This window comes from Tamandua tetradactyla, chromosome 5, assembly GCF_023851605.1.
Source record: "Tamandua tetradactyla isolate mTamTet1 chromosome 5, mTamTet1.pri, whole genome shotgun sequence".
Classification (NCBI taxonomy): domain Eukaryota; kingdom Metazoa; phylum Chordata; class Mammalia; order Pilosa; family Myrmecophagidae; genus Tamandua; species Tamandua tetradactyla.
Genome location: NC_135331.1, coordinates 44,418,021 through 44,490,109, shown reverse-complemented (window position 1 = coordinate 44,490,109; position 72,089 = coordinate 44,418,021). Strand labels below are relative to the sequence as shown.

Sequence of the window (72,089 nt, the reverse complement as noted above, 5' to 3'; positions counted from 1 at the left end):
GTATGGACCCATTGAAATAGGACTCGATGATATTACTTCAGTTAAGGTGCGGCCCAGCTGAATGAGGATGGGCTTTATTATGGATTATTAGAGTCCTTTAGAAGCAGAATGAAATTCTAGACAGAGAGAGAGAAGCTATAAGGAGTAGCCAAGAGCTGGAAGTCAAGGGAACCCAAAAGAGAAAAGAGAAGATGCCACCTTGTGCACTGCCATGTGATGGAAAAACCAAGGGACCCCAAGGATTGTTGGCCAGCAAGAAATACCAACCCTAAGAGCAAGCAAACTGTCTAGTCTCTGACACTATGAGCCAATAAATTCCTGGTAATAAAGCCAACCAATGTATGGTATTTGTTCTAGCAACTGAGAAATGAAAACACCTACTGCCAATCAATTTGCAATATTTGGTGGCCCAGGTAGAACCTGCATCTGAATCTGGCTCTGAATTAACATGCTTGATGAACCTCTGACTCCACTCTGCTCTGTGTGAAAAGATCAGGTCCTGTTCCTTATTATAATCGACTAGGGGGAAACAATTAAGTCGACAAATTAGATTCAGGATTAGGGATTAGGGCAGGCATTCTCAATCCGAACTGTACCATAAAGCCACCTGGGGAACCTTGAAATAATATTGAAGCCCTAGCCCCATTCCACCTGATTTGATTGCTCTGACCTGGGGCTCTGGATGGGTACTTTTAGAAAGTTTCCCAGTTGATTCTAATTTGTGGCCAGACTTGAGAACCACTGGGTTAGGGATTCACTTCGCTCATCCCAGGAAAGCTGGACCCAGAGAGAACCTAGGAAGGTCTGTGGGCCCCAAGTGGAGGCTGTGAAGGCTGGCTGCAATGGGGTGCTTTTACTAGAATTGCTAATTTTCCCAATCCACCAGGACAAGGGCAGAAGAGGGAGGTGCTGATGGTAGAAACCGAGTACTCACTGATTTTGGATAGGAGCGGGCAGGATGGGCCTGAGCTTCAGGATCAGCTAAATAGGTAGCTGGGAAGATGTTGGGAAAGTCAGAAATGTGATATTAGAAGATACAGTAGATAAATAAAAGTGCTTCCCAGCTTTTATTCCCTCTTCTTCTAATAACAAGCTCTAATTTCTGTTTAGAAAGCTAATCTGCCCAGGGACCTCCAATAGCGCTACTTCCAGTTCCAGCACTTTTATTTACTGTAGTGGGATGGCCCGTTGGAGCCTGCACAATCCTAGTCGCAGGAATTTCTTCAGGGATGGGTACATGGCCTCTTCAGAGCCAGTAAGACACAATGAGTCTTTTCTTAAGATTTTTGAAAGAAAGGCAGGCTCTCTTCCCCTGTGAACTTGAACCTGATGAGATGTAGAGACTGAAGCTGTTGCCACCATCAGACTACCATGTGGATACAGTGAGAAGCTGAAACAAGAGCTGCAGCAATACTGAACTTAAAGATGACTTCCTTTGAGCCCTAAAGCTAGCACTACCCCCTGATCTTTTGTGCTATATGAGCTGAAACAATTACCTTTATGCCTAAGACAGTTTGGGTTGGCATTTCTGCCACTTGCATCAAGGAGCCCTCGCTGATTCAGGAACAAGGGAGCTCTTCAAAGAATGGGTAACCAGTGAGCAACTGAGAACCTAGGCTAGCAGTCCTTGGCATGGGCTTCTGGGAATCAGAACGTGGCCCCCTGATAACTGAGGCAATGCCCTACTTGAGTAGAATCCAACCCATCTAGAGGCCAGTATGCAATTCAAACAGCTGACACAACTTGCAGAGCATGCAAAGAATTATTGCAGGGCGGGCCATGGTGGCTCAGCAGGCAGAGTTCTTACTTGCCATGCCAGAGACTTGGGTTCGATTCCCATTGCCTGCTTGTGCAAAAAAAAAAAAAAGAATTATTGCAGTCCCTAAACCCATTGTATCCAACAGATCCTTGCTGGTTATCACTGTTCCCCACCTTCCCTCTCGCTGCCCCCCTCCATCCCTCAGGATCCTGGCACCAATTCTCTTCCTCCCACCAGCACTGCTCTCAGCAAAAGATTTAGTTAATTCATTTACTCCAGGGTTTACATGACTCATATGTTCCTTCTTGTTAGAGTACCTACATTTCAAAAGGGGACAAAGTATTCCAATAATGAATAAAATTTCTAGTGATGGAATTTTTAGACACATGAGAGTACTTACTTACATAAAAGTTTAAATTGCCTTGGTACTGTCTTTGGAGTCTAATTCATTGCATACAAATTCAATTGTCTATGCCTATATAGCTATCTATTGATCATGTAACGTAACAGTACAGTGCCTTATTAATTGTTATAGAATATAGTTCTTCACAGTAGGTCTCGTAGTTTACCCTTTTCCTTTGCAGAAAAGTGCCCTCAAAACCTCAAGGAGACATCATCATCATAATCAATATTGACTGAACCCTTATTATGTGGTCAATATGCCAGGCACTGGCACACTACATGTCATACTTCACATACATCATCTCGTCCAATACTCATCGATACTCTACAAGGTAGTCACATTATAAATCTCATATTGTAGCTGAGGAAATTAAGGTGCAGAGAAGTTGAGCAACTTATCCAAAGTAACAAACTATGGAACAAAAAAACCATTAGAGGCATCAGGGTGGAGCTGGCCTCCGGTATTCCTCCTAGGTTTCCAAAAGTCACAATCATGTATCTGATGAAAGCATGAGTTTACAAATCATTATTTCAGAACCACAGAATTTGGGAGCTAGTTGGAGTGTCCAATAGGCCATTAAAATGAAAAAAAAAAAAAAAAGAAGATCCAGCCAGAGTAACAGAAATAAAACTAGACCACACATCTGATACTTCCCTGTGCACTTTGCATTCATCCAGTCATTCATTCATCCATCCATTCATTCTTTTATTCATTCAGCATGAATGGTCCATGAACATAGAAAATGTTCATTTATTGCAAATGATAAACATTGGGGATATTAAAATATAAATATATAAACAAAATAAATTAAAAAAAACTCTTTATTCTCAAAGAAACAATAATGTTTAAGGCAGAGTGTTAATCAGTACCCAAAACTATGATGATGTATGATCAGCCACTTAGAGAAGGTACCAAGAAGATAGTAGGAGCAGACTTCACAGGGAAAGAATAGTTGGAGTCTGTGCTGGTTTGAAAGGAAGTATGCCCCCTAAGAAAAGCCATGTTTTGATATAAATCCTATTTCTTAAAGGTAGAATACTCCCTATTCAATATTGTATATTTGAAACTGTAATGAGATCATCTCCCTAGGTGATGTGATTTAGTCAAGAATGGTTTTTAACTGGATTAGGGGATGACATGTCTTTACCCATTTGAGTGGGTCTTGATTGGTTTATTAGAGTCCTATAAAAGAGGAAACATTTTGGAGAGAGAGACTCAGAGAGGGCAGAGAATGCTGCAGCACCACGAAGCAGAGTCCACCAGCCAGTGACCTTTGGAGATGAAGAAGGAAAATGCCTCCTGGGGAGCTTCATGAAATAGGAAGCCAGGAGAGAAAGCTAGCAGATGACGCCGTATTTGCCATGTGCCCTTCCAGCTGAGAGAGAAGCCCTGACTGTATTTGCCATGTGCCATCTCACTTGAGAGAGAAACCCTGAACTTCATCGGCCTTCTTGAACCAAGGTATCTTTCCCTGGATGCCTTTGATTGGACATTACTATAGACTTGTTGTAATTGGGACATTTTCTTGGTCTTAGAACTGTAAACTAGCAACTCATTAAATCACCCCTTTTAAAAGCCATTCCGTTTTTGGTATATTGCATTCCGGCAGCTAGCAAACTAGAACAGAGTCTTAGAAGGAAGCCAAAGGGGGCGGGCCATCCAGGGGGGAAGGAAGGGTACAGGGGTATGAGTCGGCAGGGAAGCATCCAGGGAACTTCAGTGGCCTGGTGTTGCTGGAAGTGAGGCAAAGGGATGTGAGGTCTTAGGCTCATGATATGTCCTTGGTCAGACTCGTGATTTGAAAAAAAGAAATCAAATTTGATAAAGTCCATGGAGATGGGCTTAGAGCTGGGTATGTAGGGGACTTCAAGTGTGGAAGTGACCGAGTCAGGTTTGGGGCAAGTTGTGGGTTTGGGTGTCTCTGACGAGCTGTGTATATGATGGATGGGAGTTTCAGGGACACTGGCACAGAGACCTGTTGCATGAGTCAGACGAGAGCTCATGAGCAGTGGACCCGAGGCAGGGCTGGGAGATGGGGAGCATCATCTGCATTTGAGAGATATTTAGGAAGGAAACTCACAGGGCTTGGTTAATGATCAGATATAGGAAGTGAAGGAGAAAGAAAAGGCAAGCCTGCTTGCCCTGTTTTGGAGCCAGTTACAGATAGTAAAGGCCTCTTCTCTGCCATACTACCTGCTGGCTGTAAACAATCCAGTAATACACTCCCAATGTCACTCCCCAGTGACACTCCTCAAGGCATAGGCACTCTTTGAAGCTTGATGCATTCCTCCAGATATTTTTCTGGACCCATGCTGAACACAAAGGGCACAGATGTCTTGCTAAATCCTTGCCATTTCTAGAGAGAATGTTTGCAGCCAATCGCGGGTATCAGCGTTGGAGCAGAGTTTCAGGAAGGGGGACATCAGGAATGACACTTCTTCCGGGAGCCATGACTCAGGTCATTTCAGTTGTGCAGCAGATTTACCCCTTCCACATGTCGTCATTTGTAGGACTAAAAAATTGTTGTACAATACCCAATTGCAAAGCGCCAGTAATTAAATTGGCAAAACTTCTTTATGAAGGAATCTGTTTTAATATAGATATACTCATACCCCAATGCTCACATAAAATATATTATCTTTGATATTCAATGCCCTGGAAATGCCGACAGGATTGTGTTTGTATGTATATCAACTTTCAATTGGAGAATTAGCTATGGAAAACTTTCTCTCTCCTGTGACCTGAATAATATTACTCGTACAAATTAAAAATAAGGCAATGTCAGAAGGATGTGAGGAGCTGAGTGTGATAGCATATGAAACTGCAATCGAATGGGATCCTACACACACACACACCACGATACCTAAAAGTCACTCAAATTTTCAGAGGAAAAAAAGTCTGCCTTTTCTTAAGTCGTTAAAATAGATCATACTGTACACATTAAATTTTGCACATTCTTATACGGAACTCACTTGTTGTGAGCTACATTCAAGTACTAAAATGGAATAAAACAGACCCATTTAAGAACTCTAAATCTTTCTAAAGTTATGTTCCAGGGAGAACTTATATATGGAGACTTATTAGAGTGGTACCTGAGGATATTATGACGTAGGGTAAGAAAATGTAAAAAATTTGCCATGTTTAATATTTTTGAACTTGGCAGAAAATAGAAACTATTTAATATGTAGCAAGTGTTAATATTTGGTCCATTCGTTTTCTTAAAACATTTTTAATATTTTAGCTGTTTCCTGGGAGGCATTTCCACATCTTAGTAGGTTATTACAGTGGGAATGATAATTATTGTAGCAAGGAATGACTGACATTATTGAGCATTTATGATGCGTCAGGTATTAGTTGAAGATGTCTACGTCATTACCCCATTTCATCCTCACAGCCTTATGAGGTAGCCACCATCATTCTACCCATTTTCAACATGTGACCTTTCCTGACTTTTAGTACTGAGTATTGAGATTCCAGTGCTGCTGTGCCGGGGTGTTACTCTGGGTGACAAAACATCAGTGGTGTCATGGTCGGGTTCATGTGTTAACGTGGCCAGGAGGTGGTGCCCGGTCATCTGGTCAGGCAAGCACTGGCCTGTCTGTTGCTGTGGGGACATTTCATGGATTTAAATCATGATTCTGTTGACTGCATCCACAGCTGATTGTGCTTGTAACCGGCTAAGGGGAGTGTCTTCTGCAAGGAGTGACATTTAACTTAATTCCTGGAAGACTTTTAAGGCGGATTCAGAAGAGACAGTCTCTTCCTGCTTCACTCGGGGAGCCTCTCTGGCGGAGTTTGTCCATGTCCTTCGTTGGAGTCGCCAGCTTGCAGCCTGCCCTGCAGACCCTGGACTCTGCATTCCCATAGTTACATGAGACACTTTTATAAATTTTGCATCTATGGATATCTCCTGCTGATTCTATTTCCCTAGAGAACCCTAGCTAATACAAATGGCTTTAAAAAATGTCTGTGCAAGGAAGCTCTGTACAAGTCAGATATTTGGAGCTGTTTCATGGCTGAGAGCAAATTTCCCAGGTGGGTTATTGCAAAAAGTGAAGTTTAAGCCCTTTGCACCATCCCTGGTACAGAGCCTAAATTCAGAAACATCGACTTTATGCATCTTGGATTAGCAGTTGCCAGGATAGGAATGTAGAAGCCTAAGAAAACTGTTTCCGGGCCTTGGATTAAGGAGAGGGTTTGCACGTTTCTGGGAAGTTGCAGTGGATGGTTATGGATGTCTGCATGAACAGAGTATGCACATCCTCAGTGAGATTCCGCTCCAAACGGAGCTATTTAGAGCTGGATTTGTGGCTGTCAAAACAATCGGACAGATAAATCGATGTATCCATATAGAGCGCTCACAAAAACATTTTATTAATTCAAAGAAAGCTAGATGCAGATGCGTTTGCATAGTATATTACCATCTGTTTAGAAAGTAGGTGGTGGAGGGAGAATATATTTACATCTATGCTAAGAAGATAAGAAGATACAACAGGAAAATTCACTAGAAACAATTTCGGGGAAAGGAGCCTTGTGGACTGAAGGTCAGGGAGAGGAGAAGACTTAGTTTTCACTATGTGCTATCTTATAATTTTTGAATTTTAAAAATCAGATAGATAGAGATGAATATGGATATCAATAGCAGGATTTCTTTTTAACACCAGTGTTAGATAGATGCTGCCTTACACATAGTAGGCCCTTGGCAGAATGCAAGCATGAACTAAACGAACTAAAATGCCGACTAGAGAATACTTAGTCAAATAATTTTCAAACAAGTACGGAGTAAAACCTCCAAGAATTTTAGATGTGTGAAGGCCTCTAAAATGCTTCTTCATCCCCGCAGATACTAACATGATCCCTTGGAGATTATTTTCCCCCTTAACTACTTTCTCCAACCTGCTGAGTATCAGTCATCGTGATGAAAGCTGTTCCTGATGGGTGTTCTTTATCTGTTCATATAGAAGGCAGAGAGAAGGCTGAGAACCACGAATCATATCAAATCTACTCATCTTGTGTAAGAGAAAATGAAAGCCAAAGTAAAGAGACTTGGCCATGGCCACTGGGTTAGGGTCAGGACCTGTTGAACTCAGGAGGACTTCTTCCAAATACATTGAGGGTTTATTGCAGAACAAATTTTGAAAGAATTAGTTCTTGAATTATTATTCTTTTGGAAATAATAATCCCTGTATGCTAACTCTATTATAATGTCTACTTGCCTACAATAGATTAATTTTACAAATATTCTAGAAAAAGGTTAATTCAAGTCTAAATGCTTACATGAGATAATATCTGGAGCATTTTATACTGACTTGTGGCATTCCAAGATATTCGAATTATTTTCCTTCTGTGAGGCATAATTTACACATAATAAAATTCTCCCCTTTTAGGTGTACAGTTGTAGGAATTTTGTTTTAGTCATGCAACCCCATCACGATCAAGATACAGAACATTTTCCACACCGCTTGGAGTGCCCTTATCCTTCCTGGTAGTTAATCCTCTTCCCCTAGCCCCACTCCCATCTCCAGTCCCAGAAGATCTGGTTTCTGTCCCAATAGTTTTGTCTTTTACAGAAAGTCACATAAATGAAATCAAACAGTATGTGGACTTTCATTTGGCAATAAGCATTTGAGGTTCATCTGTTTTGGTGCATGTCTCAATAGTTCCTCTCTTTTTATTGTTGACTTGCATCCCATTGCACAGAAGTACCAGTTTGTCTATTCACCATGGAAGGACATTTCAACTGTTTCCAAGTTTTGATAATTATGACTAAAACCACCAAAAGCATTTGTGTACAGGTTTTTACGTGCATTCATTTTGGGTAAATACTTGGGATGGGATTACTGAGCCACACCGTAACTTTTTAAGAAACTGCCGAAACTTTTCCCAAAGTGGTTTTGCCATTAACCATTCCTACAACAGTGTGAATCCCAGTTGCTCTAAATCCTTGTGAGTGCTTGGTATTGTCAATTTTTTAAAAAAACTTTTAGCCTTTTTAATGAATAGGTTGTGGTAAACCATTGTGGCTTTATTAAGCATTTTCTGAATGAAATAATGTTTAGTGTCTTTTAATCAGCTTATTTGCCATCCATATCTCTTTGGTAAAGCATCTATTCAACTAATTTGCTCATTTTTAACTGGGTTGTTTTCTTATTGTTGAGTTTTGAGAGTTCTTTATATATTCTGTATATAAATTCTTTATCTGAGATGTAATTTTCAAATATATTCTTCTAGTCTGTGCCTTGTCTTCATTTTTTAGAGTTTTTTTCCAAAGACCAACTTTTTAACTTACCAATTTTTAAAAATTGTATGGTCCATACACCTTATGTCTATTTAAGAAATATTTTTACCTAACCCAAGGTCACCAAGATTTTCTCTTATATTTTCTTCTAGAAGGTTTATATTTTAGGTTTTCTTTTTAGGCCTTTAATAATCTCAAATTAATGTTTGAATATGGTGATATTTTCATTTTCTAATACGCATGTTAAAATAATCTATTTCATAATGATGAAATATTCCTCCTGTAATTAATATGAAAAAGGTCATTAACCAGCCTCATTTTCATTCCCATAGAAGTGAAGGCATAAAGTGAAGCTTACTTTTCTTCTCCATAAAGTTCTTAGGTTCATTGATTTTCCATCTGTTTTCAGTAGTATCCATGGCTCAGTGCCCTGGCACTTTACATCATTCAAAGACATTGTCATGTCTGATCTGGCTTACTGATGATTCCAGCACTTGACAAGTCAAAGAGATCTGATTCTCATAGGCAGTGCTCATTCCAGCTTGGATTTCCCAATGCTTACTATTCTCTGACTGTGGCTGTTCATCTTAGAAAGAGACTTTAATCATAAGTTATGGGTAACCCTAGGTTGCTTTGTTTACAATCTGCCTTTATTGATCTTTCAAATAAGGACACTGCCAGAGAACATAGAGAAATCAGAAAATAAATAAAAATCTCATAGTCATTTCTATTGGAATATCCTGCAGATGGATCCTTAGAAATTTGCCTTGCTTTATCAAGTGTTTAAACTGATTTGGTTGACAGATTTAAAGTGCTTATTCTTGACATCCCATTGCCCCACTGACACAGAATATATCTCATCCATAATTTTGGCTCTATATCGAATATTTTATTTGAGCACTGACTATGGACAGAGATAGCTAAAAATAATAAATGATCAAATGGAGATTCAAGATCATCAGTAGTCTATAAGGGTGGCCCCAAAGCAACAAGATGTGTTCAGGTTTAAAAATGCAATTGCCTTGTGACCTTCCAGTGAGTCCCCCACCCCACTACACAGACTAGTCTTCCATCCGAGGATATAGTATTGTTTTTCTAAGGTGCATAAATATGCACTTGGTTCAGTATTTTCATCTTCTCAGATTATTTTTGATAGTAGGATTCAGACACAGTTGATGGGTGGAAAATATTTATTCTTGCTAATTAGTCTGAAAGAGAGAGACCCTAAAATAGTTACGGAGGAAGGAAATATATCTGAAAGATTAATTCATGTATGTTGTGCCTTCTCTACATGTGCCAGATTCTTTTCCACTGACCCTGAGAGTAGGGCAGAAAGAGTCAGATGCATCCATGCAGGGCAAGTCTTGCTGCCTACAGATTTGCTAAAGGTCACTGTAGACTGGGAAAAGGAAAAGAAGAAAGGAATCCAGTAGTCAGGATAGAGTGTAAATGAGAGACTGAGCTGGAGCTAGGGCCTGGAGTAGAAGTAAAGTCCCAGATTACAATACCTAATTGTACTGTCATTCAGCCTTCTTGTGACCTTCCAGTGAGTCCCCCACCCCACTACACAGCAGCCAGCACATTGAGGGCAGTTGACCAGCAATAGGGCTGCCTTTCTGTGCTCCATAACTTAGCTGATCCTTCCCTACCCTCTTCTGTTCCTTTCCATGAAGTCAATCCTAGGAAGGTCAGTGGCCTGAGATGTTTATTGTTCCCCCAGGATTGGAGGGTGGAGGAAGGAATGAAAGGGAAGTGCGCATCCTGACAAGGGAGTGACCAGACAAGGCCAGCTTGATTGAAAGCTCCCAGTGAACTAGGGGAGTGGTGAACACACAGTTCCCGTGGCTGGGAGGGTCAGCTTTAACCCACGTATGCTCAGGTACCACACGTGGGGTCTGGTGAACTGTCATGACCAGTTTTCCGTGGTACACTGGACCAAGAACCGGACTGTGGGAAGAGCTGGAAATCAGTGCCTCCCACAAGCTTTCTTTAGAAAGCAAACAGTAAAAAGCTAACAACACTGAAAGCAGAGAACTCCATTGACTGTAGGGAAGAAGAATGGTGACAGCTGGTCGAAAAATGGAGCAATCCATTGGGCAGTGGAGAGCAATTCAAAGGCCTTATTTGAAAATAAGGGAGAAATAAGGGGGAAAGACTCTGCTTCCATTTCTCTGCAGACTGGCTCCCTATGCTTTGATTTACGTCCCTCAATACGATTTCTAAATTTTCAGAAGAATGAGTCTGATTGGTTCCAATGTCTATTCCTAATCAAAATGGGCTAGAGAGAGAGAGGATCATATAGTTCAAATATGGCCACTACAATGGGTGTTAAGGGAATTTCTCAAAGAAAGGGGCTGAGGGCTTTGCAGCCACCCCAAAGGTGTCTGTTCCACCATAGTAGCACTTATAATAGTCATTTCACACTGTTGGCTCTTGTCGAGTTTGTTGTCTAGTTAATTTCTTTTCACATGAACTGCTGCCAACTCAGATTTCCCTCGGGCAATTGCATTTTTAAACCTGAACACATCTTGTTGCTTTGGGGCCACCCTTATAGACTATTGAGATGATCTTGAATCTCCATTTGATCATTTATTATTTTTAACTATCTCTGTCCATAGTCAGTGCTCAAATAAAATATTCGATGTAGAGCCAAAATTATGGATGAGATATATTCTGAGTCTGTATCCAAGTCACTGATAAAAACATATGGGAGAATTAGTCCAAAGATCTCTCTAGCTGGCATTGCTCCATAAGTCAACACTCCTCATTTCTAGAAATCTGACAAGATATAAATTCACCTAATGGTATACTATCCAGTCCTTCTCAAGAGTATTTTAAGAGACTCTGTGATCTGACTGAACAACTTTACAGAGAAGGGGTAGGAAATCCAAAATTGCTCAGTGTGTCTGCAAAGAAATGAGTCATCGCATGTCATGCCCTTAGAATAGAGCCTGGTGCACAGTGAGCACTATATCTGTATTAAATTTTTGTTAATATTGTACTGTTGCTTTGATGCATTTTCATCAAGGAATTGTCAGTATTTTAAATGTCACATGCCCATGAAGAGAACAACATTTATGCGATAACAATAGTTGGTAATGACAAATTCCAGCCACTTCAATTTTACCATCTCAACATTTCTGTCCTAGTTTATGTCATTGAGGAGAATTATCTCTGGTAATAGGAATCTGGTCCATCTATTATAGTGAAAGCAATGTCTCAAACTGTCCCTTCCTTCTTCATCTCTTTATTTAGGCTGAGAAACTTTTCCTCCTCCCTGTAATAGCTCGACATCCTGCTGGATTAAATTTTAAGTATCAACGTGGCCTTGGCATGAGACACCAACAAGAAACCCAGACACATCCGAGGGTGTGACACAAGATTTCATTTGACAGATTGCATCCGCAGCAATTTTCCTCCACTCCTGCTCCTTCTCTTTTGGCTCCTCGGTCAGCAGAAACTCAACCCTTGCACTTACTCTAAATGTTCCCACAACTCTCATCTGCCCTGCACTGAATTTCCTCCCCAAGTCCAAACCCACTGTGTGTTCATCTGTATTCCAAGAGAACTTTGTTTTTCTTTTTCTTCCCTTCCCTCAACCCTTTTAATCCTCTGGTTCAAGCAATTAGTTCTACAAATATTAGCTGCAATCAAGGTCTAGCACATGTGGCAATTCCCCCCCCAATAAATCAATCAAAATTCTTTCTTTGGAGTGTTTTCTTCCCTCACAGTCATTAGAGAATTACAATGCTACTTGAGGATCACCAGCAACTTGAATTAGTCAAGGAATGTCAATCAAATTTGCCAGATTTTGCTTTAAAGATGAGGACAATGGCATAGATTCATAAAGGCCTCTTGTCTTAGAATAGGAAGCTCAATAGACCCTTTTGAATCTCCGTTACAGAGGACTTGGAATATAATGACCCATTTGGAGGAAAATCAAAATCAGCACTACCAGTGACAAATCAGACAAATCCAGAGCTTCTCATTAAATAATCTAAAAATTAATCATTGGAAGAATCAATCATACAGTGTCTCTAGCCAATGTTATATTCTATTATAGCTAGCCGGTAAGGACAGCGAAGGAAAAAAGAGACATAGTCTAACAAATGGACACATTTTAATCTCATAACTTTAAAAAAAAATTTTTTTAAAGTAAAGAGGGAAGTAAAGGATCCACAGGTTCATGCTTCTCAAACTGTGCTTTTCAAAATTGACTGTGGGGTTGGGGTGGGGGACTCTTAGGGAATAAGGAGTAAAGGGGCCCAATGGCACAGCTTTTACCCTCCACCCTTTCCAGTATAGCAGCTCTTTCCTGCCCTGTGCTCTTTCCTCAAACGACCTTTTCTGTTTCAAATGACCAGAAAGCAAAAACCACTGCTTCCAAATACGGGTGAGAAGAGGCATACATGCTATATTGGAAGCAAAAACATAGCCTGCGATTGTACTTCTTTCTCTACATTGCTTCCTAGTCAGACTGGATAATTATATCATTATCCAGCACCTGAAAGGGGTCATGGGGGAGGGGAGGGAGGCCTGGTTCCATTTTCTTATGTCACCAAATGTCTCCCTATTGAGAGAAGTAAAGCTTTCAGGAGGATACTTGGTGAAAACTTGCTGACATTAATGACTCAAATTCTCAGAGAGACTGCAAGGAAAACGGTGTCATCACTGTCATTCAAGACGTTTAAGATGGAATTTCAAAAGAAGGCTGTCAGGCATAATGACTGCCAGGTTCTATTGTACCATTCTCAGAGGGTGGATCACACATACTACTATGCAGGCCGTGGGTGGCTGATATTGAAGATTGAAAGGAAGCTGTACAGAGAGGAGGGGAGCGGGGGAGGTGGGTGTAGGACCCGAGGGGAGCTGCCTCATGAACTGGAGACATCACCATTACGTTGACATGGTGACTCTGGGGTAGATGCATCATCCAGGGCCTGAGTCTTGTATCTGCAGATACCTGACTCCATCAGGACATTTTGACAACATCAAGCTCTTGGTCCCGAACAAAATTCGAGAATGTTTGAGCTGCAAATGGGAGAGCTAATATATTAATTTCAATGCAAATATTCCTTCATAGTGACCAGAATGCTCATGTCTGCATGCAGGTATCTTCATTTTCAGCACCAAGAAACCCACAGAGCCTACTCAGCACTCAGGAGGTAGCTCCGTGAAGATGGAATACGAGCAAATGTTCTCAGCCCCGGCTGACATTGCAATCACCTGGGGTGACCCGACACCAAATAAATCTGAATCTCAAGAACCCAAATATCAGTATTTTAAAAATGTCCTCAGTATTTCCAAGGTGCAATCAAGGTTGAGAATCACTGGGTTAGAGCAAAGAGGTCATCTAGCCCAAGGTGAGGCTTTAAATCTCATCGTTTCCACACAGGAATCCATAAACTTGTAAGCCATAGGCCAGTGATTATTATTATTTTTAAATGGCAACTGGCAGAGTTTTGACAATATTTTTTATTTACCAAGTAAAGATATTAAAAATTCCACTACCATTATTACATTAAAGAAAGGGAATTTTAACAACAAAAATGAAGGATATAACTTCAGAATAAAAGAAAAACCTCACTATGTTGTATTTATTTTTCTCACGTCTCCGAAGACCGGTGAAAACTTCAACTGTAGACTGATGGAAATTTAGAGCTGGTGTGATCAAATTGCTCTTGACATCCATGATGAGGACATTTCTTTTTAGACACTTTAGATACACTTGGCTTGGTTTTGCTTAATTACACCAGCCCCTGTGTCCTATGCTAGCTGCACCTCTCTTACAGTATCCTTTCTGTAGAAGTATTAATAGCCTCTATTAGGTTATAGTTATTTTCTATGCCTGGGCTTGGAAATTGTTCTGTCTCCTCCAACTACAGAATATGTTGATTTAAATTGGCTTAACTCTTAGACACTTTAAGGTTTCTGGGATGGGTGTGTCATGTGTACTTCCTGATACCTGTTTACTGGGAACACTGGTGCCCCCTGGTTTTGTTGGTGGACGGTGCCGGCAACTACTCTAGTCATCATCCAGCACCTGAAAGGGGTCATGGGGGATGGTAGGGAGGCCTGGTTCCATTTTCTTATGTCACCAAATGTCATTGAGAGGCTAGACAACCTGTGGCGGGGTTGTTTATTCCATGTGTCTAGTTAAACAAAATAAAAAGACTTATGTATATTGTAAACCTAACTTGGACTGCCTCTTTGGAAACTCGTGTATCCCTACTTCTTTACGTTGCCTCCCTCCCTGCCCAAGGTACCTGGCATTCTGGAATCAGTTCTACACTGAGTTGTCCTTATTGAGATTAGGGCTGGACACTGCCAGGATTGGAGAGTTAGCTGTGTGCTGAGAAATTCACCGATATTCCAGGACTATCCTCCAAGGTTCTTTTCAAAGTGTACATAACCTAAGAGATGTGTTTATGCTGAAAATGGTGTGAAGTAAATCTTCATTTATCAATTTATTCTAAGCTTCCATGCTTAAAGGCAAAACAGGGGATTAGAAACTAGCAAAAAACAACACAAAAAACAAAAAACAAAACTGTTTTTGTCCCCCTGGGCAAGTGGTGTTTATAGATGTCTGTGTCCTTCAATCCCCAGGATGTATAACTGATACTAGGCTACCCTGCCCCTGTTTATTCTGCCTCAACTCAGCCCAAATTGAAGGACTTGCCCTCTCATCAAGGTCAGGGGTTTGGTTTAGCACAGCACTGAACTTCAGTGTCAGAAGACCTGGATTTGAATTCCGTCTCCACTACTCTCTCGGGCAAGTTGCTTGACCTCTCTGAGCCTCAGTTTCTTTATCTATAAAATGGAAATATAGGGCGGGCAATGGTGGTTCAGTGGCAGAGTTCTCACCTGCTGTGTCAGAGACCCGGATTCAATTTCTGGTGCCTGCCCATGCCAAAAAAAGGGAAAATATCATCATCAACATCATCATCATTGTCACTTTATTTGGTAATGGTGAGAATTAAATGAGATTATTTCAATAAAATACTCATCAAGACGCCTGGCATACTAAGCTCTTATTAAAAGTTAGCTTTTCAGGTCAAAGCCGAGTGCAATAATGTGGCATAACATAGACATTCAATGGGTGCACGGGTGGTTCAGTGGTAGAATGCTCACCTTCCATATGAGAGACCCGGGTTCAATTCCTGAGCCATGCACCCCTCCCCACCACAAAAAAATAGACATTTAGCTAACACCTGCCTAAAAAAAACTTCCAAAAGCAAAACCACTAAAACAATACAATATCTGCTTTCAGAAGGAGGACTCACATTGGAAATGAAGAGTTAAAAAGCTGTCACTAGATTATGAATGTTAGTCTTGACAATTTAACCAAACCCAATCCTACTCTCAACTTTGTCTCTTATCTCCCCTGATGGCTCACCTCTGCTGGGACCCTTGTTTCTCTGTGACCAATGCTTGAGCTATTTCTCTGACCACAATCTCATTTTTCCATGACAGACCCTCATCTTCTTTATTGATTCCAACACTCTTTGGACTCAGAACAATATCTCCTTGCCATTATCCTACGGTAGCCAAAGAAAGCATTTAGGAATTTAGATACTGCATCTGCATCTCCACATTTTTCCATGCCAGGAAGAATTTGAATCAAGTTCTCTATTGATACATTGGTTCTAAAACATGGAACTGGGAAAAGTGAAGTTAGGAGGCTGTGTGGGTTGAATAGTATTTCCCCAAATTCATGGCTACCTACACAACCTCAGAACGTGAATTTATTTGAAGTTAGGGTCTTTGCAGGTGTGATTAAAAAGGAGGTAATACTGAATTGGCCCTAAATCCCAAGGCCTGTGCCCTTTTAAAGGAGAGGACCCCAGAGACACAGAAGGAAGAAGCCCTGTAGAGGAGGCAGAAACTGCAGGAAGAAATGCTATGGGTTGCTGGCAACCACCCGAAGTGAGGAAGAGGCAAGGAAAGATTCTTCCCTTCAGAGGGAGTGGGTACTGCTGCCACCGTGACTTCAGGCTTCTAATCCCCAGAACTGTAGGTGAATATATTTCATATATAATAATAAATTACCCAGCTTGTGGTAATTTCTTAGGGCACCTCTAGGAAACTAAGGCAGAGTGGCTGTGGTTGGGCTAGGGCCCTTCATATGCATGCAGAACTCAGGTCAACTCAATATTTTTATCTTGCCATAATTAACGTTCTTCAAAATCAATTAATTACCAACAGATGCACATATGTTCTTCCTATCTCTGCCAAAGCCCACTCCCTCACCACCAGCCCTAAAAAAGGGAATAAAAATACATAAATAAATGAACTACTCAGGTTGCTGAAAATTTACCACAGAAGCCAAGCCTGTTTCTGAGACTTTCAATTCACCCAATCAGACAAAGGGCTGAGGAGGGGAGGGGAAATTTATCAAGTTACATGGAGGATTCCATCTGTTATCTTAAACCTTTGTTACCAAGAGACACAAGAGGAGATACTCTCGGACAGTTCGAAAGTTTTATTTTACAGATTCTTAGTCCAAAATTTCAAATGAGAGAAACAGAGAAGTAGAAAATAAGAAAATCCAATCACGTGTGATGAAGAAACCTTCAACCCGGCAGTCTACTGACATTTGGTAGGAGACAACCACCGTGGAAGGTGAAGGGGTCTTTTCAGCTGGGATCTGTCCATTCAGCTTCGATAATAAATGCAGGCACAGGGGCAGTCCCTCCTCATCACTCACCAGCGTCTTGTTTTTGAGCCTCACCCTAACAGAAGCAGTTTCCCACCATGCCAAGCCAACAGAAGAAGGTCCTATTTTGCACGGCGGGGGTGTTAAGCTTCGTGTGTGCCCTGGGAGTTGTGACAGCCCTGGGGACGCCACTGTGGATGAAAGCCACCATTGTCTGCAAGACGGGGGCTCTGCTCGTCAACGCCTCCGGGCCAGAGCTGGACAAGTTCATGGGCGAGATGCAGTATGGGCTTTTCCACGGTGAGGGCGCGAGGCAGTGCGGGCTAGGAGCCAGGCCTTTTCGGTTCTCCTGTAAGTAGCAACTGCATTTGAGTTATTTAAAACTTTAGGCGCATTCTTCCAAGTGTTGCAAGGAATTGTTTTTGATAGCCTTGCCCTGTTTATTGTCTGATTATTTAAACAGATGTGAAGCAATCAAGATAACTCGGACTTTTCTAGTTTTTGTTATTTTGTTTTATTTTAATCATATTTCATACGTGCTATTTTTATTACAATTTATAATTACTTAGTTGCATGTAATTAAACTTCTTTAAAGCATAAACAATTAAATTCTCTTTAAATTATTAATATTTATGTAAGAAATCCTGGGGTCCTATTAAAAAGGGGTCCTGTTAAAAAGAGGAAAGTCTTAAGAAGTGGACTTCATGAACTTTCTTGCATTTTGTTGTTAAAAAAATAAGGATCAATGTCATGGGACTTCTCAGCCAATCTTACCCTGTACTTTCACCTCATTCATGACTGTTTTCTGTCTGCTTCCCTATCATCCCTGCTAGGACCCTTGTTGCTGATAAATTTTCTGTTTTCTTTTTTCACCCATGTGGAATCATTTGGCTATATAAATTTAAACTGCTCTGCTGTGCTAACTGAGAAAGAAGTAGAAGCCTATTTAATATAACAAATTTGCAACTGATTGACCTTCAAATCACATAGAGAATAGGAGACAGAGTTTCCCATCATGACTTTTGTGAAATGCAAGCGTGATTCACAGTCTTTATAACCTGTTTATCCTAAGAAGAGAATTTAAAAAAAATTAACCATGTGACTCGGCAACTCATTAAATGAAAATTAATAGGAAGTCATTTGTTATATCTCTCACAACACACATTCAGAAATTATTATTATTTCAAAAGGGCTGGTTTGGAACAATCTTATAAAGACACAGCTAGTAAATTACTGCATAAATCACTCTTCAGGAAAGGAGGCTACCAATTGAAGCATTTAAAATGAATTATTATTTTGCCTGGTTTTTTTTTTTTTTTACCTCTAGGCTAGGTAGAAGGCTAAATTAATTGAATTTATTATTAACATATGCAGCGTCTAATTAAATTTCAGTGCTGGTCTGTTTATATTTCTGCAACATTCCTTATATCCTCTTAGCAGTCATTGGATACCAACCTTCAACCCGTCTGGCTTACTAGGTGATATGAATTTTCATAGGGTTCCAGAAAATCCCCACGAATTAGTCTTCGGCTTTTAAAGAAATGATCATAAATTAGATTTGATGAAATAGATACTCTTTTCACTGAATCGCTTTAGTTTATTAAGGTAATGGGGCTATTAGAGTTCCTTAGCTTTCGTTGGGAAAAAAAAGAAAAAAGAACAAAGCAGAATGCCACGTGATTTTCAACTGTATTTTAAAAAGAAAAAGGGAAAAAAAAATGAGTGGAATAATTTAACCATGAGTCACTGGCACCTAAAGCATGAGTAAAGCTTCTCATAAATGAATTTAGACCAAAGCAGGAAGCTCACGGTACTGGAGACTTTGCACTTTGGCACAATAAAATGGAGATAAACTTTATTCATAATGTAGGACTCTTTAAAAAAAAAAAAGCAAAATTTTTTCCCAAATACTTCAGCTCTTTTCGTGCTTTATCTCTTAGGATCCTTGCATTCTATGCAGTACAATGAATCATTTTTATGGCTGTGCTTTCTCAAGTTAGTCTTGTCTATCATGAAGTCATTCTACTTAGGGGTCCCCCTCCCACCCCCACTTTGCTTTCTGTGAGGACTCACATAGCTGTTGGGTTTGAACAATACCTTCACCTATCTTTCAGAATTGCATTAGCCCCCACCATACTGAACGGTTTTCCTCCAGCCTAGTGAAGCAAATGTTACATTTGCTTGTTTGTTCCATGGTGACAACCCACTCTGTATTATCCTAGACTTGTTAAAAGTCCATTCATGGCCCTTTGCTGGTGGTGTCATTTACAGCATTACTTATTTTTTTTTTTTTCGCTTTAATATCTTTTTTCATGGAACATGAGAGAGATTTGGGGAAATTATAGAATAGATCCAATGGGTTCCCCAAAGAGCATAATGCTCGCTTAAGTAAACACCCCTCTAAGAGTTAAAACTTCCCAATCAATGGGCCCTTAGTATGCTTTAGCAATGGGTCGGCGAAGTCTACAGTCCTGCTGCAATATAGATTGGTGGTCCCTCCCATTCAGTGCCCTCTCCCTGAAAACAGATGGTCCATCAACAAACCTTAGAAGAAGGTGAGGCCTCTGTCATTCCTTGTTTTGGGGACATGGGCGGGCTCTGGGACTCGAACTTGGGTCTCTGGAATGGCAGGCAGGAATTCTGCCATTGAGCCACAGTTGCACCACCCCTCTAGGTCATTCTCTTTGAGAAGAAATAATGAGCCCTATTAATATAAAAGGGCATTCAAAGAATAAGAGGCCTAACCCTGACTTCTCAATAATGGACTCCTTCAAGCAAAATCCAGGGCCTCCAGAGAGCTGGGGGGATGGTTTATTTTCCTGTTTCTTTCAGAGTCCAGGTCATGATTAGAGCACATTTCATTTCTTAGGACTTCCCTTTTCTCATTTTCCTTTTAGAAAGTTATTTTTCTTTCTTTTTTTTTTTTTAAACATGGGCAGGCATTGGGAATTGAACCCGGGTCTCTAGCATGGCAGGAGAGAATTCTGCCACTGAGCCACCACCACATGGCCCATTTAGGAAGTTGTTAACAAACATTTGGGTTTGCAGAAACTTTCCAGTGTCAAAGGAATGGAAAAGGTCACACCTCCAGCATCAATTACTTTGGCCAGTTTTCTTCATGTTGTCATGTTATCATCAGTTCATCTGAGTTTACATTTTAATTCTGTTGGATTGCTAAACACTACCTTTACTTGCCCAAAATTTCCATTTAGATCAGGATCGGCCAATAGAAATACAATGGAAGTCACATAGGTAATTCAAAATGTTCCAAGAGCCATATATTTTAAAAAATACAAAGAAACAGATGACTGAAATTTAACTTGATGTATTTTATTTAACTCAAGATATCTTGAATATTGTCATTTTAATATGAATCAAAATCTTCAATTATTGAGCTATTTTATATTCTTTTGAGGGTTTGTGTTAAAGCTGTGAAATCTAGTGTGTATTTTATACTTCCATCACATTATAATTCAGACAAGCCACATTTCAGGTACTCAGTAGCCACATGTGGCTAATGACTGCCATATTGGATGGTGTGATTTAGATGGAGATCCCTTCTGAATAAATTGGGCATTGACAGTATCTATATTCTAAGTGAATTCTTGCTTAGTTCTGCTGCATGAGTCTGTGTATGTTGCTTTTATGTGTAATGTATGTGTCGCATTTAAAACCCAGATAGATAGTATAACATGAGGATGAAGAATGGGCTAGAAAAATAGGTTAGGCAATTCAGTTGTGTTTGTTCCTATTAAATGTTCCCTATTGACCACTCTATCTCTTTTAATTATAAAAAGAATCTGCCCTGCCAGCATGCACAGTTACGCTGGGAAAGCTTCTGCTTCGTTTACTCTGGCTGAGTCTCATCTGTTTATGGGTCAGCAGTTCATTTTCTAGAGGTCACCAGCATTTATATCTAGCACACAATTTCGTTCATTATGATGAAGGAATGTTTTCCTTTCAGAGCAATGCAACTGGTGGGTTAATTTTTCCTGATATGTCACCTGTAAAATTTTAATGATGATGCTTAACTCTAAATGTAGCCATCAAAACAAAAACTGTCACTTTTGAGTTCCGTGTATGTGTGTTTGTGTTTCTGTTTTGGTGGTTTGAAACACTGAAGAACATCATCAAAATACGATACCCGTGAAACATATGGTATCAATCATTCCTAGATGTGCTTATCTATTCATTGCCAAGATGGTTCAATGAGCTGGTAAAAACAGGGAATTTTTTTTTTTTGAAATGTGAAAAATAAAATTCAACCAATCATGCATCATGGCTTACAACTTTAGTCATGCTTTTTAAAAAAGCATTTTAATTTGGCCTTATGATTGAAACTGTAAAAGCTTAAGAGATTTAGCTTCATATTTTAGAAAAGCAGGCTCTTTAGCAAATGAGTCGTATGACCCAGATTGCGTGAGATATCGAAACTACTTCTGAGAGCAAGCAGGGGGCTTCTCAAACAGACCCTGATGGGAGGGGACTAGTTAGGAGCCAGGCTCTCTTGACCGTTACTGAGAGTTGGCATTCTCTCCATCTCCGTGATCTCCTGAGAATGAGACTCCTGTCTCCGGCTGCCCTGACCTACCCCAAGTCATCCACTATTCACCGACCTGCACAGCCTCCGTCTCTCCTATCACCCTGCCAACCATGACGGAGTTGCAAAGGTCTCTGATGTACCCCCTTCTGATAACACTGCCTGCCTCTCCTCCCTTCCTCAAGTGCATGGCTGGCGTGGAAGCAGGTTTAGTCAGTACAGGCAAACCAGTGCAATTCACCCGGGAAGCCAACCCGGCAGGAGAAGGAAGCTCGTTCCATTTCAAAAACCTAGCAGGCATACACCCTCCTTCCTTTTTGCCAGAGGCCCTATGTCTGGTCTCACTCACCTATTATCACAGTGTTACAAAGAACAGATTTGTTTTCCTCCACTAAAAAAAAAAAGCAATTAGTGGGGTAGAAGGTAGGGATGTTTGAGAAGAACTGATGTAAAGGAAGACTCTCAGCTTCTTTAGGCCAAGTAATTGTTTCTTCCTCTGCCCTTCCCCAGACCTTCACATCCATTCTATTATTTCATATCACCTTTTATTATAAGTATTTAACAATGCATATATCGCTCCAAGGAGTCCAAAAGGTCAGGGGCTGTGTATTATCCAGCCTGGCACTTCCTCACACCAGGACCTAGCACAGTGCATGGCACGACAAAGAGGTATTTAATAAATGCTTGGTATACTGACACTATTGGGATTAAGCAATCCAGATTATTTTTTATTAATTTTTAAATTTTTTTAAAATACCAAAAAAACACCAAATGCGAGCATGCATAATTTTTTATCATTCCATTCTATGCATATGATCAGTAATTCACAATATCATCACATAGTTGCATATTCATCATCATGATCATTTCTTGGAACATTTGCATCTATTTAGAAAAAGAAAAAGACAACAGAAAAAAATTCATACATACCATACTCCTTACCCCTCCCCCTCCCCCGATCACCAGGATTTCACTCTAAATTTATTTTAACATTTGTTCCCCCTATTATTCATCTTTACCCCATATGTTTTACTAGTCTGAGCAACCCAGATTTGAAGCAGGTCTCTGTCACTCACTGGGGATGAAACCTGGAGCAAATCACTTTACTTTGTGGATTTTTCAGAGCTTGCATCCAAAAAACGAGAGGTGAAACCAAATGATTTTCCAGTTCAAAAGCTCTCTGCGCTATGTGATGAGGGGCCGGGCTTTCTAGACAAGGTCTCTCCAGCTCTAAAATGCACGACCTTTCTAGTCTCAGTCACTCGAAGCTTCCCCTGACAGATTTCTGCCAGCATCATTAACAGTGGTGAGTTCTGTGGTCCCTATAGCTTATATTTGAAAAGCAAAGTATTTTGAAATACCTAACATGCATCTGGACCCAAACAAATTTCGTCATCGAAGTGGATGCTCCTTCTTGCCCCTGTCATAACTTTTTGCCTTTTTGTCTGGAAAGTCACAACTTAAAGAAGGTAAAAATTAAGAATAGGATGCTTTGTAATTCTATGGAGGTGAGTTAGTAGGTTCCAAAGAGCAAGAACAGCCATAAATAATCAGTTGAGGTGATTTGTTGAGAAATCCAAAAGAAGAAGGGCAAATGACAGCCATGGGCTTGCCTCCATTAATTTTTCCATTCTCCATTCTTCCTAGAGACCCCTCTTCCATCCTCAGTGAAAAACCCTTCTTTCCTGAATCTTTATTTCTTAAAATGATAACTGCAAGATGGTAGGAATGACTAGCATGTATAACATTCCAAGGAGATTAATGCTCCTCTTTACCCAAAAGAGGACGTCAGCAAAAGTTATCCTTGAACTGGTGAGAAATATCAGGAAAAAGATTTTGAGGAAGGGATCTTCTGGTTCTCCTTGCCTATTCCAGAAAGAGAACCTTCATCTCTCTCTTCCCTAACAACCAACCTCCAATACCTTTATCAGAAAAAAAGAAAATACACGAAATCAGCATCATTCAAGAATTACTAACATATGCACGCAAATATGCACACGCGCACACCCACACACATAAACCTTCTTTCTCTGTAAATTACCCCACATGCCAACAGCCAGAAAAGCATTAACCTGGTCAGACCTGGAAGATGAAGTAGAGCTGACAGGGCGGCTTTTGAAGCTCTGATTAATAGGTGCTAAGTGAGATTTCTGGAACTTAACACTAGTGTGTGGACTTCACGTGTTGGACGATGACCCAAAATTGTTCTCACAATTTCAGCCCAGGATCTCTGGGGGTGACTTTCTTCCCCAAGAACTTTCAGACAACCCAGAAGAAAATAACACTTGTATCAACTCCTGATTGTAGGGTGACGAATAGGTGTCAGGCATTTCGTGTATATCTCCAACCTTTTCATGGAAAGTGTTATGAGGCTCTACTTCTTTAACAAATACAGAAATTGGAGACTCAGAGAGATCCCCAAATTTGCTCAAAGTCACACAGCTAATAGGTAACAATCTGAGATTCAAATTCAAACACATATGACAGATCATGCTCATTCCTCTGGCACATCTGCCTCTCTAGAACATTGAAAAAGTTATCAAAGAGATGAAGAAAATGTAAGGTTAGCCTTCAGCTACACCATTTGAAAATACTGATACATCATAAGACATAGTTCTTGTATGACAACATGATGGTCTTTGGTCTTAAGACGTGAATTTATTCATTGCCTCTTAATTTCACATTTTAGTGGCTCTGATGTCTAGACCCCAAACTTTGGCCTCTGGAAGGTGAAACAGTGAAGTAACACAGTTTCACAAGATAGATTGAGCAGGTCCCATGCTGACGGCTCACCTTTGGATTATGTAATGAGATTGCCTTGTGGTTGACGGCTCAGTTTGAAGGCTGAGATTCCCAGTTGCACGTGTGGTTAGCTGACTTAAGACCACTGCCACCTAAAATTTTCACGGTATGAACCTGCCTGGGAAGTGATCATCAGAGTTAGCTACTTTGACTACAGCAATTATTTCACAACAGCAATTATCAAAATAGTAGGCTCTTTCCTGAAGTGACATGAATAGTTTCAAAATAGAGTCAGGGACAAAGACAGAGCCGGTACATAGCAATTGATTCACTTTAAAAGCTAGTATTTTAGAAAAAGCCAATAGGATAGAAATAGAGCATAAATTAAAAATTCATGTAAAAAATGACATAAAAATAAAAGCTCTTTTTTTTTTTTTCTTTTTTTACATTGGCAGACAACGGGAATCGAACCCAGGTCTCCGGCATAGCAGGTGAGAAGTCTGCCATTGAGCCACAGTTGCTGGCCCTAAAAGCTCATTTTTTTTAAATCTCTGAAATATAATAGGGAATTCATAAACTTATAGGCATATTTTTTTGAAGCAAAACTCATAAATCAAACAATGGCAAAATCTGCCTTTAATCTAGTCAGGTAGCTAAACATCCAAACTGGTTGCGGTTTGACACATTTTTATTGCAGGTATGATAGCGCTGACTAATAGCAAACTTTATATCTGGCAGATTAATTGATGCAGAGTTCACTCCCTCTCCGTGTGTTATAACTATGCCAAAGCCGTCCCAGGGAGTTATTACCCCACCATATCCATAACCTCGTGACTTTGGAGCAGCTAAATGGGTTCTGTTATCAGAGACACAGATGCACTGAAGCAGCTGTCCTCCTAAGCTGCCATGAGTGATTAAGGCTCACTCACAATTGAGGGCTGCCTCCAAATAGGCTGGAGTCAAGTAGATACACTCCAGCTAAGAGAAATTCAGGTGAGGTACTGAGAAAATTGCATTTTAAGCTGTTCTATTACACCATCGAGACTTCTCCTTTCAGGGCCAGGGTCATGGATTTCCTTCCTCTGACCACTGAGCCATCAGAAGCCTGGCTCAATAGCTGGGTGTGAGATGATGGGTGATATTAAAAGAGACGAATGCATTAAGCTTATGTCAGGAAATGTCTTTTACTGGATTTTCATAATGACTGGCTGCCGATGGGCTGAGGGGAAAGTCAGATCAAGAGCATTTCTGTCAGAAGAAAGACATCTCTCTCTTAGTCCCTTTCAAGAAAATGAAAAGCTGAGCACCAAGGGGCCAAGCAGAACTTTTTTTCTTTTTAACTCACCCTTTTATGAGGAGAAGGAAAAGTTGAGAAGCACGACAGGACCTCTGAAACTAGCATTGTGGCTTTAATCTAGAAAGAAGTTGCTGACATCATTATCAGAGCTGCCTTCGTTCTGAGAGCTTCACAGGTGGTGTTTTCTGCATTTTGCATCTGGCCAGATGAAGGTGAAAAAGGGTTGATGAGACCCAAATTGTTAGTTCGGTGGTCTGTAACCTGGATGCACTTTTGAGTCACTAGGGGAGCTTTGAAAATTACTAATGCTGAATGAGGAACTCTGGGAGCTGGGCCTCAGCATTGGAATGGTTCAAAAGCTCCCCGGGTGATTCTTATGTGCAGCCCAAGGCTTGTAACTACTGAGTTGAGTGGTGGCAAAGGCAGGTAGGGTCAGGTGAGGCCAAGGGTCAGAAGCCTTCAATGATAAGGGTGGGGGAAGCCACCAGAAATATAGAAGGATGAGAAACAGTGTTCAGCATTGTTTACCCCCCGTTGGGAGGTTTTTGGCCAATGTCAGGCTGGGCGTTTTGGCTTCCATTTCTTTGGCTGTGTATTTCCATGAAGGGTCTCATACTTTATCCATGCGCACCCAGCTACAGAAGGACAGAGTGAGCTAATTAGTACTTTTGGAAGGAGAAGCTGGGCATACTCGGCTCTCAGCCCCAGAGTGCTCCTCTTCTTTCCAAATCTGCTCACTGATTACAAGGAGTTGACCCTAACTGGTCAAGATACAAGGGCCAGCCCTTTCCTTGACAGAGGGCTTTGATTGTCCCTTGCTGCCTATGACTGGGTGGGTTGAGGTTGCCTAATTCAGGGGAAGTTGGAGGAAGATCTCAGCCAGATTCTTCAATCACTTTATCAGAAATAAAGCTAGCATTTAAAAAAAATAATTCATATTCCAAGGCTATATATATATATAAGCCAAACTGTATCCAGCTGTATTAAAGATACTTTTCTTAAACAATCATGGTATTTCAGGCAGGACATGGGCAGACAGTCAGTAACAGTCTACCACAACAGTCAAACTCCCAATGAAACCCAATGTTTGATGCTCTGAACAGGGACAATTTCACATTTAGCATGTTGTTTGACAACTTTTCATGAGTCAACCCTGACCTTCAGGAAATGGAATGAAAATGACAGAATTATCAGTTTGAAGATCCACAATCTAGACAAGGACTCATGTTCTTCTGCCAGACGCCATCTCAGGGGCATCACTGGAAAGTCCAGATTGCCTGACATTCTGGCAATTTTGGGGGGTCAGGCCCCAACAGATTTCAGGGAGTCAAGTCCACGCTGAGGGATGAGAAGGAGAAGAGGACATGAGGTCATAAAAACGAATTTTGGTTTTTCCATATCACAAGGCATTTGTGCCAAGGGGGCTAATGCGTATCAATGTCCAGGGAAGCCAAAATCCTGGAAGTAAAGATTAAATCTCTCAAAACCGGAGGGGAAAGGTGTTTTCTCTCATGTTAATCCAGCTTTGGAGATGTTCTATTCATGACACAACAACGAAGTGCTAACAACATAGTTAAAAAAGAAAGTGAAACAAAATTCTGCATTTTCATAAAACTTGATAAAAAATAGTATTTCAAACTGTAAGGTCACCAGAAGCACACAGTTATCAAAAATGCACACACTGCACGTGGCATCTCCAGCACCTTTGGCTTTCTGTGCCTGGTCTGTTTTGGCATCTCCACTTTCTGCAGGGCTATTCCCATCCTTGCTGGTATCAGTAAAGCTGGCATTTTGACCTCCATGTCCATGTCTCCTCTGGAAGGACTCCTAATGTCCTCTTTAGAGGTGTGTCATCCACTCAACGATCATTGTAGACAGGCGATTAGAGACAATGTCCAAGGAACGGCACAAGGGAAATAGAAACGACAATGGGAATATTATATCAGACCCTGAGAAAAGTGTGTGACGGGTGTCACATAAGTAACTAACTAGAAATCCGAGGTTCCAGGATCATTTATACCCTGGTCATGCATCTAGTCAGGAACAGAAGGTAAAAATCCAAGCCACAAAACAAAAAGTTCACCCGAATCCCAGGTAATGCAACAACTCCTTTGAGGGGTTGGACCTTGGGGCCCACTGTCCAGATAAAGTATTCTGACCACCTGTGGGCCAAATGCCACCCCATCCAAGATTGATCCTAAGACTTGAAAATGCAGTCCTCTCACGGTGCTGATTTCTTCTATCACCCGCTCTTCTCGGTAGAAACAACTCTCCTGCTGTTTTCATCACGTTAACAAATATTTAGGCGATCGCTTAAAATTTACAAAGAGCTTCCACATAAATGATTTCACTCGTATCTCTCGAAAGCTTGGTGATTTATATCTATTGCCATCCACGTTTTCAGATAAGGTATACAGGGGCTCCCCTGCACACACAGTAGATGCCAAAACCCAATTAATCCCAAGCTCTCCTAACTCCAAAAGCTAATCTCTTTTCAACCTGCCTTGTTGCCTTTCAGTTACTTCTCTCCTCCCCCACCTCTTCCACCTTTCTTGCTTTGGTGACACAATATATTCCAGCCACCTAATACTCCTGGTTTATGAAATTAAATATAGAATTATTGTGAATTTACAAATTCCCATTTTAAGAACAGTAGGATAAGAGATATGGCTGTTACCCTGGGAATAGATAAAAGGAGAACAGAGTTTCAGGATGAAATGTAACAGAAAAACCCAGCTGGTAGAAATGAAACAAATTTTAAGGCAACTGAAATGAAAGCCATGCATTCAGAGATATCAAATAAAACATAGCTTAATGGAAAGTAATAAAAGAACATACTTAGCAGTTAATAAAAACAAATACTTTTTATCTTATTCTTATTATCCTCCGATGATCTACTGCAAACAGCATGACTTTACATGTAAGGCACAAATTATTTGTGCATCAAAGAGCACATGTGCCCTCACCTACACCCCCACCAAAAAAGATTTTCGGGCACCTACTATGTGCCTGAGCATTCTCCTAGACATTGAGTGTGTGAAGGGAATAAGACAGGGTGCTTGTTCACAACTCAGAATCTAGCAGAAATATTTTGAAATAACTGGCCATTTGTAAGAGCTGCTCAAGTATATCAATCAGGAAGGATTAGGTTATGTTTTAGTGACAAATAAGTCCACACTTTATGGGTTGAGATCAACAGAGATTTATTTTTTGCTCATGGTACATATTCTTCAGAGACTCAGCTATAGAGGCATTTCAGGACCCGGTTACCTTCTGGAATATTCCAGTTGTCTTAACAGGGAGAGTCACGGAGTCCCTCACACTGGCAGTTAAATTCTCTGAACTGACATGGACACATGTCATTTCCACTTATATTTTATTGGTCGAGGCATGTCATACACCTACCTTCACAGTGGCCAAGATGCATGCAATCCTACCGTGTGCCCAGAATGGGGAAGACCCAGAACTAAAGTTGATGACTAGCATTAATTCCTATCACAATTATTATCTTTGTTCAGTAATCTCTAAGAAGAAGAGTAACTCTCTGCCAGGGAAAGGTGCAGGAAAACCAGGGGAAAGTTAAGAATGAGTTCTATTGTGACCAGACTACAGGGGGATGTGCAAGAGAAAAGAGGGGGAAAGTGATATGCTGGAGAGGACGTGAGTGGCCGGAATGTGAAGGAACCTGTTTTGCAATACTAAGTCAGTCACTTTTATCTTATAGGTAATGGGAAGCCATTTGAGGATGTTAAACAGGTTTGTGATAGGACAGGAGATGGATTGGGAAAAGACCCAAAGGGAGGTAGAGCGGCTACTCAGGTGATTCTTCCAATATTTACGGTCCCAAACAGGTTTGGCATGGGTTACGATTTCACCATTTTAGGTTTTTACTTCTAGCTGTTGTATACGATACTGGAGACTAAAAGAGATATCAATTTAATGATTCAGCATTCATGATCATTTGTAAATCCTGTCTTCTCTGTACGCCTCCACCATCACCTTTGATCTTTCTCTCCCTCTCTTTAGGGGTATTTTGGCTATGGCCATTCTAACTTGTTCATGTTGGAAGGGGCTGCCACTGAGATGACTCCCAGCAACTTTTGACTTACTCTGCTCAGTATCAGACTATAGTAATGAGGTATGACAGCCTTCCTGTGCAAGCTGAGTTATTCAGTGTGGAGTCCCTTTGTACCCTCTCTCTCATATGGCTTGGATGCCTTCTGTTCCGCTATTATGAGAGTAAGCCCAATGTCCAATTTATTTTAGCCTCTGTTTCTGACTACTTATCTTGTCAGAATTCTCTGCTCCCTAGACTTCAATGGAGGGGAAATCAAGCTTTTAGCCAGGGTTGAAAAAGTGGAGTTGAATATTTATGTTAAAATATATAACTTGTGTTCTTTAGGTAATCTTGTAACTGACATGGGAAATTCTTCTATTCTGAGTGAAAATAACAGAATCTGATCTGAAAACCGAATTATGATTCTAGTATCTATATGGCTAGATGGACCAATATTTGAAAGGAACAAAAATAAAGGAAAATATTGCTTTTTATGTTGGTAGGATTTGGGGTGAAAATTTTCACCTTAGTTTCAATTTCACTGTTCTTACATTATTCATTTTCAAAAAGTTTCTCTAGAGCAAGTTAGGCCTTTCTTTGGACAAACCAACAGGAACATGGTTACAGTCAAGTTCCTCTTCCCCTAGTCCTCCTGCCTGGCTAACAAAAAAGAGCTCTGTCATATTCAGCTTTGAGATGAATTCTTTTTCCAAAATCTGAACTTTAAACCTCGTATTAACCAGCAGTCAATTTCTATGTAACATATGGTCAATTCCCCAAATATGTTGGATTAAAATTTTCCTTTTCATAAAGTGATTTGAAATTCCATTCCAGCTGCCAACCCAGGTCTTTCAACTTCTAAACAACAACAGCAATAACAACTTTTAAAAAAACTCACAAACCATACTGGACCCTATCACCCTCTCTGGTGACTGTTCTAATTTATCTCTTTTGCTCCAGATTTTCTCCCAAATCTCTTTCAATCCAGCTTCTGTGACCACCATACTCCAGAAAGAGCTCACACCAATGGGCAGATTCTAATTCTTCACTAGAAACTCCCATCACACTTGACACTGCCAATTTCCCTCTGCTTTTCCTTCTGACCCTGGGATACTGGACTGTCTGTTCCTGCTTTTCTTCATCTTTCTCTCACTGCCATTGTTGTTACAAAGGTCATGGCTTCTTTTGCCCAACATGCTCAGTAACCAATCCCTGAGATGCTGGGGTTTCAAAGAGAGAATGAGTTTATTACTAGGTGCGTAGTATGAGAGCAGTTGGCTTAATGGCCCCGAATCTGTCTCCCCAAGTTTAGGGGGGTCAAGATTTTTAAGGATTTTAGCAAGGGGAGATGAGGTCATTTCGAATAGCAAGTTCAAAGCAGAAAAGGAGACAGTGTGAGCATTATCATTTCAATAGAGCATAAGCTGAAGGAAGGGGAAGCAGAGCTGTCACTTCAGTACGAAACGTGTGAGCTGAAAGAAAAGGAGACAAGTTATCTTTCAATAGCAGAGTCTAGTTCATATAATTTACAAATATCTGGGGCTAAAACTAGTTAATGGCTGACTTTAAATACTTCATCAGTCTTAGGGTTTTTGCCCTACAAGAAAATGACCGGAAAAAGGGAGTAAGAGCTCTTATAGTCTCAAAGGCACAAGATAAGGGCTCCTACAAGCATTTCAGATATCAGGGCAGCAGAATTGTAGTTTAAGGATTTCAGGTATTCCCCTCTGTCTACTTCAATAATCCAGAAAGCAAAAATATCTATATGATGTTTCAGTAATCAAACTCATCCCTTAAATCCTAATTTCTTGGTTACATTGTGACAATAACTCCCTTCAATCTGAGCCTCTGCCTTCTGCAAAGAAGCCCAGACCTGCTAAATACATCAGATGCCATCCCTGTATCATACTCCAAGCATAATGTACTCATTAAAAAGATATATGAAATATATATATATATATGTGAAATATCTACATCATACAATCTCAATGGTAGTGATTTCACCCCCAAAGGGGGTCAAAATTGGTTCTTGGGGAGTGTGCCAGTTTGAAAGGGTTATGTATCCTAGAAAAGCCATGTGTTAATCTTGAGCCATCTGTGGAGACAGCCATTTCTTCTAGTCCCTATTCAGCATTGTAGGTTGGAAGCATGATTAAATTATCTCCATGGCGATGTGACACATCCAATTGCAGGTATTAACCTTTGATCAATACCAAACCATTCCTGGTGGGTCTTGATTACTTTACTGGAAACCTTTAAAAGAGGAGACATTTTTGGAAAAAAGCTTGAGATCAAAAGAGCCAGGAGAACCATGAGAACCCACGCAGTCAGAGACCTTTGGAGATGAAAAAGGAAAATACCCCCGGGAGAGCTTCATGAAACAAGAAGCCTGGAGAGAAAGCTAGCAGATCTTGCGGTGTTTACCATGTGCCTTTCCAGTTGAGAGAGAAAAACCCTGAATGTTATCGGCCTTTCTTGAATGAAAGTAAACTCTTGTTGGTGCCTTACGTTGGACATTTCTATAGACTTGCTTTAATTGGGACATTTTCATGGCCTTAGAACTGTAAACTCACAGCTTAATAAATTCCTCTATTTAAAAGCCATTCTATTTCTGGTATTTTACATTCCGGCAGCTAGCAAACTAGAACAGGGAACACAGTTATGAATAAAATATACAATATATCTCTCATATTAAAATCTCATGGAGGGAGTGTGAATAGGAAAAAATGTGTAAAAAGACTCTCCCAAGGGGGTGGGAACAACAGTGAAAACATTTTTAAGAAATACTGACCTATATTGTGCCAGGCATTCCTCAGTGCTAGGAATACAGTTGTGAATAAAACAGACCAATGCTCCTACCTTCATGCTGTGGGGGAGACAGATAATAAGCAGATAGATAAAAATATACAGTTTGTCAGATGGTGATAATTGCTATGAAGAAAAATAAGAAAAAGAAAGGAATTAAGGGATGTGGGAGTGACTTGGTAGGGGGTTGCAACTTTAAATAAGGTAGTTGAAGAAGGTCTCCCTGATAAGGTGACATTTAAGTAGACATGAGGGAACAACCCATGAGTGGGATTGCTGGGTCATATGTTAAGTCTATGTTCAACTTTCTAAATACTGGAACAACTGGACATCTCTTCTGGTTTGCTAAGCTGCTGGAATGCAATATGCCAGAAAGGGATTGGCTTTTACAAGGGGACTTATTGAGTTATAAGTTTACTGTCTAAGGCCATAAAAATGTCTAAACTAAGGCATCCAGAGAGAGATACCTTGACTTTGAAGACAGACTGATTGCAACCAGGGTTTCTCTGTCACATGGGAAGGCGCATGGTGACATCTGCTGTCCTTCTCTCCCGGCTTCTGGTTTCATCTTCTAATTCCAGTGGTTTTTTTTTTTCCCTAATGCTCTGTGAATCCTCATTTAGCTTCTCTGGGGCAGACTCTGGGTTTTGTCTCTTAGCTTAGCATCTCCAAGATGTCTGTATCTTGGTATTATCTCTCTGCTCTTTGTGTTGGCTCTGAGGTCTATGTATTTTTGCCTTTTATTCTCTTCATACAGGGCCCTAGTAAAAGGATTAAAACTGACCTTGAATTGGGTGGGTCATATCTCCATGGAAACAATTTAATCAAAAAGAGCCACCCAAACAACAGTCTGCCCCCACAAGATTGGAAAAAGAACATGGCTTTTCTGGGGCTCATGACAGTTTCAAACCAGCACAACATACATATGCAAAAAAATGAAACTTGGCCCAGACCTTTTACCATATACAAAAAAATAGCTCAAAATGGATCAAAGACTTAAATTGAAGATGTCTTTGCCCAATCCAAGGTCACAAATCTTTTCTCCTATTTTTATCCAGAAGCTTTTTTGTTTTAGTTTTACATTTGACACCCAGAACATGATACATAAAAGAAAAAAAGTGATAAATTGGACTTCATAAAAATAGTAACTACTCTTCAAAAGACACTGATAAGAGGATGAAAAGAGAAGCCATAGACTTGGAGAAAATATTCGTGAATCACTTATCTGATAAAGGACTTGTAGTCAGCATTGCATAAAGAATTCTCCAAACTCAATAATAAAAACAATCCAATAAAGACACACAAAAGATCTGAACAGACACGTTACCAAAAAGATATAGAGAAGGCAAATAAGCTCATAAAAAGATGCTCAACATTGCTAGCCACTCGAGAAAGTCAAATGAAAACCACGAGATCAAACAATGCACTTATTAAATGGCTAAAATGTTTTTAAAACCTGCCAAATACTGACAAGTGTACAGAACAACTGGGACTCTCAAATATTGTCTGTGGCAATATGAACTGGTATAGTCACTGTGGCAAATATTTTAGCAGTTTCTCGTAAAGGTACACTTACAGGAACTGGAGATGGGGCAGAGCTGACTACACAGGAGCCTGGGGAAGTTTCTGGAAGGATGCGGCTGCTCTGTTTCTTGATTGTGGTGCTGTGTATACATACACGACTGTATGGATTTGTCAGAACTATACACTTAAAAGGAAGAAATTTTTAATGTTTGTTCATTTTACTTTAATTTTTAAAATGGGGGAAAAGAAAAAGCAAGGGCAGTAAGGCAGCTGTGTGACTTTAAGCAAGTGACTTAAGTTCTCTGTGCCTCTGTTTCCTTATTTAAGGTATGAGGATACTAATAGAATCTTCCTCAGATGTTGTAAGAATTAAATGTGTTAATCTTCATAATATATGTAAAGTACCTGGAGCATAGCAAATGCTGTAACAATTATTGACTGTTAATGTTTGTTCTTTTTATTGATATATAGCTCTTTGAAGAAGCTTATGAAGATATCATAGAGAGAAAAAATGTCCATTAGGGTGTTGGGGTATTTTAAGATTGAGGAGATCTAAACATATCAATTCATAGACAGAGTAGAGAAAAGCAGTGATAAGAGAACAAAAAAGAGGGAGAGTAATGCACAAACCAATCTCACACTGCTAATGTGGCATCAGCTGCCCATTTTAATGAATAACTCCCTTAGACTTGTCAACAGCTAGTCCAGCCATTTCTAGAGGCCAGAAGCGACTTGCTGAATTACTGACAGTCCCTCCACAGATTAGAATGTTCCAATCTTCTTCCTGTGTTGTAATCCTAAAATTAAAAGAATGGAAAGATCAAACAAATCAACCTCCCCCAAACACAATAACCCAACATCATGGAAGTGGCACCTCCAATATTTATTTGAACGGTATATTCTCAGCTTCAACCAAGAAAAAGTCATATGAATGATGGTAACTCTGGCTAGTCCATATAGACTCAGAGATTTTTGATTAAAAAAAAGAAGCCTAGGGCGGGCCGCGGTGGCTCAGCGGGCAAAGTGCTTGCCTGCTATGCCGGAGGACCTCGGTTCGATTCCCGGCCCCAGCCCATGTAACAAAAACGGAGAAACAGAATACAATAAAACAAGAAAATGTTTAAAAATGTTTCCCTTTCTTCCTTCCTTCCTTCCTTCTATCCTTCCTTCCTTCTCTCTGTCTTTCCTTTAAAAAAAAAAAAAAAAAAAAAAAAAAGAAGCCTATTAAAATATAAATATTACATGCAGGGATTAGCACGCTGCTGGGTCACTTTCTTACCTGGGTGGGAATTTTAAGAGACTGCATGAGAATTAAAATGTACCCGATGACAATTCATTTTAGCCCCTGATTTTTATTTATGGGAGGCAAATCACTGCAACTTTTATTTTGCAGATGTTTCAATTGGGTAACAGCACTCAATTTTCAGACAGGTTTAACTAAGCTACTCTATCAGAGAGAAAGGGAGTTGCCTCCTCTGAAGAGATGGACGGAAGTGGGTTTTTTTTTTAATAACTGCTAGTAAAAACCAAGTCAACAGCTGACCCAATGTGAGTGTAGCCGTTGGACTGGTATGTGCTGTCTTGGCAACTGGAAGCCCCAGAAGGCAGGCTACCATTGTGTTAGAGAAGCAGGGTCACCGCTGTGTCCCCAGAAGAGGAGGCAAAGTGGGCCAGGGCATTTGCTGGCAGCAGGGTGTTAGCACCTGTGAGCTTTAGCAGCCATGCTGCCACCACCCATTCATCGAAACAAAGCTGAGGAATTTTCTTATTTTATCTTACCTAATTTATTTCTCTTGCTTTCTCCCTCTCCAGCCACCCATCCATCCATCCATCCACCCATCTATATTTCTAACTGATAACTGATCAGGACTTTTCAAAAACACAACTACAATATCATTAACATAACCAACAAAATTAATAATAGTTACTTAATATCATGTAATACCCAGCCCATGTTCAATTTTCCATGGCTTTCTAAAAAATGTCTTTTTATAACTGGTTTAAAAACAGTCATAAAACATACAAGCAATGTCCACAAATTGTATTTGGCTAATACATCTCTTCATTTATTTTACTCTGTAGCGGTCATAGGAATTTTTTTTTGGTGGTGGTGGTGGTGGTGATGTATGTCCGGGAATGGAACCCGGGTCTCCCACATGGAAGGCGACCGTTCTACCACTGAACCACCCGTGCACGCCATAGGAATTTTTTTCATGTCTTTATCCTTTTAATTATTAAAAAAGTATTTATGTATTTACTGAATAGATAATGCATGCAGGATGTAAAAAAAAATACAAAAAATGTACGAAGTGAAAGGAAAATTTAAAAAAATGGATAAAAAAAATGAAAAACCACGATCAACCAAACAAAAAAAGATGCAAAGTGAAATACCCTTCATTCTCCCTCTCCAGAAGCAGGGTTCCCAGTTTCGCGTGTAGCTTTCTAGAAAGAGACAAGCATGCCTGACCCTGAAGTTGCTGTAGCATGATGCTTAAGAGCGAGGACATGAGTTCAAATAGCATTTTTCTGCTATTTGCTAAGCGCACAGTCTTGGGCATGTCACATAGCCTCTGTGCCTCGGTTTTTACCTCCATGAAGTGAAACTAATAATAGTGCCTATGTCATAGGATTGTTGAGAGAATTCAATCAGAAAACATACACCTCCTCCTTTGCTTTTTCTCCAAATGACAGAATGATGCACATTTTTCTTTATTTTGTTTGTTATCACAAATGACATCACATTTTGGTGATAATTCCATACCTGTTCTTATGCTCTTTCATTCTTTCTAATCAATAGCTAATATTCTGTTGGATGAATGCACTACTGTCAGGCATGTAAGGTATTTCCAACCTTTTGTTATTACAAAAAATGTTGCAACAAATATCCTTGTAATACTTTATTGGATTCAAGTGCAAGAATATCCAAGGGATAAAGTCCTAGAAATGAAATTGCTGAGCCAAAGGGTATATGCATTTTAATGCTTTATAGATATTGCCAAGTTGCCTCAAAAAAAGTTATGCCAACTTTTACACTCCCAAGAAAAATGCACACGTCCCTATTTCCCTATACCCAGGCTCACAGAGGGTGCTACTAAATGTTTTGATCTTTGTAAATAAGATTTGTGTAACATGGTCTCTCACAGTTTATTATGCATTTCTCTTAATATGGGGAAATGAGGAAATATAGTGCAACTACACCTCAGCAGTCAAATGACTCAGCCAAGAAGACTCCAAGTGAGGGTGCTGTGGTTGACACCCTCAGGATGCAAACAGCCTCTTCTGCATTCATGAAAAGGACATGCCTATCCAACAGCTCTAAGCATAGTTAATGCTTGTATACATATGTGTGGTTGTTATAACCAGAGGTGTACCAATGCAACTGCCTGGTCTGCTTTATGGCACACTGTCAGGAGTGGAGCACTGTGGCCATGGGACGTGTGTTTGCACCACTGACCACTTTCTCCTTTTTGAAACATTTTCCTCTTGTGGGCTTCCTGCTGCCGTACTCTCCTGGATTTGCAACTTACTTACAAGTTTCTCTTTCTCAGTCTCCTTGGCTGGTTTCTTCTTCTCTTCTATGCTGGTAAATATGGGAGAGCCCCAGGGCTCAATCCTGGTCCCTTCTTTCGTAGCTTCTCCGTAGGTAGTATCTAGTCCCATGGTTTGAAATATCAGGGCCAGGACTATAGTCTGACAATCAAGGCACCTAGAGCACAAAATTTAAGGAGACACTCACTCACGGGCTTGTGCAAGCACAGGATTGGCACCTCAGTGTGAGTGTCTCTTTAAATCTTGCGCCTTCGATGCCTTGCTTGCCTCACCCTAGTCTTGGTACTGTTAAATACCCCAGTCTTCTCTCTGGTCCTCCAAACACGTAAATCCAATTTGACATCTCTACTTGAAGGGTATAAAAGCAACTTAGACTTAAAATATCTAAAATAATTCCTACATCACTTCCCACGTCCTTGTCCGAAGCTGCTCCTTTTGCCTGTTTATTTCAGTTATAGCATCATCATTTATTTCATTGCTCAGGCCAACAATCTTGGGGTTACCCTTGATTCTCTTTTTCAGCAAGTTCTACCTTGTATTTCTAAAATGTATCCTAAATACTATACTGCTGCCACCTTAGGTCAGTCTCCCAGCTGCCATACTTGCCCCTCTTCTTCCCCGATAGTTACTCCCTACTCAGCATTAGAGTAATCTTTTAACATTGTACATGAGATTGTGTCACTCTCCTGCTTCAAACCTTCCAATGGCTTCCAAATGAATATAGAACAAAAAGCAGACCATGGCCAATGGATCAAGATCTGGTGGATACAACAATATGGCCCCTACATAACTTTCTGACTTCCACCTCCCCATCCTTCATCAAGCTCTCTGCCTCACTGGTTCATTCCTGCCTTAGATGTGCCTCTCTTCCATGGAATGCTCTTTTCCCAGATCTTTACAGGGTGACTTCCTTCTTAACATTCATAGATGTCACTTTTCTGATCACCCCCATCCAGTAACCCAATCACTTAAAATCCTACTACACTATTTTATTTCTCCTTATCATATATCACTCTCTGCAAGTATCTTCTTTTCCACTGCATAACAACTGCCCACAAAGCTCAGTGGCTTCGAAGAACAATTCTCTCTTCCTGATTCACAGGTCCTCCTATAGTTGTAGTTAAACAGCAGCTGGGATTGGAGTCATCTGGAGATTTTCCTGGGCTGGATAGGCTGGATGGTTTCTTCCCTCACAGGTCTGGTACCTCATATGGTCTGATGCTCCTCAGATGGTTTCTCTCTGCTGCATGGGAGCAAGAACTTCTCATATGTGGCTGCATAGGTCTCCAAGATAAAAGCAGCAGCAACTTCTGGTTCCTCGATAGGCTAGACCTGGAGCTGGCATGATGTGCTTCTGCCATATTCAGGTGGTCAAAGTAGTTACAGGCCAGCCCAAATTCAAGGGATCTTGAATGGGTTCTACCTATTAAAGCGGAAGTGATGTGTATGTAAAAGGAGGGAAGGAGTGGATGGTGGTCATCCTTGGAGATAGATTATCACATGCATTTGTCTGTTTGTTAGTTAGTTGTCTCGTCCTACTAATAAACTCCTGGAAAACAGAGAATTTGTCTATCTTGTTGCAAGGCTCTATTTCCAGCACCTAGATCCAGCAAATAGTAGGTGCTCAATAAGTAAATTAAGCACTTGACAAATGTTTTGGAAATTAAAGTGGACTGAACCAAGCCTCCCCAGATTGGTCTTGCCAGGTGTGCTGATGCCAAGTATGCTGATTCTCGCCAGATAAGAGAAACTCTAAGCATATATTTGACTTCATTTCCTCTGCAAATAAGAAAAACCTGCCCTGAACACAAAATCTAGAAATAGATTTGGCATGTTTTTCTAAATGGAAAATATTTCTAGTATCATCAAAAATTATTTTCCCACAGCATTGTGCTACATCAGAATATTAAACTTGCCTCAAGACACACTGTCTTGATGTGGGCTAGAAAACATTTCTTCATAGCAAAGAAAACAAAAGAATCTCCTAAATTTGAAATTCCCCAAGCATCCCCAAACCAAAAATGTCATTATATGTTATCATAGATTTTTTTAAAAAAAACATGATTACTGAGAAATGTCATTAAAATTTCATCATCAAAATGTACAGTTTTTCATTATAAAGTCATTACTTGTTTATTGAAATGATTACGTCTGACCAAGGGTGGACAAAAAATTCCTCAAAGTTTCATTTCACTAGTTTTTACTTGAGTTCTCGAAAAAGATCCTGTCTTTAAACCCTTTTGTAAATCCTTTGTAAATTAGTGAGAAAGTATTCACATGGAAAATTTTAGTGATTTTTGAAGTAAAAAAAAAAGGGTGGTATTTAATTTTTTAAATGACACTTGTCAGCTATCAACAATGAACTTTCTTCTGTTGTTTTATCTTCAGTTTTCCCAGATTTGCTCAAAGCTATCCCAGTGAGCATCCACGTCAATGTCATTCTCTTCTCTACAATCCTTATTGTCTTGACCATGGTGGAAACTGCCTTCTTCATGTACAATGCTTTTGGCAAGCCCTTTGAAACGCTGCATGGCCCGCTAGGGTTGTACCTTTTGAGCTTCATTTCAGGTAGGTGACAGAATTCTACCTCTGAAGACCAATGCGCTTTTCAGCATACCAAAAGAGAGGCTCCCCCAAATATGAAGTTACAGGAAACATGCACGGACAGTTCACTGTAGCATAATATAGGATGGCAAAAAGTTGGAGGAAACCCTAATAATCTAACAGAGAATTCAACATGTATGTTATAGTGGTCTACATGAATGAATTTTATGTGACTTTGAATTATATTTCTGAAGAAGATATAATCAAAAGGATAAATGTTCCTATCAAAAGACCAAGGGAGGGTGGGCCACAGTGACTCAGCAGGCAGAGTTCTCGGCTGCCATGCCGGAGACCCGGGTTCCATTCCCGGTGCCTGCCCATGCAAACAAACGAACAAAAAAATCAAGCAGTATGCAAGATTTTATAAACATATGAACCCAATTTGATTATATATATATAAAAAATATTGAGAAAATATGCATATAAAATATATAATAAATTATAAACTGTGTGTTTATATATTCTCTCTCTTTAAAGCCTCTCTCTCTCTCTCTCTCTATATATATATATATTATATATATATATATATATACACACACACAAACACTGTGCTGGTTTGAAAGGAAGTATGCCCCCTAAGAAAAGCCATGTTTTAATATAAATCTCATTTCTTAAAGGTAGAATAATCCCTATTCAATACTGTATATTTGAAACTGTAATGAGATCATCTCCCTGGTTGATGTGATTTAGTTAAGAATGGTTGTTAAAGTGGATTAGGGGATGACATGTCTCCACCCATTTGAGTGGGTCTTGATTAGTTTCTGAAGTCCTATAAAAGAGGAAACATTTTGGAGAATGAGAGATTCAGAGAGATTCAGAGAGAGCAGAACGATGGAGCCATGAGATGCAGAGAGTCTACGAGCCAGCAACCTTTGGAGATGAAGAAGGAAAACGCCTCCTGGGGAGCTTCACGAAATAGGAAGCCAGGAGAGAAAGCTAGCAGATGATGCCGTATTCGCCATGTGCCCTTCCAGCTGAGAGAGAAGCCCTGACTGTGTTCGCCATGTGCCGTCTCACTTGAGAGAGAAACCCTGAACTTCATCGGCCTTCTTGAACCGAGGTATCTTTTCCCTGGATGCCTTTGATTGGACATTTCTGTAGACTTGTTTTAATTGGAACATTTTCTCGGCCTTAGAACTATAAATTTGCAACTCATTAAATTCCCCTTTTTAAAAGCCATTCCGTTTCTGGTATATTGCATTCCGACAGCTAGCAAACTAGAACAGATTTTGGTACCGGAGAGTGGGGTGCTGCTGTGGTTTGCAGATACCAAACATGTTGGAATGGCTTTTTAAATGGATAAGGGGAAGATTCTGGAAGAGCTGTGAAAAGCTTGATAGAGAAGGCCTAGACTGCTTTGGAGAGACTGTTGGTAGGAATCTGGACTCTAAGGATACCTCTGATGAGGCCTTAGACAGAAATGAGGTCTGTGTTATTGAAAACCGGAAGGAAAGTGAGCCTTGTTTTAAAATGGCAGATAATCTGGCAAAATTGACCAGTAGCTTTGGCTGGAAGGTAGATTTTAAAAGCCATGAACTTGGATATTTAGCAGAAGAGATTTCCAAATTAAGTGTCGAAAGTGCAGCCTGGTTTCTCCTTACAGCTTATAGTGAAATGCGAAAGGAAAGAGATAAGCTGAGAACTGAACCCTTGAGTAAAAAGAAACCAGAAATTGAGGTCCTGGAAAATTCTGGGCCTACAAAAAGGGAGACTCCAGAGTATAGTGCCCTGTGTGTGGATTTAACCAAATGTGGAACCAGCCAGCCATTTCAGAGAAAGTCAGGATCAGACATGAAGTTATCCGGGAAGGATTTGTGGAAACTCCTAGTGTCTGATGGGCATGATCCGAGGCTACTGCATAGAAAGCCAACGAGAGTGCTGTGGGACCTGTATAAACTGAGCCGCTGCCAGTTTGGACTGAGAGGTTCAGAGAAGGGACACATTGGAGGAAAAATAACTTCCAAGGCAAAGCCATGGAGACTGAGGTCTGAAGTCAAGAAGCCCCAGGCCAGGAGAGCGGACCCACCTAAGCCCATGGAGAGGGTGAGTTTGCCCCAAAGGCAGAGGATGGGCCTTCCACCTCGTTGCAGTGGAAGAGTCATGCTGCCTCAGGTCTTGGAGAGAGTGAAGCACGTTCCTTGGGGTTTGGGGAGAGCCTGGCTGCCACCACAGGAGGGGTTGAGCGTGTGCCCCGCAGATGGCAGAGAGCCCGGGTGTGGCCCCAATGCTTGGAGAGGGTGGAGCCGAGAAAAAGGTAGTCCCCCCAATATCCCCCAAGGTTGCATTCAGAAGCAGGCGTAGGCATTTGGAAAGGGTGGGACTGCCACTTTCTAAAGCCTTGAGAATAAATGAGTCTCAGACTTTGAAATCTAATGGACTTTGCCCTGTGGGTTTTCGAAACTGTATGGGTCCGGTGACCCCTGTGTTCCTTCCTCCCTATGGAAATGTGTCTATGTATCCTGTGAATGTTCCTCCTTTATATGTTGGCAGCAAATAACTTGCTATGAGTTTTCAAAGGTCCAGAGCAAATGGAGAAAATTTTGCCTTAGGACAGATCATGCCTGTAACTGACTTGATGAGATTTTATACTGTCTCTAATTTTGTACTTCATTGTATTGCTACTGATAGGTTTAAGGATTTCTGATGTTGTTATGAAATTAATGTATTTTGTATATGTTGAAAACATGTCTTTTTTAGGGGCCAGAGGGTGGAATGTGCTGGTTTGAAAGGAACTATGCCCCCTAAGAAAAGCCATGTTTTAATACAAATCTCATTTCTTAAAGATTAGAATAATCCTTATTCAATACTGTATATTTGAAACTGTAATGAGATCATCTCCCTGGTTGATGTGATTTAGTTAAGAATGGTTGTTAAAGTGGATTAGGGGATGACATGTCTCCACCCATTTGAGTGGGTCTTGATTAGTTTCTGAAGTCCTATAAAAGAGGAAACATTTTGGAGAATAAGAGATTCAGAGAGAGGAGAATGATGGAGCCATGAGATGCAGAGTCTATGAGCCAGCAACCTTTGGAGATGAAGAAGGAAAACGCCTCCTGGGGAGCTTCATGAAATAGGAAGCCAGGAGAGAAAGCTAGCAGATGACGCCGTATTCGCCATGTGCCCTTCCAGCGAGAGAGAAGCCCTGACTGTGTTCTCCATGTGCCGTCTCACTTGAGAGAGAAACCCTGAACTTCATCAGCCTTCTTGAACCAAGGTATCTTTCCCTGGATGCTTTTGATTGGACATTTCTAGAGGCTTGTTTTAATTGGGACATTTTCTCACCTTAGAACTGTAAATTTGCAACTCATTAAATTCTCCCTTTTAAAAGCCATTCCATTTCTGGTATATTGCATTCTGGCAGCTAGCAAACTAGAACACACACATACATACATACACACATACATAAAGATAGAGATAGATAAAGCCAGGCTGATATGTCAGGTAGCAGAGTCCTTCTTTACCTGGACCCTATTTCCTTCCTCCACCCAATTCAACTCCAGCCACAAATATTCTTAAATCCCTCTCAAGAAAACAAAGCCCTATACTTAACAGGGGGCCACTCTTTTTTTTTTAAATGCAACTTTACTGAGGTATATTTACATGCCATAAAATCATCCAAAGTGTATAATCAATGGTTTTACAGTATCATCGTATAGTTGTATATTCATCACCACAATAAAATTTTTGAACATTTTCATTATCCAAAAAAATATATAGGAATAAAAATTAAAATGAAAAAAGAACACTCAAAACATCCCATACCCTTTCCACCCCCCTCTTATTTATTAATTGTCCTTTATTTTTTTGCGTGGGCAGGCACCAGGAAACAAACCCAGGTCTCCAGCATGGCAGGCAAGAATTCTGCCATTGAACCACTGTCGCACCGCCCTGTGCTTATTTATTTTCTCATATGTCTATACCGTGGAAGAATGGAGTGTCAACAACAAAGGTTTCACAATCACAGTCACACTGTAAAAGTTGTATAGTTATAGTCATCTTCAAGAATCAAGAATCAAGGCTACTGGAACATAGTTCAACAGTTTCAGGCATTTCCTTCTAGCTATTCTAATACACGAAAAATTAAAAAGGGATATCTATCTGATGCATTAAAATAACTTCCAGCATGATCTCTTGACTCTCTTTCAAATCCCGCAGGCACTGAAACTTTATTTCATTTCTCTTCTGGTTTTGGTCAAGCAGGCTCTCTCAATCCCACGATGCTGGGTCCAGGCTTATTCCCAGAGATCATGTCCCACATTGCCAGGGAGATTTATAACCCTAGGAGTCGTGTTCCATGTTGGGGTGTGGGGGCGGATAGTGAGTTTGCTTGCCGAGAGGCCACATTTGAGCCACAAAAGAAGTTCTCCGGGGATGACTCTTAGACAGAATTACACGTAGGCTTAGCTTCCTTGCAGGAATAAGTTTCATAAGAGCAAGAGAGCAAGGGCTTGGCCTATTAAATTGGTAGTCCCAAATGTATGCAAGAATATCAGGAATTCCCCAGGTGGGAAAGTTTAAAATTTCCACATTTCTCCCCAGTCCCTCAAGGGTGCTTTGCAAATACTTTTTTATTCTCTGCCCAAATTGCTCCAGGATGTATCAGAGCATCACACTAACCTGTACAAACCAACAAGATCTCACTCCCTATTCAAGGTTCCATGTAATTATGGTGTTCAAATAAATGGACCATACAAGTTAAATTAGATTGTGTGCTCCAGAAAATATAAATTTTGCACCAAACAAACATCTTTTCTTTTGTCTTACACAGAAGTTGAAGTTTTAAAATACAGTCACTATCACCCTTTACCCTGTATTCTGATTTACCTTAGTCCTAACCAGATCTACGTCACTCACATCTCTAATTGAAATCTGATCTCTTTTTCAGCCTTTTAAACAGTTGCAGTATGGGGTAATGCTGACTTTCATAGCTGCAGAACTCTAGCCCTGAGGCTTACATATCACACAAGTACCCAAAGTCCCAGGGACAGACCAGTTATACACAAAGAACTCAGCGTCTCAGAATTGAGAAATAAGAGTTACAACTCAGGAATAGATGTGGCTGCTGTAAAAGCTTACAATCTAGAATCCTTTACAATAAACCATCCATTTATAACCTGTGCTCTCGGATTCCCAGAGTCAGCACATTATAATTTGCCCATATTAGTGAGCGTTATAATGTTTGTCTTTTCATTTCTGGCTTATTTCACTCAACATACTGTCCTCAGGTCCATTCACCTGGTTGCATGCCTCTCACTCTTCTTAGAAGGCAGTGCAGCCTCCATCTATTGTTATTTGTGCCTACCTCCCAGGGTCTTACCTCATCAGCATCTTGCTAATCAAATTGTTCACCCAACCAAAGCAGGCCTCTCTCTAATAGAGACTCTGTTAATACTTTCCCCACATCTTTCATAAGCATATAATACAATTTTAAATTGTACTGATAAGGATTACCCTATGAGGGCAGAGTCTAAATCCTTCTCATCTTTTTGTCTCTGGCAAGAACATCAGACATTGGCTTTGCACACAATAAACAAAGCAATATATATTTATTCGTTGAATTGAAAGAGCAAGCCCAGAAGAGGTGTTGCCATGGTCACTTAGACAGCATAGGTTAGAGAAACTGGGATTCGGACAGATGGAATTAACAGAGCAGAGCCATAGGTGGGACAGGACTTGAGCCAGAGAAGGATGGCAGAGAATAGCATAAGAGAAGTCAAGGATTTTGCAACCAGGGCAGAGGTACAGGGTGTGGACAGAGAGTCCAAGACAGTGATTCAATCTCATGAGAAGGTCCAGGTTAGTAGTGAGTATTGTGATTGCTTCCCCTCACCAAATGCCCCAAAATCTAACTGGTTGGTCAAGCGGTGTGCATTTAAGTAAAGGCCTTTGACTCAGTCAGGGTCCAGCTAGAAAGGGAAATGCACACTATTTCCAGAAAGGGAATATAATGTAGGGTAGTGGTTCTCAAAGTCTTCTCCCCAGACCAGCAGCATTTATTTGCATTACCTGGGAACATGATATGAAAGCAAATTCTCAAGCTCCACCCCAGACCTAGTAAATAAAAAACTCCGGGTATAGAATCCTGAAAACTGTGTTTTAACAAGCCCTTCAGGGGGTTCTGATGTCCACACAAGTTTGAAAACCAGTGCTAGAGGATATTGATTAAACCATTTTTTTTTTGGAAGACCCCTCAAAAAATCATAGAACAAAAAGGAAATACTAAGCATCATTTTCTGATGATTTCAGAAAGCATCTACCAAACCTAGAGTTTGAGGGACAAAGGGAAGAGTTTGGGATTCCCAGAATCTAGAAGTGCTGGGATGCCAAGTCTGATATATTTGAGGAGAGGGTCCTGTCCAGCTGCTGTGGGTACTTTGAAGCATGAGGCAGTTCTGAGAGTGTGGAAAGAAGTGGGAAAACGGCCCAACTGCTGTTGCTGGGAACAAGTGCCATTGGCAGGTTAGCAAGCAAAGACGGAGCTCTTTGCTCTTTTGCCTTCCATCTCTCTCTGGTGCTCTTTATAGGCAAAGCCTAACCAGAAGCAGCTGCAAAGCAGAACTAGAGTTCACAGAGATTTGACCCAGCATTACAAAGCAGAGAACAGAAGAGCAGGTTTGGAGCTGAGACACAACAGCTTATTAACGGCACAGCCACCCGGCACTCCTGCTTCTGAATGAAATTCGGAAGAATGGCCTATTTGGAAGTCAAATTATGTGACAGCTCTGACGGACAAACTAATGGTATTTGAAAAGCAAAGTGATTCAGAGAATGCAGAATTTAATCCAAGTCCCAGATATTATCTCAGTCTTTGGCCACGTCTAATGCAATGGAGAGCCTGAGAACACAAATATATGCATGAATAAACAGACCCTATGCTAACACCATATCTTATTCATCTTTGAACTCATTACAAAAATGGATGCCCAATAAACGTTTGCGGATGAGGGAAGGAAGAGAGACAGACAAAAAAAGGGAAAAAGCCAGCTTTAGATTCATGTCTGAAGAAGGAAGAAGAAACAGTATTTCCAGATTATCCGTATATATATATTTTCCCCACGGCCCAAGTCATTCTTCTTAAATACCAAAGTTTTCAATAATTTCTAAAAACTGGGAATGACAACGAAACATGTTTGAAAGTCAGATGGACGGACAGTTTATAACCTCTGGGATAAACAGGTCACTCCTGAATCAAAGACTTATTACTGAGCAAGTGGGCTCATTGCCTGACGCTCATAGAAGTCAATGCTATGACACCAAGATTTCAAGGAGAGAAAGAGTTTATTGTGAGGCAGTCTAACTAGGAGACAAGAGGCTCAAATGTGTCTCTCCCAGCTGGGAAAGAAGCAGGGTTCATCCGCCTGCAGTCGGGACAGTGGGGACAGCTCAGGGACGTGGGAAGATGGCAGGTGGAGGTGGTGCGAGACGAAGCAGGGTCAGAGGCAGGGCTAGGTGGAGCATGCGCAGTAGGGGATCATGCCTGCCCGCACGTCAGGTGATCAGAAGTTTGCGGTGAGGGTGGAGGTTTTAAGGTTTTCTGGCACTAGGTTACTGTAGGTTCGAGTTCTGCTGCTCTGCGCATGTGCACGCAACAGCAACTGGTCTTCGTTTTGTGGGACCTGAATTATTTGGAAAGACAGAAGTCAAAAACTGGGACAGGACTTTGCTGAAATTGGGGTAGTTACTGGGGGCTGTACTAGGGCGGAGTGGAATAAAACAAGGAGAGTGGTTTCGTAGAAAGAAAGACATGGGTGAGTGGTTTCACTATCTCATCACTCTTAAATCCACATATGATACTAGAAGGCCTTGGAGTTTTAGAAATGTTTATTTAAAGTTGTAATATTCCCGTAGACCCAGGATTTTTTTTTCAAGCAGTTTTATTCACACATCCTGTAATCCAACCAAAGCGTCCAGTCAGTGGCTCTCAGTGTAACCAGAGTTGTGCACTCACCACCACCATCAATTTAAGAACATTCTCACTGCTCCAAAGGAAAAAGAAAACCTCCTACCCCCTATACTCCCCAATTACTGATGCTTTGCTTTGGTTTAGTTTCTTTGTTTTCACATGGGCAGGCACTGGGAATGGAACCCGGGTCTCTGGCATGGCAGGCAGGCACTCTGCCTGCTGAGCCCCCGTGGCCCCGGTTTAGTTCTTTTGTTATGATTGATGAAAGGATATTACGTTGTTACTGTTAACTATAGCCCACAGTGTGCATTAATTGTTTTTTTCCCATATACCATCCTATTATTAACACCTTGCAATAGTGACGTACATTTGTTCTAGCTCACATGTCAGAACTTTCTTATTCAAATTTCTTTAATTTGTACAATTAACCACAGTCATCGTCCACAGCAGGTTTCACTATACTGTACAGTCCATGTTTGAATCTCTAGCTTTCCTTCTAATGACATACATGGTCTTAGACTTCCCCTTTCAGCCCCACTCACACTCAGCACTGTTAATTACTCTTATGGTATTGTGCTACCATCACTTCTCTCCATTTCCAAGCAAATCCTAGACCCAGCTTTAAACTCAGATGTGGAAGGATGGGTCTATCCCTTATCATAAACACTGGAAGTATGAGCTGACAGAACACACACTCACAGATCAGAAGAGTGTACTGGAGCAGGGGGCCCTTTATTTCAAGTGGGACTCATCGTCCATTTAGAGCAGGGGGCAGCTCTCGTCCAAGGGTTTTCTCCAGTTTCCCTCACCAGTGTAGGCTGCCCAGGCATCCTCTGCTCACAGCCACCAGAGAAATCCCTTCCCCCTTGTACCTCCTTTCTCTTTTCTTCTCTCCTGTGGTGCTTTCCCCACGATCACTACTCCTTGCGCTTATCCCATTCCAGGGCCATTTCTTCAGCAAGATGAGTGGGGTTCTAGGGCATGAGGCTCAGAAAAGTGTGGGAAGGAAAAAGAGGTCTTTCCAGTTGTCTATCCAGGACCTTCCACACTTCCTAGAGGAACAATTCTATAAGCATCGCCTTAGGACGCCCGGCGTGGTGCACGCCATACCCGTAGGTGGAAAACTGAAGTGCCAGCGATGGTTTCAGTCCCCACAGCTGCTCACACTTATGACTTCTATCCGGTTGCCCTCCTGTTGCCTGTAATGGGCATTCCTTCCACTTCTCTGGACCTCCAGAACTCAAAGTTTGGTTCATATAGCTCAGCCTTTTCCCATCATTACTCCATAGAACCCATGCAAGTCAGTTTTATTGGCTGTTTCTCAACCTGTCATTTATAATCTGGGCCTAAGGAGTCTTTGCCCGAAGTTAAAATTTTAGTTGTTCTGTAACAGTCACCCACAGCTAATTTGGGCGGTGGCTGTCTTCCCCAACTGTACATTAGAATTACCTGAAGAGCTTTCTTAAACTACCGATACCAGGTCCCACACCACACTGGTTTTGTGTGTGTGTGTGTGTTTGTGTGTGTTAATCTCTCTCAGGTGGTTCTAAGGCTCAGCCAGTGTTGAGCATCTCTGATACAGGTGAATACATTTCATTCATTCCACAAGTATTGATCGAGTGCATGGGGTGGTGCATACCATACCTGGAGATGGAAAACCAAAGTCTCAGCAATGGTAAAGTGTCACCCGTTATGACAGACATTGGCGACACTACAGCAAATTGGGCTCATGAGGTCCTGCCTTCCTGGAGCCAACAATCTAGTGAGAGGGTTAAACAAAAGTGTACGTAAATAATTGCATAATTAAAGATTGCAATAATTACAATAAGGGTGAAAAGCGAGGTGCTCTAGTAAAGAATGATTGGCGTTACTGGGCTTTGATATGACGGTCAGGGAAGACTACTCCTGGTGGCTGAGTTACAAAGATGAAAAAGAACTGTTTCTCCAAGGGCTGCCCCCAGTAAAGGAGAGAACACGTGCAGGCTCTAGGGAAACAGGTTGGCTTTGGAACTCAGCCTTCTGTTGTGGCATGGAGGCAGGCAGTGAGGGGGGAATGGCGAAAAGTGAGATTAGAGAGATTGATTGACGTCTGTTAAAGCCATAATAAACCATAGTTAAGGAGTATGGAGTCGATACTGTTTGTGATGAGAAGTTTTTGAGAGATTTTCCAAAGATGTCGATAGCTGATTTACCTTTTTAAAAAAAAAGAACAAAACTGTCTGCTGCTAAAAGACTAGGTGATTACAGTGGAAATGGAGGGAGATGGATGGATTTTTTTTAAATATAATTTGAAGGTAGATCTAAAACATTTTGCAGGTGTCTTAAGCAGTTAGTGGATGGTGGTATTAACCAAGATGGAGAAGACTAGGAGAGAGGCAGGCTTGTAGTTTAAGGTAAGAAAGGTGGGCGAGGAGCTTAGCACTAGAAATCAAGTGTTCTATTTGGGGCATGTCAAGTTTGCGATGCTACAAGAGGTTTGAGTGGAAATGTCAAATCGACAGTTGAATATACGAGGCTGGGCCTCAGAGAAGAGGTTTAAGTGAAAGACAAATTTAGGAGTCGTCAAAATATAGATATTATTTAGAGCAATGAAAATGGATGAGATCACAGAGGGAGAAAATGTAGAGAGAGAAAAATGGGCCTAGGACCAATTCCTGGCAAACAGTGTGAGTTCATTCTGGAGGCTAAGGAGGAAAGGAGAGGTTTCAGAAGTCCAGTCGATGGTGAGCTTTGTGAACAGGTGGCCAGCTATGAAAGTACCTGGGAGCAGGGTTGGGGGGTGGCGTGTAGCAGAAGGTGGGATAGGGAAAGTAGAATAAAAATCTCCCTCGAGTATATACATATACTCCAAATAAATTAGGGAGACTGAGAAAAGGAGGGAGCCAGAAAACGATGAGTTTGGGTGAGTGTAGAGCAATTAGAGCTACAGTTTCAAATTAGAAAACTGGTATTTGAGGATATGTCTTTTAAATATCCTGTTCCAGAAGTCTCCCAATTAATGACAGAGTCTCACGCAGAAAAGGGCAGGGCAGATGGAAAGATTGCCATGAATGGATGGTAGAACATGCGATGTAGTTCGACGAATACTGTCTGAGGCTGACATGTCATGTATTGGCTCAGGCCTTTAGAAGGTGATGTAAACCCCCAAAATGTGGGATTATTGCAAACTGTATTTACTATGCCTTACATATCTTACATCTTACATATGGCATCATGTTATGGGTTATACCAAGAAAGACAAACCAAAACCTTGCTGCCTCTTTCGAAAAGGAGATGCTCGGCGGGCCACGGTGGCTCAGCAGGCAGAGTTCTCACCTGCCATGCCAGAGACCCGGGTTCGAGTCCCGGTGCCTGCCAATGCAAAAAAAAAAAAAAAGGAGATGCTCCTGGTATGGGTCTAATTAATTAAGATGATTACAACTCTAGCATGGAAGATAAATAAGCAGCCACATATAGAATGCAAATACAGGAAAACAAAGAACAGCACAAAAAAGAAGAAGGCTTACTTAGGTATCAGTTTCAGTATTAATAATATCTTGGCCTCTGTACTGTGTCTTCAGTATATTATTCTACAGTTAGTGGTGGGAAAAATTCTTCGATTTGTTTCCACCCAGTCTTTATGGAGGAACTGTTGTTCAGGTGCCCAAGAAGGAGATAGAGGGGTTGCCTCGCCAAGACACAGATCTTAAACGAGGATGAAGTTTGGTGGTAGGAAAAGTCAGCCAGGAAAATATTCTACAAGTTCCCAGCATAGACCTTAGAAAAGGGGGTGCAGAAGAAAAGGAATGCTGGCCCTTGAGGCAGTGGGCAAAGAATTTCATTTTCACATGCAGGGCAGGAGTGGAAAGGGTAGAAATGGAGTGAGGGGATTGCGCTCGGGTCAAGGACAGGGCCAGAAGGCTTTGTTTAACTCACTTTGCACAGGGTTTAGTCATGAGCTTCTGCGATGAGATTCTCAGTCTTTTCCTATCACAGTTTCAGGAGACTCCTGCCTTATGCGCAATGTGCACATGTGTCTTCTCTTCTGTTTCCTTTAGAGTCAAAGCCTAAGTCCTTGCTTTGACCTCCAAGGTGCCATTCCATGTGGCCACCCGAGAAACACACGTGGACGGCTCATCTCTTACTACTCTTCCCCTTATTCTTTTCTCTCCACTCAAGCCACCTGATTCCTTTGTACTCTCTGTGCACTCATCCTGGAATGTTCTCCCTCCTCCAAATATCCACCTTCTCACCCCCTCGCTTGCTTCAAGATGTACTGGCATCCCATCTTCTCTATGTGGCTTCCCCTGTCTGTCTCCCTTCCCTGCTTTACTTTCTTCTCCTTAGTACATGTCACATGCTGATAAACTATAGAACTTTTCTTGTTATGGCCACTGCCTCCCCCACAGAGGGCTCTCTGAAGAACAGAGATTTTTATGTTCATTCAGTGTCGTGTCCCCAGTGCCCAGAATAATGAGGTAGGCACCCAATAGATAATGGTTGCATAAATGAATAAAATTGAAGCTGCTTTGCTTGTTTTCTTGGTAACTATTGATACCCTCTTTTCTGAAAATCAATTCAAATGAGATAAACGTGACTTTAGACCATTTCTTCTTCGCGCTCTCCACCTTCTCAACCACATGGCATTTGTAAAATTTAAGTTAGATGTGGGCTCTTCAACTCCCCGTTGCGGGAGATGGAGAGAAAAAGCAAAATCCACTGGCATTGTTCCTTTGCCCACACCTGTCCTTTGGAAACATGTGACCAAATCGCTCCAGTTACAACCCCAAATTACTCTTTACCTTTCCTTCTGCTCACTTTCTGGATGGGAGCTATCAGTCCCCATAGAGTGTGGAGTCAGAACAGCTTTCATTTGAGGAAGAAAACACTGCCAGTGGCCTCACCTTCCATTACTTTCTAGTGAGCTTGCATAATTTCACAGAAAAAAGCACCTACATCTGCAAAGTTGTGGCTCTTTCACTCCCATCTATCATTTCTCAAGACTCCCCAAATGAAGAAAATTATCACTTTATCATCTTGAACTGGAAATGGAATGCCTCTAATATTTGTCATCTGTGAGAGTTTAAAGATGACATGGTAGCTTTCTGGAAATGTTGGCCAATACATTAAATGGAATTGAAATTCTAATTCATTATTTCCCAAAATATGATCTTAGTATTAATCAGGGTACATTTCAGAGATTTCTTCCCCTTTCATGACACACTTCTAACTCAATTCTCTAGCTATCTCTGGGTTTCCACAGATTCTGGCAGGAGGTAACTCCCATAAAAGCACAGTTATACTAACCAAAGTGTCAATCAACAGGTGAATGAATAAACAGAATGTAGCATTCCATACAGTGGAATATGATTCAGCCATGAAAAGGCATGAAGTTCTGATACATGCTGCAACATGGATGAAATTTGAATATGATATTGAGTAAACAAGCCAGACACAAGAGGACAAACATCGTGTGATTTCCCTTATGTGAAATACTTAGAATAAGTAAATTTATAGAGATAGAAAGTAGATTAGAGGTTACCAGGGGCTGGGGTATGGGTAATTGGGGAGTTATCTTTTAATGGGTACTGAGAATCTATTTGGTATGATGTAAAAGATTTGGTAATGGATGGTGATGATGGTAGCACAATTGTGAACTTCTGAATTGTACACTTGAAAGTGTATACTTGAACCTCGGAAGTGTACACTTGTTAGGTCTATGGTACCATGATATAATTTTTTTTTTGCATGGGCAGGCACCGGGAATCAAACCTGGGTTGGGTCTCTGGCATGGCAGGCGAGAACTCTGCCTGCTGAGCCATGGTGGCCCACCCAAAGTTTTTTTTTTAATGTATAGCTACCCCAGGGTCAGCCAGGGATGAAGGAGCAACTGTCCTGTTGGCTGTGACCTACTTATCCTCATATGTAAGGACTGGAAGAGAGAGGAGCCCAATTTTACAGGCCCAGACAGAGGAGAGTAATGAGTACGCAGTGTCTAGCACATTACAAGTGTCTGTTAATTGACTGATTATTCATGCCATGACAGCCCTATAACTCAGTTATCCTATTCAGTCGAAAATTAACTCTGTAATCAAAGCCATTAAAAAAAAAAAAAAAAAAAAAAAGACAGTACCAGCCAGATGGTGGGGAAATCAGACAGATAAAATGAAAATGTCTGTAGGCCTTCAAGTAAGACACTGGACAGCAAAACCTAGGTCCTGGGCTTGGTTATATTCTAAATTCTAGCTCAAGCCAGACTTGGCAAGCCTTTCCAAAGTCCTAGTTTACTCTAACCTTTCTTGTGAGCAGTAACAATGTTGGACAGATGGACAGACAGATGGGGGATCTGTCCACATGGCTCCAGCTGAGTTTGGACTCTTGGTGTAGATGAATGATTGTTGGATGAAAGAGGAGGGAAACATGCAGGCCTGATCTTAACATCTGTGGGGCCTTGGGGTAAGAGGAGGAGTAGAAGCTCACTTATCAGGGGTCTAAATAAGTGGAAGTTGTGAGCTGACAAACTGCTAAGGAAAGCATACTTCTGCCATTCTACCTCGACAAACATCCCTCCAAAATGAGCTTGGAGGTCAGATTCAAATTTAGAAGTCTTGACTTCTAGGAGTTTGGCACCTGAATTTGGAGACATGAGGAGAGCCAGTCCCCACCTGCCCTCTGCTCTTCCCAGGCCTAGCTCCAGCCCCACCCCATGCACATGTGGACACTGAAGCTCTTACAAAGCACCCCTGAGATGGCTACTTCGTGACCACCCAACAGGCCTCAGGGCCACAGGGCACCAGCCACACAGTCAGTCCTTGAAAGGACTGATGGAGGGAAGAGGCCCAGGCAGGCCCTGGGAAAAGGCTCCAAGCTGTTTGAGCAGGAATTCTTGAGTCCCAGGAGCTCAGAGCTTGATGTAGAATGCGGGTCCGGGGCTCCAGATGGGGACTGCCCATGGGCCTCAAGGATGCTTCACCCCAGGGGAAGGAGCTTCTCCAGAGAAGGTCCAGAGCAGGGTCCAGTGGGATGCAAAGCAGGAGCACCTCTCGCTGCTCCTGTGTAAGGGGAGTGCTGGAAAAGGGCTGCGGTCCATTCTCACCGACACTCGCAGCACCGACACACCTCTTTACACTCCCCTGGCTGCCAAGCCAGAGAAAGAAACTCTTCATTTGGATCTTTTGACCTCTGAGGCATAAATAGTGATTTTCGATCCCACTTCCCTGTTAGAGCCACAGACAGAGAGAGAAGCAAAAATAGCCCTGATTCACACCAAGTTGTTTTCCCTTCATGTTTCTGAATAGCCACTGAAGGGGCATCTGAGACTCAGGATGGGTTTCTGTGCTCAGATTATGAAATGACAAAGTATAGGCAACTCCAGAATCCACAGCAGAACCTTAGGCCATCCTCTCAACTCCATGACAGTTTGGTCTGTTTGGGAGTTTGGGAGCTTGCGTGCTTGAAATGTCAGGTATGGCAAAAAAGACTGTGGGTCTTAAAATGCCACAAGCAACTTTTACTTTAAGAATTGGAAAAGCAGGCTCACTATGATGCTGTCTCCTTAACAAAATAGTGCCTTTAAAATATTTAACACTTGAAAAGGAAACTGAGCTTGACTTTTCCTTTCAAGCACTAAGAAAATACCAGTGTATCACTCCTGTCTAAAATTCAGCATCTTCTCAGACAAAGAAGGCTCTTTCGGTAAAAGCAATGGCGTTTTCTCCACAATTTTCAAATAAAAGGTAAAGGGAAAACAGCACTGCAGCCTTTTTGTTAGGATCTCACAATAAAGGAATAAGACAGTTTTGCCAGGGGAGAGTTCTGGTTTTAAGCTCAGAATACAAAAATAGGCTGGCAAATTTTACAAAGGAATATCCTCAGCTCTGGATCTGAGGCAGGCAGGAAGTAAAGTTTCAAGAAAGTTAAAACATTTGGTTATTTGGGTGAGTATTATGATGACTAAGCTAGGGGACCAGTCCTACAGGAAATTTTAAAGTAGAAGAAATGAGATATCAGCTTTTCTACTCCTCTTACCCCCACACCCCTCATCCTCTGAGATTCAGTCTCCACTTCTACCCCAATTTAAACCTGACCTTTGCAAAAGAAATGAGAGGCCATCATTTGCTCCCCATACCTGGAATACTCTCCCCACACCATCCAGCCCCTTTGCTTGGCCGACTTTTGTTACAGCTCTTCTTGCCTCTTCCAAGGAACCTTCTGTGATGCTGCCCCATCCGTCAGTAAGGGCATCCAGACTCCCCCCCCAGTATGCTCCCTGTAACTGGTTTGTGTTTTAGTTTGCAAGCTGCAAAAAATGTGATATATCAGAAATGGAGCAGCTTTTTAAAAAGGGAATTTATTAAATTGCTAGTTTACAGTTCTAAGGCCATGACAATGTCCAAATTAAGGCAGGGTTATAGAAATGTCCAATCTAAGGCATCCAGGGAGAGATACCCTGGGTCAAAAAGGCCAATGATGTTCAGGGTTTCTCTCTCAACTGGAAAGGCACATGGCGGACATGGCGATGTCTGCTAGCTTTCTCTCCAGGCTTCTTGTTTCCTGAAGCTCCCCCAGGGGTATTTTCCTTCTTCATCTCCAAAGGTCTCTGGCTGTCTGGGCTCTCGTTGCTCTAAAGCTTTTTTCAAAATCGTTCCCTCTTAAAGGACTCCAGCAAGCAACCCCACCTTGAATGGGTGGAGACGGATCTCCATGGAAACCATCTAATCAAAAGTTACTACCCACAATTGGGTGGGTCACATCCATGGAGAATCAAAAAGCTCCCACCCAGAAATATTGAATGAGGAGTAAAGGGCATAGCTTTTCTGGGATCCACAACAGATTCAAACGGACACAGTTTGTAATTGTTTTTCCTGTGTTCCCTACCAGATTATGTTCTCTGTGAGAGCAGAAACCATGTGTATTTTCTCTAATGTTTACATCTCTACAACTAACCCTGTACTTGTCATGTAAGAAGCCTAATTAAATAAATAAATGAACGAATGAATGGATGGATGGGAACTTCAGCCACAGTGTTGATGCTCCCGGGGCATTTGAATGAACTGTTACTGAAGAATAAAAAGCACTTATCCTTTAGTTATTTGGAGAAACCAGGCTCTGCAATACATCCTTTGGGGTTTCCTGTTCTGATGGAGTTAGGCTTTTTTTGGTATGGGTTGGGGTAAGGGATTACAGCTAGTACTTGCAAGAAGAAAAGAAATGCATAGAAATCCTAGGAATAAATACCAATCGCTAAGCATTGGTATAATACCAACTGCATATGTGCCAATTCCAATGCCAAGTGCTAATCGTACATTATCTCTGTTATCCACCTTTTAGAGAAGAGAAAATTGAGGCTTAGAGATTACATTTGCCTAATTTCACACAGTAAGTGGAGGAATTAGAGTTTGACTGGAGAATCCACTGTTAAGTATGACAGAAAACCATCTCAGCGTGTCTCTTGTGTAGCTGGAGCTTCTTGTAGCAGCCTGGGATACTGTGGCTCTGAAAGCCCTGGAGAGGTCTGGCCATCCCCTAGGCTTCAGACTCAGCTCCTCCTGCCCTCTGCTTCTACCCCCTGTGCCATCCACCCATCCTGAGTCATTCATTCTCCAACCTCAGGGGAGAGGATCTATCCAAGTTTCCAGGCATCATTCAGTATGGAGTGGGCCTGTCCTGGAGAAATCTCACTCCAGACCATAGCTTCATCGGTTAAGACTTAGATTAGGCAACAAGTAAGTGATACATAAGGGGAAAATAATGGTAGTGGAGTTGTTCTTAGTTTGCTAGCTGCTGGAATGCAACACATCAGAGATGGATTGGCTTTTAATAAAAGGGGATTTATTTCATTAGTTCTTTAGAGGAAAGGCAGCTAACTTTCAACTGAGGTTCTTTCCTACGTGGGAAGGCACAGGGTGATTTCAGCTGGCCTTCTGTCCAGGCCTCTGGGTTCCAACAACCTTCCCTGGGGTGACTTCTTTCTGCATCTCCAAAGGCCTGGGCTGAGCTGTGAGTGCTGAGATGAGGTATGCTGAGCTGCTTGGGCTGTGCTACATTGAGCTCTCTCATTTAAGCACCAGCCAATTAGATCAAACATCATTCATTGCAGCAGGCACGCCTCTTAGCCAACTGCAGATGTAATGAGCAATTAAGGTATACCATTGGCTCATGTCCACAGCAACAGAACTAGGTGCCTTCACCAGGCCAAGTTGACAACTGAATCTAACTACCACATGGAGCAAACAAAACAGACTCAATTTTTCTCTCACATGAAAATCTAGAGGTTGAAGTCCAGGTTTAGCAGCTTCATTAATTCATGGCTTCCATTTCTGAGGTCACTGGTCCAAAATGACTGCTGGAGCTCCAGTCATTGCATCCACATTTCTGCTCCAGGAAGGAGGAAGGGGAAAGAAAAGACAGACCTCTGGTGTGTTCATACTTCAGAGGAACTTTATTGCCTCAGGTCCCAGTCACCCACAGCGAAATGATACAGCTTTTATTTAAGGCAGTCATATGCCCAGTTAAAAATCCTGAGTTCTATTACAAACAAAAGGGGCAGATACATTTTCCCTCAACACCTTATCTTGCTCAGGCACCATACCCATTTGACAGCTGTGACCTGGTGGAGCTGGGGGAGGGGGAAGATCATGGTAACCTCTCTGAAAGTAGCTCTAAGGCCTCTGACAAAGGGCCCCTATGACTGGCATTTATCTTGCATGGCCTGTGAAGTTCAGAGAAATGTGTTCCCTTGAAGCCACAGCATACCAGTGGCTGCTCTGTAATCTGGCTCTGCTGTTGTACTTTTACAGTGCCCAGCAATTCAGTCTTCACGTCATGCAAAGAGAAACATCTCCCAGTCTTTGTAGGAGCTCAATTCTAACCCCTTGCAAACCTTCCTTACTCAGCATCACAACCTGAACACAACCATCCCTAGCCTGGAGAATCAGGCTCAGGGTTATAAACTCGAAATGACATATTTTTTCAGAAGAACTCAAGTGAGGATGATGGTGACAGGTCTTCTTTAGTCTACACGTTGACCCTCTGCCCTGTCTCCCACAATCAAGAAATATTTGTCCCAACACGTTGTTTGTCCCTTCTGTTGCAGGCTCCTGCGGCTTTCTCGTCTTAATACTGTTTGCCTCCGAAGTGAAAATCCACCACCTCTCAGAAAAAATTGCAAATTATAAAGAAGGGACTTATGTTTACAAAACACAAAGTGAAAAATACACCACCTCTTTCTGGGTCATTTTCATTTGCTTTTTTGTTCATTTTCTGAATGGGCTCCTAATACGACTTGCTGGATTTCAGTTCCCTTTTGCAAAATCCAAGGACACAGAGACAACGAATGTAGCTGCCGATCTAATGTACTAAAAGGCGAACATTTCTATAATTTTCGAAGCAAAGGAGTGATTTGCTTTGGTGGCTCTTTGATATGGTTAACTGAGCTCATCCTTTTAGACTGCACACCAAAACCCCTCCATGACAGTGTTCCAAATTACGGCACTAAAGTTACAGGCTGGAAAGTAAGGGAGGCAGAAGGAAGTAAATGGAACTCTGTTTTACCTGGTGGGGAATTGCTTCTCCCAGGTAGTCAGAGGCAATTGACCAGAATGGACAAGGTTCTACTCCATTTACATATCAAAGTGCAAGATGCCTGTTCCATAGAGGAGAATTAAAAAAGCACTTCCAATATAGTTTAAAAAAAAACCACAAAAACAAGAACTACTTCTGATCGACCCTCATACTTGTCACCTCAGATATCAGAAAACAGAGCTAAATCACTTTCCTAATAGGATTGCATGTTAAATGAGCATTTCTAAAATCTATTAACACATTTTTTTCCAAAAAATTTTGTTTAAAGCACATTTTTATGAATTCTGTTTGTTGATCAAAATTTGCAAACCTCCGAAAGAAAAAAAAAAGGAAAAAGAGGGGAGAGCAAAGTATTTTCCATTATGTGCTTATGACCCAACTACATTCACACAGTACTTTCAACAGATATAATTGCCAAGACCACCGAAGAATCATGAGAAATTATTCTTCCTGTAAACTCGACACAAAGTCACTCACTGGGGACTTCTAATTAGTGCCTCAAGCATCGATGTCTGATTATGAAATCCTGGGATTTCAGTGGTATCACGGTGTCATCTCTGATATTTGGTTTGGCTATCACAAAGCATGAACCAAGTCAAAAAAAAAGTTTGTTTTTTCCTGAATTGCGCAGAAAACTGCTCTGCAGCTGACTAAAGGCCATAGCTGGTCCCCCAGCAGACTCTTCCTGTCTCTTCAACCTGTGGCCCTCAAGGGGGCTGAGAGTGACACAAAACACATCACCTGGTCCCTGCCCACAAATGTTGGGTACTTGGCCCACACAATGAGATTTGAAAGTGCTCACTAAAAAAAAAAAAAAAAAAAAAAAAAACCTTTTTTTCTTTTGGAAGGCTTTCTAAGAAACAAACGACTCCCTGTAGATCTCAGAAATAACTTGTTCAGATGGTGATTTTTTTGTTCACAAGCCAACCCATGGCTTAGCCTGTCACTTCTTCATCAGAACGAACCCTTAGTCTCCAGACACGGCCCGGCCACCTGAACCAAGGAAACACACCTGGAGAATTTCTAGAAGACCTTTGAGCCAGTCTGGGGATAAAGGGGATGTTTATTTCCCTAATGGATTGGATGGAGCGCGGTTCTCGACGTCTTCAGCCCAAACTGGTTAATGCAGAAGCTATGGGCGCTAGAACGGACAGGGGAGCTCCAGGACCGTTGCCAGCGGTGGCGAACCGGCCTGAAGTCCCTAAGGCCAGGTTGCACTCACTCCCATTTGACTTCTCCCTCTCCTCTGAGAGACTGGAAAAACTTCTAATACGGAGCAGCTTTCTTCTTTAAAAAACCATTCTCTGATAGTTGTCCATTTCTGTTAAAAGAGAAAGAAAACTCAGGGCAACAGCTGGAAATCTAAGGAGGCCCTCACAGGTGGACAGATAGCCTTCCCTGGGCGGGAAGTGGAGGCACATGTCCAGCTGGCCCTGCAAAGCTCGTGGCACACACTGATAGGAAGGGATACAGCCCAGGTGCTCAGAACAGCGCGCTTAAATGGCCTCCCTCACTTCTCCCAGGTGACATGCATGGTCACCAGGGGCCTCCGGGATCTCTGAGTAAAGGTGTTCTTCTGTGGCTCGCAGGCTCGGGAAATCACAGGCAGGGTGGCAGGGCATTCACTCTGCCGGCTGCCCCTCCCGGGGTGGGTCGGCGCTCCCGAGGCCGCGGGCGCCCCCTGTTGGCCCCGGGGCTGCACGCGCAGAGCCAGGCCCCGGCGCGGGCTCCCACCGCCTGGCCGAACCCACGGGGCGTCCAGGGTGTCAGAGTCAAGTAGCAGGGAAGGCAGGAAGGGTCTATGAAAGCCATCCTCTGGGGGCAGATCCTGCGAGGGCAAGGCATGCTCACTGACGTAGGAGGAAGCTTCGGCGCTGAGTGGAAACAAGTGCGGACAGGGTGGGTTTGAGGAGGGGGAGGACACTTCCGAGGTCTCAGCTGTCGTGCTCTCAGCTGCTCCCAGGAACAGCTGCGGCAGCTGCTCCTGCGCCACTTTACAGGAGTTCGAGGCTAATCAGTCTGATGGGTGGCTCACACTTTTACACAATGCTAGGGTGATGGGGCAAGGGCCATGCTAGTCCTCCCCCCGACCGCCCCTGCCCCGCCTACTTTGGGAGAGAGTGGCTGGGAGAGGAGGGGGACGAATGGGCAGCTGCCCCTCCCTACTCTGGTGGAGGGAAGAGGCTCTGCCACAGGTAGCAGCCCGGCCACCAGCTTCAAGGTAAGCCTGCCACCCAACCATTTACGGATGGAATCCCAAACAAGAGCCCCGGGGGGGGGGGGGGGTGGTTGTTGATAGGGGAAGGAGGAAGCCGCACTTTAATAACCTCCCTTAATTTTCCTCCACCTTTCCCCTTCCAGTAAGATCCAGTGGAGATAGAAGCAACGAGCTTGTTATAGAAACTCAGCTTCAAAACAAGTCCCTGAAAAACCACCCTCCTGGTGTTTCTACTGCCTTGCTGCTCCTGACCCCTCCTACTTAGATATTCTGGAACCTCTGCCATTTCAGGGTTCTGGGTCTGATCTGGTGATTTGCCCCTTCTAACCTCCCTTAAATATGACAGTCTGATGGCTGCTTCGGCAGATGGGCCACGGCCCTCCCCAACCCCAAGTGACAAGGGACAAAGCTATACTGGTCAGTGTGGGGAACAGGATTTCTGCTCCTTGCAACTAAAGTGCAGAGAGAAACCGGCCTGGCATCTGGGCTGAATTTCCCCTCAGGAAAAAAGCCCTCTTGCTCATAACAATGCTAAAATAAACTGAAATAAGTTATATTCTGCTCTCCAGACTTTGTGACACCACTTTCCCCCCACTTAGATAACCAGACATACCTGCAGATGTCACAACCCTGAATCATTTGGAAAGTTTAAACGACTGGTTTATTCAAGCCAGAAATCTCCTGTGGATCCTGACGGACAAGATCAGATAATAGTTGCAGAGACCCCAGAGATAAATCTCTGGTGCTGGAACAGCTACCCAGCCATTAAAAGGCAAGTGTGCTAAGGGGTTACATTACTTTGCTAGGATCTTGGTCTGAGGGATCAACCCATTCTGAATGAAGCTCAAGGTAATTCTGTTCCACTTTCCCCCCTGTGAGCCATCACCTTTGTTGCTTCCCTCCTCCAGTCCATTTTTAAATTTTTTGGGTGCGTGGTCTGGGAATCGAACCCGGGTCTCCCGCATGGAAGGTGGGCATTCTAACCACTGAACCACCTGTGCACCCTCTCTTCCAGGCCATTTGGTAAAACAGAGTAGGGAGGCGGTGACCTGGGCCCTTCAGATAATTCAAATCCATGCCAAACAGAAAGCGCACAACACTTTCCTTCTAAGAGACCGAGGCCTCTCCCATCCTTTGGAGGGATTGGAGCATTTGGGTGAGGGGTCTTACCCAGTTCTCAGTCAGACAAGGACTGAACACAATCTTGCGTTCCAGAGTAGGGTCCCCCCTGCAGGCCAGTTGGTGGGACCCCAGCTGCCTGCTGTCAGCCTCATCTTCACCTGGATGGCAGTGACCGGGACAAATGGACACTGACTCAGTTTCCCTGATGTTTGCTGATGTGGGAAGAAGATGGTACTTGCTCCAGCAGAGATTCTAGGTTTCATTGAGGGGTACCTCCTTTCTCCCTCCTGTCCATCCCCAGCCTTTGGAATTTTCTAGTTAGTTTGAAGACAAAAACAAAAAAGCAAACTCATTCAGCAAGAATGCATCTGACTCCATTTTATACCGAAGCTGGTGACAATTGAACTTAAAAATCACTTTTGTTCTTTGCATCTAGGGTCTCCCCTCCCTCTCAAAAGCTCATGGGCTTGATTTGGCAAAGACCTCTGGGGTACAGGTGAAGAAATGAAACAAGCATAGAGGAAGCAGTGCATTCATTTGTTAAGCTGCCGGACTTTGATATACCGGAAATGGAATGGCATCTAAAAAAGAAATTTAATAACTTACAAGTTTACAATTCTAAGACCATAAAAACATACCAGCGAAGGTATCCAGGGAATCATACCTTGGCTCAAAAAAGACTAATGGGTTGAGAGCACCTCTGTCAGCTGGGTAATCATGTAGCTGGCATCTGCTGGTCCCTTGTTCCTGGGCTCCATTGCTTTCAGCCTCTGTTCCTGTGGGGGTTCCTCACTTCATTTTTCTGGAACTGTTTTTCATCTCTTGGCTTCCCTTGGCTCTCTCCAGGTTCTGGCTTGCTTGGCATCTCATGGTGACATCTACAGGGCTCCACATATCTCCAAACATCCTTGTCTCTGTTCTCAGCCTTTTAGCTCTATTCTGAAGTTTCTGTCTGCTATCTCTCTGTCACCTCTGGCCCTCTCCCAAATGTTTCCTCTTTTAAAGGATCCCAGTAAACTTGTCAAGACCCCCCGGAATGGGTGGAGTCACACCTCCATCTAATCAAAGGTCACACCCACAATTGGGCACGTCATACCTCCATGGAGAAAAGCTAATTAAAAGTTTCAACTCTATAATATTGAATCAGGATGAGAAGAAAGGGCTGCTCCCACAAAATTGGATCAGGATTAAAACATGGTTCTTCTGGGGTGCATGATAGATTCAAACCGGCACATGTAATCAAGCACTTCTAACAGAACCAGGAAAATGTGATCTGACCCCATACACTACACTAACACTAAACTGGAAATGCTTTCCTTCACATTCTTTGTTTTTAATTTGTCAACAAACTTCCTGGATGTTTTGTTTTTAACTTGTAAACAAACTTCCTGGCTGTCCAAAGAAAAATATGTTTTTTTTTCCTTTCAAAAATATATAAATACAGAGCGGGCCAAGGTGGCTCAGTAGGCAGAGGTCTTGCCTGCCATGCCAGAGATCCGGTTCGATTCCCAATACCTGCCCATGCAAAAAAAAAAAAAAATATATATATATATATATATATGTATGCCATATCAATTAGCCCTCTATCCTCCATCTCAAAGAAAAGAAAATTTCTTATTTAACTTAATGTATCAGTCAGGGAGCATTTGAGACCCAATTGAAAGACACATAGCAAGGGGTAGAAGTGCATTAAATCTCCATAGGGGAAGATCCAGGAGTCAGAAATGCGGCAAGAGGAAAGAGCAGATGCTACAAAGGTTTCGTGCACTAGGGTAACTTTCCCAGAAACCTAAAACCTCCAGATGGGTCCCTGGACCAGATAAGTCCTGAAACGCAGAGGGCCCAGCCTCTCCAGAACATCAACTAATTCCATCCCCCTATCCCATATTATCGACAGCCCCTTCCAAAGCATGAAAAAGAGTGGGAGAAAGATGAAAGGAGATGGTGGAGTTATACAAAGAAGGGTCAGGTTTAACAAATGAGTATGGTTGCCGCATCATTATATTGATATTTCTTTTAGTCTCCAGTGTCTTGGGGCAGCTAGAAGTAAAAATCTAAAATTGTGGAATACCAAACTCTGAAATTTATTCTACAACTAACTGTTGCGGTGTGCTTTGAAATTTATTGGTTTTTTGTATATATGTTATTTTTCACAAAAAGAAAAGAAAAGTCGATTGTTATGATAAATGCACAGCTATATGACGATACAGTGCACTTTGGATGATTACATGGTATATGAATATATAATGTTTATCAATTAAAAAAAGAAGAAAGGACACAAGTTTCTCTCTCTCTGGCACCCACTGTGTGTGTGGGGGTGCATGTGGGGGTGTGTGTGTGGGTGTGTGAGTGTGTGTGTGAGGACACATGACCTCTGGCCTCTGTTTCTTCCTGTGCCACTGAATATTTCGCTTTCTCTCTATCTGCATACCAAGTGTCTTTGCTTCTCTAAAGCATAGGGGGGCAGTGGGGGAGGGAAGAGCCACTCCAGCCTAAGGTCTACATTATTCCCTAGAGCCAGCACCAATGCCTCAATCTCTCTACAGTCTATTTCCAAATTCCAGAAAGAGCGATGCTTGGAATGGTCCAGTCCAGCCTCTGAATCAGCTCCCCCTGGTCAGATGCTCAAATGCCCATCCTTGTTCCACACGAACTAAAGTGAGGGAAGAAGGGTCGTTGTTGCAGGGGCTGCGTGCAGGGAACGCAGGAGTGTGTGTATGGAAGGAGTGGGCAGACAGGAGGGCAGTTCCCAGGAAAAGTACCCAAAGTTTGCCCATTACGGTTGGTGAAAAACAAAATGATTCTAAATCCTATACATGAACCTCACTTCCAGGTGTCTTTTGTTTCAGTTTCTTGTCTTATAATGACAGACCAAATTTCCCTTATGGTTTCCAGCCCGTTTTATCTTTTTCTAAAATCAGAGAGAGAAAGACATGGAGATTTTCCATACGGTTTCTGTGTGTCTCATTCACAGATATCCCAGTTGACTGAAAAGCAATTTCTTTTAAAAAATGCGCTCAAGATAATTTCTACCGAAAAGGCAAAGCAGTTTCATTTCGAGACTTATTCATTCTATTCTAACATAATAGAATGCTTTTATCCTTTGTCTGGTCTTCCCTCACCCACATCACAGCACACCAATGGGCAAATCTGTTGGTATATAAGGAACTGGGTGAGCCAATTGGTCTGAGCAGAAATTATTCCAGTCAAGTTTATAAACACACACATTTCTATGCAAGACGCTGACATCACGCCCTTATCCCCCATCTGACTCACTTCCATCTATTCCGTGAAATCACATTAAAATACTTTATCTCATCAGACACCTGCAAGATCAATAGCCACGCCTTTCCCTTGTGTTTAATGACTTTCCACATAAAGCTATGGGGGTAACTCAGCCATGGACAGACTCTCCTCATAGTTATTGCCTGGGCACATGAAATGAACTCACAGAGACCTTGAATTCAAGGTAACAACCCTCCCAGATGTGTACAAGTGTGTTTGTGTTGATGTAGTCCTCTATCATAAGCACAGGATGTCCTATATTGGAGGATTCTTAGAGCCATTTCCTCCGGTCTTATCATCAAGATTAGTTGTTCTTCAAAAAAAAAAAAAACAACCAAAAACAGGTTGGCTGTTATTGTTTGCTTGCTTGCTTGCCTGCTTGCTTGTTTTAATGGGTGGTACAACCATTCACTGTGGTTTAGTCATTGAAAAGCTTAAAGCCATACCTGTGGCTTCCTTTTGCAGTGTCCAAAACTCGAAAGATCCATTTTCTGTACCAGTAACTAGCTTTTTACTTGGCTCCGTTTGGGGTTCTGATGCTTTTAAAAATTTTCTTTACTTACATGCATATGTCTTCTACTTGTAATTTGTAATTTTTTCATTTATCCAATGCACCGTTTTGTAAGTTGCCTTGAGTTTTGTAGAACAGCATAGGATATAAATTTTACAAACTGAAATCTTATCATCATCCTTCAAGGGAGTATGGAGAGAAGTAAATAAAATATAACCCAATCCTCAGAATTCCTTCACTCTCAGTCAATTCTGTTTTGTCCATTGCTGTAGTCCTGGTCCCAAGAACAACACTGACATGTGCTTGGCACTTGATAACTATTTACTGAAGGAATATGGACCAATTTTCAATCCTTTCTGTCCCAGAGACCTAACTGCTTTTAATCTTTGCCTATGTCCCTAAACTTAGGCCCTCCCCACCATGTTGAACTTACCCTTCTCTCTTTCTAATGAGACTAACTCTAACAGGGGGTCCAATCCTTGATTTTGAAGGGGGTGATTATTTTGACACCTAAGGTCTGTCTTGCTGCCACATCTTCCCCATCCTTGCTCCTAGCTGCCCACAACACTCAAGGGAAAATGCTAATGCTGGTTCTAATAAATGAATCACATGACTCATCATATATTGATTAAGCCTCCACTACATGCTCTGTAGAAAAGAGAAGTACAGGGCAGGGTTCCCACTCTTGAAAACTTAAATCCATTTCCAAAAATCAAAAAAGTATGCTGCCATTAAAATACAGATTTTCTCAATAAGAAAATTCAAAACTAACAAGCTTGGTGAAGTAGAAAGCAATTAGGATGAAGCCCGAACTCTTCCTCATACCAGCTCTATGATTTCAAGGTGTCACCTATCTTTTCCTCACTTTATTTATCTAAGATTAATCTAAATATCTCCAGACCTTCCCAGTATATAGGAACATAAATCATAATCATACTACCTTTTATTTCCCAATTATGATGACTCAATCTCTGCCTGCCAAATCTAAAACCAATGTGTCTTAGTTTCCCGGGGAAGCTATGACAAATACTACGTGGTTGATATTGGCGTAAAACAATAGGAATTTACTGTCCCATGGTTTTGGAGGCTAGAAATCCAAAGACATGGTCTTAACAGGTCATGCTTGCTCTTGGAGTCCCTAGTGTTTTTGTGCTGGTCTGCCCAATCCTTGGGGTTCCTTGGCTTGCACATGAGATTGCCACATGGCAATCCTTCTCTTCTCTGGATCCTGATGATTTCTGGATTCTACTTCTGTGTCTAGTTTCCTTTGCTTATAAAGACTTCAGCCATATGGATTAAGGCCCACCCTGATTCAATTTGGCCTCATCTAAATAGGCTCTTCGAAGATCCTATTCACAAATGAGTCCACACCTTAACTAATACTATAATCTTCAAAAGTCCAGTTTACAAAGGGTTTCACATTCACAGACCAAAGATTAGGACCTGAACATGTCTCTATGGGGGATTCAACCCCCAACACAAGGCATTGCTCCCAGCCTTTGCCTTCACCCTCAAGTCGCTCTAATTTCATTCTGAGAGTTTATATCTCCACCAAGAGGTGCTCAGTGTCCTGGTGGAGGTCAGCTGTGTGTGGTGAGCATAAGGGAAGCAAGCACAGATCCCAGAGAGTGGGCCTTGGATGTTTGGAGCAGCAGACCATTGAAGGAAGGCGATGTGGTTGAATTTGCATTGCAAAAGAACAGCAGACTGAGGCCCTTTGAGAGGGGACAGGAACAGACACTGGGCAACCAATAAGAAAGTTTTATTGAAACTCAGCAGGGAGATGATGAGAGTTCAACTCCGGCAGTAGAAGGATGCTGAAATTTTTTTGAGGCAAAATAGTTGGGATTTGGTGATTGATCAAACATGTGGAGTAAGGTACAAGAAACAGAGTGATTCTCAAATGTCTAAGTAATATAGATAGAATGACAAGACTTAAGGAAGACTCCCAAGGCTCCGAAAGAGCCAATGTGGGAGGAGGAAAGCTTTAGTGGGAAGATGGTGATTGATTTAGAATATATGGAGTGTGCAGTGCATGAGGTAAGATTATAACAAACAACTGGAGAGAAGCTCAAAAGACAGGACAAAACTGGAAAACAGATATCCGAGTAATCAATACATGTTTAAAAGCATGGAGGCAGCAGAAGTTGGCTAGAGAGGGTGGCGGGTGATAAAAGTATGGGCCCAGGATAAAACTCCAGGGATAGTCGCACTTAAAAGGTAAGGGAAAGATGAGCCAAGGAACGAGATGGTGAGGGACTGAGGGTTGTTTAGAGAAAGAGAGGAGCATTGGAGGCGGGGTAGGGTAGAGTGAGGTTGGTGTCAGGGGAGCCAAGATGGATAGAAATATTTCAAAAGGGACCAAAGGTGTTGAAATAGAACAGAAAGGTCAGGCAAGATGGCAAGATACCTAGTGAGACGTAAACACAGGATCAGTCAAGTAATGGGTCATTGAAGTCCTTGACAAGAGCACTTTCCTTAAAAGGAGGGTGAGGTAGAAGCCAGATGTTAGGGGGTGGGGAATTAATGGGAGGGGTTCCATGGGTCTACAGAACTTCCTTTTGAGGCCCTCCACTTCTCAGACAATGGAGATAGAGAAATGAAAGAAGCAGAGCCTATCCTGAGGAAATGCCCCACCCAAGGACAACCACAGCTTGTCACCCACGTGTGACAAAACCAGCAATTGGTGAAAGACTGAAGGTAGAAATGGAGCCTCAGAGGTGGGGTTGCAGTTCAGAAAGTGCAGAGAAGCCACAAAAAAAGTTTAAGTGCTTGAATAAAGCCTTGGAGGGTGAGGGGTACAGCCAGGTAAGCACATAAAGCACCAGGACTTCTGCCTTCATATCCAGTACAGCTTTGCTCGCCTGTAACTGCACATGGTGTGGTGTGGATGTGCAGACGGTCACTTGCTTGGTGCAATGTTAAGTGACTGCAGACAAGGCTGAAAGCTCTCCCCCTTCTCCAGAAAGCCCACCTCTTCGTCTTCTTCCTGACACACAAACTCCTTCATCAGGGAAAATGTATATATATTTTGTGGTGAATTAAAATGAAAGCTTTCATGGTCACCTAGGGAGCAGTATATATCTATGTATGTATGAATTCACACTTTGCATGGTGTGAATGATTGCTGCTGGAGGCTTTTCTAAGGGCAAATTCTGATTGGAGGAAGAATAAGAACACGGGGAAGTCACAGTTCACTTTTTTTGCCCTAAGAGGGTGCAAACAGCACAGATGTATAAGATAGCGGTATCAAATGCTAAACTTTTCCAATTTGGTCAATGATAGAATTGATTAATCGAAGTTCCTGTTATTGCAAGGAAGAGAAACTAGTCTAACAAGTTTAAGCAAAGAAATGGAATTTATTGAGGAACTAAGGTATTCCCGGGATACAAGGATTTGGTGACCACCAGGAATCAGGAAAGGCAGACTCCTAAGAGGCGTCAGGTCCCCCACGATATGAAGGCGGTGGCTATGGCCCTCTGCCACGAATAGGACCCTCCCAGGGCATGATACCCCACTCAAACGCCATACTCCTCAAAGAAACAATCTGATTGGCTGGCTTGGAACACGGTTCCATGCCTGAACCAATCAGCTGTGGCTGGGGTAGCAGTCACGTGCAAATGCGCCCCTGCAGGAGGTGGGGAGGGGGTGGGGAGGGGGTGGGGCGGGGGTGCTGCAAGGGGGTGGCTTATCCAGACATAGGGCAATGGGGATCGGAGTAAGGCGGGGCGCTAGGGCCTCCTCCCCACATTACTTCTCAGCGGTGTCACAGGTCTTTTATAAAGCCGGAGCATTTCTCCACAACTTGCTTTGGGTCGTCACAGTTACCACATAAGGGAGTGAAGCTGGGACACTTCCGAAATGCTATGATGGCTTTTTTTCAAGATGAGGAGGATGAGGCTTAAAAAGATTAGTTGAATCACCAAGGTAGACTAACTGAAGGAGGCAGGATTTAAAAACGTATCTCCAGAGCTACAAAACAAACACGTGACCTTGGGAGTGTGGGGTTGAGCTCTAGCGTGGGTAGGCACGCAGAAGCAACACGTGAGCAGGTGTCTGCATCTGAACTACCAATGAATGAAGGTGGTCCCCGGGCCCCCAAACTAAGCTGTTTACAAGAAGGCGGGGGGGGGGGGGGGGGGCGGGTGAGGAGGGAACGCAATACTGATGGAGGAAAGGGAAAGGCAAAAAAATAGGCTCAGATCAAGAGAGAATTGCTTGGAGTTCACACAAAGAACTGTAAGGCAACCATGGCAAAGACCTTGTCCCCCCAACAGCCATTTCCGCCTTACAAGCAGGGTGACATTTTTAGTAGAATGGATGGTTGCCAGCTGAGGGCTGAATTCCCAGTCTCCCTTGCAGCTAGTGGCTACATGGATTCCTAGCCCATGGGAGGTGACTGTGATGGTTCTGGTGTCAGTGTGGCCAGGTGATGGTGCCCAGTTGTCTGGTCAGGCAAGCACTGGCCTAACCATTGCTGCAAGGATATTTCATGACTGGTTGATAAACTAGAAGGCCGGTTTATTAAATCATCAGTAAGCTGATGATTAAATCTATGATCAACTAAAGACATGCTTACCGCAAACAAGATAATCCAGTTCTTTGGATTTGTCCTAATTGGTTGGAGACTTTAAAGGAAGAAGAGAGAATTTTCACAGCTTCTTCAGCCAACGAGCCTCCCCTGTGGAGTTTGTTAAGACCCTTTATCAGAGTTGCCAGCCTCACAGCCTGCCCCACAGATCCTGGACTCTTCTATTCCCATGGTTACATGAGACACCTTTATAAATCTCGAATTTACAGATATAACCAGTTAGTTCTTCTTCTCTAATGAACCCTGCTTAATACAGTGAGTAAAAGTGGCATGTGCTGATCTGTGTCACACCCTTAAAGGCATGTCCATTCCTCTTTTCTCCTTCTTCTACTTTGGAATGCAGATTTGATGGCAGGAGGGGAAGCAGCCATACTGTACCATGAAATACAAGCCAAGTGTGAGGATGGCTTTGCAGCAAAATGGAAGATACCTGGGTCCATGGTGATACCAACCACTGCCAACACAAGCTTATTTTCAAGTCCAAGAATTTTATGACAGGCCTATGGAAGAAATAATAAGATTTTGCATATCATGAACAGTGTTATAGTAGGCACCTTATAAGTGCTAAATGATTTCATGCTCAATAGGCAACTTAACAATAAAGGAAAATTTCCTAGTGACTAGGAAATAATGGCAATTTCTATCTTCTCAATTTGTATCAGTAATAAGATTTTAATTATTAGTAATAAAAATTACTAATAAGATATATTCTATCAATTAAAC

At 41.9% G+C, this 72,089-nt stretch overlaps 1 protein-coding gene across 1 annotated transcript; it reads left to right on the top strand.

Annotated features, from left to right (window-relative positions):
- Positions 1-16,864: 16,864 nt before the first annotated feature.
- On the top strand, positions 16,865-59,781 carry CLRN1 (clarin 1). The gene is made up of 3 exons (XM_077159135.1): positions 16,865-17,407; positions 39,959-40,138; positions 59,152-59,781. Exons 1-3 carry the CDS (start codon positions 17,155-17,157, stop codon positions 59,415-59,417), a joined length of 699 nt encoding a protein of 232 aa, XP_077015250.1. The 5' UTR covers positions 16,865-17,154; the 3' UTR covers positions 59,418-59,781.
- The last annotated feature ends 12,308 nt before the right edge of the window (positions 59,782-72,089 follow it).

What these genes read in the sequence shown, in the direction of transcription:
- CLRN1 (XM_077159135.1), top strand. Translation starts at nt 17,155, where the DNA reads ATGCCAAGCCAACAGAAGAAGGTCCTATTTTGCACGGCGGGGGTGTTA. An exon ending in CAGGCCTTTTCGGTTCTCCT is followed by an intron (nt 17,408 to 39,958) that starts GTAAGTAGCAAC and finishes TTTTATCTTCAG; the next exon opens with TTTTCCCAGATTTGCTCAAA. An exon ending in CCTTTTGAGCTTCATTTCAG is followed by an intron (nt 40,139 to 59,151) that starts GTAGGTGACAGA and finishes CTTCTGTTGCAG; the next exon opens with GCTCCTGCGGCTTTCTCGTC.